The following is a 52,062-nucleotide window of genomic DNA, read 5'->3' on the forward strand; positions in this document are numbered from 1 at the left end:
GATGTTTTAAGAAACATGCTCCACTTTTTGTCCTCAAAAAGTTTAAGTATTCACTTAAGGGAAAACACATAAGCCAATACTGTCAGCATTAGTAAACAAAAAACCAGAATAAAAAATCCTTAAAGAAAAAGGTTCGTATTTTTACATCAGTCTGAACTCAGACTATATTAGTAGCACCCCAGTACAATAAAATTGAAGTGTCTTTTTTTGAGTTGACAATCTCTATTATGCCTACTAAAACCAAAGACAGAAGAAATACTATGACTTTTCAGTGAATATACACTAAAATACTGTGCATGGCTTTCCCCTTTTTTGTCAGAGTAGAACAACTTTGAACTTCACCTCTGATCTTGCTCCTGGAAAAGACCTTGGCTTTCTAAAGGAACTGGTGAAACGCGATCATAATCAGACCACGGAATAAGAAAATCTGGCATGTATGCACAGTAATGTACAAATTAAATAATCTAATTTAATACTATCAGAAAGCCTGAGGGATTTACTACCTTCAAATTTCAAAACCTCACTAGGAAGCAGAGACTGTCATTTCAGGCCATTCCCAGTCTCAGAGTTGAGAGGCCGTACGACTGAATTTCCCGATCGGTGACGACTGAGAGCCGCAATTATGCGCACAGTGGATACAAGACCAGTACTGGTACGCCAGAAATGTACAGTCTCAGTATCCTACCACGTAACCATTTCTGTCCCTCAGAGCCTTCACCAAAGCGATGCAGCTCCTTCAGCCGAGTACCAACATCACCGGCTACTCGCTGCCTGAGCGACCACGCAGCTTCTTTGGTACGTAGGAAGGAGAAGCACCCCTTCTCCCCAAAACTCAGTGTTATTGAGGAGAAAAAAAAAAAAGATTACTTAGATAACCCCGTAGCTTTCCTGCATCCACCTCCGCCTCCACACGTGTGAACGAAGTTTAACCTCACCGGTGGATATGGCGGGTGTCCCACCCAGCCCCCGGGGAAAGCTGGACGCTGAGGGGCACTGCTCCCGCACCACGGCAGGCCCCAGACCGCCACAGGAGCTTACAACTAGCAGCCTGCCAAGAGGGTCACCTCCGTCGTGACAGGCACACCTGCTTTCGTGGAGCGGCGTGAACAAACGCGTGAGGGCCAGGACAAAAGGCGCAGGCGGGCAGCGAACTCGGGGAAAACCGGTAAAATTCCTACCCGGGGCGGGAAACGGCGACGTTCCGGAGCCCTCCCCGGGCTGCGCCTCCAGGCCCTGCGGGGAAGGGGCAGGCTGCGCCTCGGCCCCGCCGTCCCGCCACACGCCCGAGCCTCCCCCGCCTGCCGCCGGCCTGAGGCGAGGGGCAGCCCGGCCACCGCCGCCCGGGGCGGCACCCGCGGGGGGTGCCTGCCGCAGGACAAGGAGGAGGAGGAGGAGGAGGCGGCGGCGGGCCGTGAGGCGGCCGGTGGCGGGCGTTGCCGGGCGGCACATCGCCACAGCCCCGCAGCCTCTTCCGACCGCTGGGCAGCCGGCAGCCGCCCCCAACGGCCGCCTGGCGAGGAGGCGGGCGCGCTGAGGTGAGGCGAGGCGAGGCGAGGCGGGCTCGCTGAGGCGAGGCGAGGAGAGGCGGGCGCGCTGAGGTGAGGCCCGGCCCGCCCGACGCGGGGTGCTGAGGGTGAGGCGCGGGGCCTGGCCGCCTGCCCTGCCCGACCGCTGCCTTCCCCGGGGAAACACCTGCCGCCGCGGCTGCTCCGTCCTTAATCGTGCGGCCGCCGGGTTCTACATAATTAATCCCAACCCATTAACGCCCGCCCCTCCGCTCCAGGGGCAGCTGCGTTGAAGCAGCCAGGCCTGCGGGGGTGCGGGCTGCACCTGGGGGCGGCCGGAGGGACAGCTCGGCGGTAACCAAACGTGCCTGTATTATCAACACTCTTTCCAGCACAAATCTAAAACACAGCCCCGTACAAGCTACTATGAAGAAAATTAACTCTATCCCAGCCAAAACCAGCACAAGCTTTAATTGCATTTCACTCTGCAAAATGAGTGTAACAAAACATGAGTCATCCTTGCAATGTCTTCCATCCTGTGCCTTACCTGGGTCCCATGTCTTTGCCTCTCCTGCCATCTCTTTCTAAAGCTTTCCAGGAGAAGGTGAGCAGTGGAGGAAAAGGTCAGGCTGCGACACTGGATATTTCTAGTGTAAAACCGATTATATTTGGTATGGAGATTACTGAATCTTAGTAAATATAGACACCAGTATGGCATTTTAAAGGCTTGTTACTGGCAGAAGTCAAATTTTGAAAGTACCTTTTCACTCACTTGAATGTACAAGTGTGATAGAAAGTGGACACGAGTTCTGTGTTTTCATAGTATTGGCTTAACCTTAGAGTGGTGGTCCTGCATATACAATGTTCTCAGCTGTCACTTTTTAGCCATTTTAGTTCTTGTGACCTATATATGAAAGCTGTCTTAATAAAGAAAGAAGCTTTATTTATTTTTTTTCTGCTCCATCAGCAAACTACTGAAAAAACACCCCACCATGATTCTGCATTATGGAACACAACTTTTTAATACTATAAACCAGTACTGTAATAAATGTTAGGCCCATTTCTGATTTAGTGTTAATCAAGAGCAAGTTAGGAATTCAGGGAGGTTACATCTGTGTGAGACTAACATAAATGAGAGAATGATCAGACTCTGTGCCCTAATTTTCCTGACAAGGCCACAAAATAAAGGCCCCCATAGTGTGAGCTGAGCTGTCCAAATAAAGGTAGTTTGATTTTTCCAAAGTGCCAGACCTTTGCAGATGGCACTAAATCCATGGAGAGAGGACCTCTGTAAATCACACTGCTTTTGTTTAGATTGCTAAATGAATACTGTCAAGTTTGGGATTAGGAAATGAGTGCTGCATATTCTGAGCTGAGACATTAATGGATCTGCCAACATGATAGAACAAATGTCAAAACTCTGGAGGTAATTAAGCTGCATGGAAAACTCTGATGTCAATTTGATTTACTTATTCCAAGTAATAATCTTAAATTTTCTGGATTTGCATTTATCTGTGGTTGTGTTTGATAAGTTTTGTTTGTGTTAAATCTATGTTTCAGTTTAATTCGTATTTGTGATCTAGATACCAATAGAGTAGCTTATTTTAAAATACTTCAACGAAAGCACCATATAATTCTTAGTAAGACTGAAAACTTCTTAATTTTGTCTCTAACAGACAAATAAGTAATTTGTAGTGCATTTCAAGTTGCTATCTGTGTTCCCTTGAAGGACTAGATTGCTGTGGTACGCATGAACCATGTTTCACACCTGGAGACATTTCATTGTGAGGTGGTTTCCATCGTTACCAAGCAACAAAAAAACTCTCTGCTCACTCAATGGCTCTGTTCTTTTTGTAACATACTTGATATATCTCTTTTCAGGAAAGAATTCACTACTTCAACCACTGCCTTACTCTTCATGGTTTCTGTGCACTGATCTTCTGCAGGATGACCTCTAGTTTTACTGTGGTTTGTTGGCTAGGACTTCAGAAACTTGGAGAAACAGGAGCAAGTGGAATCTTTTAAGTTTAGTGCCACATAAGGACGATAGAAGAGAATGACTGTGCTTTCCCATGGAGCTGAAAGGCAGGCAAGTGCCTTTAAAAAGTCCGCCTTGTCAATTGAACCAGTTCACAAGATGGATTGCCAACAGTATCAAAGTCCATTAAAGAAGATGTGCATGCCTGTTGTGAGAGGTCCTGAGAACAGACATGGCTTTGCCAGCTTTGAAGAGAAAAACAGTAATTCTTTCCTTAAATTGAATCCATTCAGCCCTCCAGTAGGGCCGAATTACACTTTACTCCCACACCGGGATAACGTGCCTTTAGTAAATCCCTGCTCAGGTTTTGTGAGTCCAGGAGCAGATGCTGACCTGCAGCCCAATGTTGGAAGCGCTATTGAATCCCTGGTAGACTACCGTGGTGTGAAACCTCACCAGTGGGCCCCCATCACAGGAAAGAGATGCCAGCCTGCCCACAGGAGGCAGATGATCTTCCTGGAGAAAACTAGCCAGGACAGAAGGTAGAACTCCAGGGCTGTGTCAGCTGCTTCTGTCAGGGCACAACTCAGAGGTAAAGCAAACTACTATTTTTATTTCTTAATCCCCAAAGAAATTGGTGATGCTTAACTGAAAAATAAAATTAGTTTCCGAACTCCATCCCCCAAGGTCCTGAAATAACAACCTTATAAAATATATTTGCCCTGGATATTTGAACTGAATATAACAACTGCAGTAGGGTGTTTATATGATTCATTGTCCCTGCTGTAGCAAAGAGGTACCAGTCAGCAAATTCTAATGAGCATTCTAATGCTAAAACCAAACCAAACCAAAATCTTTGAAGGTAAATAATGTTTTAAAAAATCTATTTATGTAAATTGTGAAGTAATATACAATAGTTCTAATGAGCACCTGTTTTAATGTAAACCAAAATAACAAATCACTCCAGAGTCATGAAACCCCCTGGATATTTCTGTGTCCTTTAGTATTTCCTGACAAGCTGCAGTGCAGCCCATTTAAAGACCTATTCCAGTGTCTAGTTGATCGGAGAACAGAAGCTCTTTAGGACTGCCATCACATGTTGGACAGAGTACACGTTACCCTCTTATTTTATATCAATGTGTTACACATTAAGTTGGGTCTGGTCATTTTGTATTGACAGGATCAAAATGGAAATTCACTCTTTTTAACATGAAGCAAAATTGGGTTGGTGGTTACTATTCAGAATTTTCTGATGAAAATTCTGGAAAGCAGAAATATCTACCCAGGGCTTCTAAAGGCAGACATAATTAGCAATAAGCAATATGGTTGAATTTTTATAAAGATTAAGGCAATTCCAATGATTTTCATAGAGAAATGCTCGTTACAGCTGGAACAAAATTTTATGAGAACTCAGGCAACATGCTCATAGATGAGGGGAGGCATTTCTTAGAACATAGTAAAGAAACATAAATAAGCTCCTTGTTCCATTTTACTATACAGAGATAACACGCACTTCACAGTTAGCTATACTTCATCCATGTTACTGTCTCCATAAAGTCTTTACGTGCTACAAGTTCAGACAGTGGTTTTGGAACAAGTTTTGTTCCTTGTTTCTGTCTTCAAACTTTGCATTTTAAATCACTTTAAGCTTAACTACAGTCATATAACAGAACCCAAAAGAACCCAAGAAACCACAAGGGATAAAAAAATAGAGTCCATAATTTTCCTTTTTTTGTCTTGCACATCCCATATAATTTTCACTCTTGTTTCTCAGTTACTGTGTTCCCCATTTATATATGGAATTAGACCTCAGACATCAGTCAGAACTGATCAGCTGTTTTTTTCTGCAAGCTTCTGGAAAAGTGAAGGGGAAGGAAGATTTGAGATATGCACTTCTATCTGACCATTAATTTTTCCAACACAGAGAAAAGCAGACAGAGACAAAGAGAGAGATACTCTGGCAGATAGAGACATGCCTGTAATGAACACAGACAAAATCTGAAACTGAATGTCATCAAGTCAGGCACCTGAGTTACAGTCAAGAAAGTGGTCTGAAATGGAGAGTAGTTCCAGAAAGCAGATAGAAACTGTTTGGCGGGTTTCTGGTGATTTTTTTGTTGGGTAAAGTTCACTATTGAAGTGAAATACTGACTCCACTGAAGGTGTCAGAAACAGTCAAACTTAACTCAGGGACAAACCTTGAAAAAGATAATAGTCCAGCATAAATTTCTTAAGGAAGCTGTGCAAATGTTCTTCCAAACCTAGCATTCATTTACAAGTTACCCTGTGATGCTGAGGTATTAACTACAAATGTGTAAATATAGATATAAAAAGTAGTTGAGTTTTAAGCTACTATATTTAATAAGACTGCATAAACAAATTCCAGATTTCAGCTATGTGATTCAGAGCCCAGCCCAACTACCAACTCCCAGGCACATGATGTGATGAAAGTTGCTAACCTTTCTAGATAACAGTCCCAAGACATTCCACAGCTAAGCTGTTTGGGGAAGTTGTGCTGAAAGAGAGATCAGTAAGGCATTTTACAAGCAAATTCTACAGTCACTTTCTCCACTGCGTTGGGGGTGAATGGAAAAAAAAGAGACACAGAAGCAGCCTTTGAGACAGATGAGCTGAGGTATATAAACATCTGCAGTAGACAGGAGGTTCTCTGTTGTGAGATGTAGTGCTATGGCTTTGGCAGTCAACAGTGTTACTTTGAACTTCCCCAGCAGTCTTTTGCATCTACTGAGCAAAGCCAGTTTATTGAACAGTGAGGCTCTGTGATAGCAAAGCAAAGGTGAGAAGCTGACAAAGAAGGTCGTTCTGAGACTGAAGAGTCAGAGCCTGCCAGAGAAGGGAGACAGCTGAAGAGCCATTCTTCATGTATTCTCGCTCGGTATAGGGAAGGTGCTCAGTGCTAGAAGACGAGGTCTTTAGGAAGTTGACAGTGTTTGCCTGTAGAGTCCCCTTCTTTCAGTCACATGACAACAGAATTTTGTAACCTTTTCTCTGTGGTCTCAATTTTCTTTGCAATGTTTAAGAGGCCCTCAGAATTTGAGCGTGCAGGTATATTTGTACCTGGAAACCTGGTGATGAAGCCCTCATATCCAGTTTGTAATTATTATTCTGTTTTGTATGGCTTAGCACAGAGATGGGCATGGGGATGGCAGAAGGAACCAGGGTATTTGATAAGTCTGCTAAAGAGCAGAGATAACTTCTTGCCCTTCCTGGAAGGTGACACATCTGTAGACACAGTTTTCTTCAAAAACTGGGAAATGGGAAACACCATAGAGTTTACCTATAGACTTGATAGTAACCATTTTCTATAAGAAATAAGCTGTTAACTCATGCCTCTACTAGAGTGGCCATATTTGAATTTGTCCAAAAGCCCAACTAGTCCAGTATTCCATCCAAGACTGTGGATAATTAACAAAGAATATCATCATACTTCCTCTGCGTAATTTCCTATCATGTGATGTTTTGTTGACCATGGGTTCATGACCAGGAGGTGGTGTGTTTGTAGTTAGTAGTCATGGAGTCATAGATTTGGCTTCAATAATATATCCATTTGCTTTTTGAACCCACCACTTAACTTCCAACCCACTATTTCCAGGTCACTTGTGAATATGTTAAGCAACAAAGTCCTAAGCCTAAATGGGTTACTCCAGGTCCCTCTAGCAGTTATCTCCATCCTCCTGGAAAACTGATCATTTACCCCTTCCCTCCTTTTCTGATCTTCTAATCAATTATTTATCCATGCGGAGATCTTATCTTTATTCCATTGTTACTTTAAGAGGCTCTGCTGAAGAGCTTTATCCAGAACTTGTTGAAATAATTGTGGTCACTTTATACTAATTTCCCATTGGCCTTTGTAAAGAAGGAGTTCCCTTCCCAGTGCTTCCTCTCCTGAAGCAAGAAGCCTTTTCTCCAGAGTAGTCATTACTCTGGAGAAGTAATCATACAGGAGTAATCCAGGATTAATCAGCACATTGAGTGAGTGTGAGGCATATCAAGGTAGGATTCCAGCCTCTCCTACCTTTCAAATAATGATAGAAAATGACTGTAGGCAATGCTGGTGCAGCCCCAGTTTGTAACATAGGTACTTGGTGAGATAAAACCTTTTACCTGCCTGCAGAAAGAGAAAGAAGAAAGATTAGTCAGAGGCAACAACATGTAAAGCAAAGAGCAAAAAAGTGTGCAACTTGAAAAACATCAAATTAACAATTCAAGCACACTCATAAATAACGTGCATAGCTCATAAGTATTGTAGCATATAAACAAAGTCAACTAAGAATGAAAAATGGCCTACAGTAAGCTCAAGAATATCTGTGCTATTAAATAACTACTCGTAACACAATGAATTGTGTAATAGCATACTGCCTAATAAGCTAGTAGGTCATCTGGAAATAATGCATAAAAACTCAGAGGGCTGAGTGCCATTGAATAAAACAACTGTGGTTTCACTAAGGATTTGATTATTTATCATCCCTACAGTTATGTATTTCACTGTGCATTTGTTTTTCATTTCCCTAAGAGCAGAGTGATGCTTTCTTCATTCAACAACTTTGTTCTTTCTCTGTTGCTTCTTCTGTCATGCATGTCTTTCCAATATAAACTGATGGGGTTTATGCTTATTTATAGTTAGTTTTCAGGGGGTGATTTGTAGCTTTTTCTTTCAAAGGAGTAGGAGAGATAAGAAGTAATGTTAATGGGTTATATTTATTTTCCATATATAAAGAGAAGTAGAATAATTAACCAAAGAACAAAGCAAAAGAATCTGGAAGAGTTATCTGTAAACCTTTCATTTGGCATTATTATCTTTTGCTGGGCCCACTGAAGTCAATACTCCTACTAAATTTAAAATATAAGAGGTCAAACAGTGCACAGTTTTCGAATGGCAGTGAGGTGCAGTGAAGCTTGTGTGACTGCTGGTTTTGTGAAACCTCTCTGCATATTTCTTCATATGGTGACATAAGAATTTCACTTTTTCCTTTAAAAACAAAACAAAGAGATGTTCTGGCTTTCATGGTTTCTGGGAAACAGCTTAGAAATATGAATGAGTACATCTTTAGTTTCTAACTCAGAATCCAAGCCAGAAATTGCCTAAATCCATTATCTGTCATTGAATCCTGCTTTGTCAGATTAGGAGATGAGTTTAAGTAATAGACTGAAACTGACACTGTCATTAAGCTTGTCATTAGTTAAAAGTGACAAAGCCAAGACACTGAGTTCCCAACTTGGACAAGAACGGATCATGCCATTTTCAGTCCTGTGGACTGAGCAAATCATTAGCAGCATTGAAGCCTCTGGAAAGTTGACTTAAAGAAAAAAATATTACAGTTTTTCTGCTAGATCATTCCACTGAAAGAAAAGGAAGTAAATGTTAGAAGATTAATCATCCCAGCAGTAGGACAGTAGTGTCAAGATGGCAAATTACAGTATACAGTACAAGAGCAGAGGTCTCTAGAAATTCATATGTACAATTATCAAAGCAAATGTAAAATTATATACATGTCCTCCTAAGGACATTGTAGCTGACATGAGTGTTTTACACATACAACACAAAGAATAACAGTTGCAACCTTTAGCTCTTTAATCAATGAACCAGGGGAAGACTATTTTTATGGAACTACTAGGACATATGAATGGATATATTTGAGCCATCTACCTCTTTACTGTAGAGGGCACTAGTACATGCATACCTATTAAGTAATTACAACATTTCAGACATAAAACTTAATGGAAACATTCACATATGAGTACAAGTCGTATATCTGCAGATAGCATTTAGATTTTACACAAAGCTGAGGCAATGAAGATGCAGCCGCAGTCTTTACTGGAAGCACATTACCTGTTAAAGAGACACTTTCCAAAATGATTGTTTTAATTTTGAAAGCTCTTCACAGTGCAAAGATCCACAAATTCTGTCAAGCCTTTCAAAAGCAGCAACTTAAAGTTACAGCACACTCTGCAAAAAGCTCTTTTAAAACCCAGGTCATGTTATTTCAGTATCTACATACAACATTAGTATACTAAACTTAGTTTCTTTTACTGAAAGCTGTGATTTTCTTTTAAACTTTGTCAGAGTGATTAGTTCTGCAAGAACTCATTTTGCATTCTGCACAGTGATTTTCAACTTTTAGTCTTTGAACTATTTTCTCCAAAGTATACCTAAAATTTCTGCAAATAACTAGGAAAAGTAACTCAATTATGAATTAGCTTAAATTTGCTACGTAAAGGTCTTCATAGGCATTGGAGATTTTTAGGGGTCTGGAAGAAACAAGCAGGTTGAAAACTAATGTACTAATGTACTACTGAACTAGTACATTCTTGATACTAAATAATAGTATCCAGTGTTCACAGAGAGAGTGGTGTGATGGCTGTATGGCTGCCTACCCCTTTTACTGTAGTATAACAAAGTATGTTTAGAAATACACCTTTTCCAAAGTCACGAAAAGCATTATGCTAGTTAATGGCACAGCAGTTCAGATGATACTCTCGTACATATCCCTTACCTTGTTTACGAGATTATTTTGTGGGTTTCATCCCGATTCCCTAAGGAGACAGGTTGTTTCCATTCGTCTTGTTTATTTATCTATTGGTTCTCCCCTAATAACTTTTAACCCCATTGGCCAATCTCTGCCAAATTTGAAAGAGATATAAACATCTCAAGGATAATTGCATCCCTGCAAGATTTTTGAAGATTGAAGTCTGGGGAGACGAAAGACATAAATGAGTGTTCCTCTTGAGGGTAACTCAGGCATTATAACATCTTTCTATTTGGCAGCAGCTCACTTGGTTATCAGCATGTGTATGCTGGCTCACCAGTCAATCATCACGTATGTGACTCTACAGTAACTGGCCTCTTGGTGGATAAGCCTGATTTACAGGATCTGGTCAGGGAGAGCTCAAATTATTGGAATATGAAGTTGGGAGGATGAAGGAAAGAGTGAAATATCTTTAGGAAATTGGTCACCTACTGCTCATGGAAGGAATTGTTTATTGCTTTCAGGGTTGGCAAAAATTATGTAACTGTAGAAATGCAATATGTAATTACTAGTTCAGGTTGCATTAGCAAGCTTTTGTTATTATATTTGATAAATTGGATACTTACCTTTATACAGGAAGTACTGTACATGAGAATATGTGAAGTAGACCAAACCATAGCAATGTATGTTGTGATATCATTTATCACTTTCATCTTCCATGTAATTTAATATATTTTTGTGGAAGTTTGTAATTCAGAGTGGTAACAGGTATCTGGACACTGGTGCATCAATTTTTATTGGAAGCCATGAATTGTTTTCATCCAGTTTAAAACAATAATGATTGCTAAAAATTGATTAACACAATAGGAAGCCCTTTCTTTCAGGTTGGAGAAGTCCAGTGAAAGTTGCTCCTGATCTACCTGACCAAAACCATATCTTTGCATTTTATATGGATCCCAATCTCAAGGCAAGTGTCTGGTGCTCTTCTTGTAATGACAGAAAACATATTTAAATAATTTTGTTTCTAGTCTGCTTTCCATTCAACATACTTTGGCAGTGATTACAGCAGCGTAGTGACTTTTTCATTTCTTCATCTAATTATATTGAAATAAGCACTATATTTCAGGTAGCCGTATGTTAGCATGACCAGATTTTAATGGTGGCTATTGCTCCAATAATCTTCATTTTTTGTACTGTTACGCTGGTTAAGGCATTTAGACCGTAATGTGAGACTGATACAACCAATGTCAGTTATGTGTAACTGGAGACAGAGTTAGAGCAAAAATACCAGAATATACAAAAGATACCCAAACCTCATACTTGGTATAAATACTCATATATTTAATACTTAGGCACTGCCTTATTTGGTGCAAGTCACAAACAAATAAGTAAATAAAAAACCATCAATGATTCCATAGCGCAACTCTAATTAAGTCTTTCCTATACTGAAAATGTAATGGCATCCTTCTTCCTTCTACACTGATGAGACTATTCATAGTTCTTAAAGTGTTGCACATGCTTAAATAGTTCTTTAAGTTGGATCCCTTTTGTAGCAATGAACATCATACAAATAAATCAGGCATATGTGAGGGACCGCAAAGTGCATTCGCTATGCCATTTTATAAATAATAGACAAATGGAAAGCTACATTCTTAAGGAGTAGAGAGGGAGTGACATTTTAATTTTTAAATCTGCATTCACTATATTACATTTTCCTTCCTGAGTAAAACTCCTCAGAAACAGATCCATTCTTGATCTCCAGTGCTGGCTGGTGAAGTATGTGAAATTGCATGTTTCACATTCTGATGCAAAAGAAGGTAGTAAACTAGAAAAATGCAGATACATACAGTTCACCCTTTAAACAAGCAATCATAGTATCATATACATAGATAGCATTGCTTTCTGACATGTATTTGATTTCTCTTAGGAATCAAATGATCATTCTGCAAGGTGGAGAGAAGAAAAAGCAAGAGACTATTTCTGCAAGTCAAATACTGAAAGTGAGACACCATTTCTTTTAAAAACAGTTTTTGCTTGTGCTTTACTTTATTTTTTAATCTCTTTGCTACTATGTACCTTTAGGTAGCAGGGCATATAAGACTACAAACAATTTTCCTATCACTCAGAACTTCTGGTGTTTTAACAGCATTCAGCATAGGATTCATCACATGAACTTTAGTTATCTAAAAGCTTGTGTCCAGTCTGTGCCGTCCATCTCTGCTTCCCCTATAGGCAGTGAAGAGAAGCTGGAGTTTCCAAAAGGGCATTCTGTACATCTGTCTTCAACGGCTGTCACAGGCATGATATGACTGGTGTCTAATCTCTATTTGTGTCTCGTCTCACTTAGCTGATTATTCAAATTTAGACGAAATAAATCCCATCATCACTGTAAGCTTATTGGAAGATAAACTACCTCTTTCAGTTAGTGAGTGAGACAGTTTTAAAGAAGATAAGCCTGTGAAACTGTACTGTAACTATGTGTTCCCCAACAAGCAATGTATAATTCCAGGCTTTTAATTTCCCTTTAAACTAGAAATACACACCTTTGTTATTTTCTACATCCTTCTTTGTCACACAATTCCTTATTATCTAGCTACTGATGTCATTCACTAATGGTTATATGGGAAATTTTTTTCTCTTCTTTTTTATTGTTGATCTAGAACTTATGAAGAAGTTCCCTGGGATAATATGTTAGCTTCCAAAGTCCAGCCTCCAGAATCGACAGTGGAAGTGTTGGCTGATCCTGTTTCCCAGAGTTTTGCAAAAAGGAGATACAATCCTGAACCTGAAATAAGGCAAGACAGTGAACGATTTCTTGTCGACTGGTTTTAGGTTTTGTTAATGAAATGTAGCCTAAATTTTGTGTAGGTCATACACATAAACCCACAGCAATGTTTTCAAATAAAAACAGTACCAAGTGAGCATTTAAGGTCATCAGCACACTGCTGTAATTGCCTCAAATGATTTCATAGTTTTTCCCTCCCCCTCCTCTGTAAATTGGTACAGAAGAAGATACGCATGCACAGTACCAAAGGAGAGGACAAGGATATTGATGAAAAATTGGTTGATAGGAATGATGCTGTACCATAACAAATCTCATGTTAAGTTAGCTTACTTGTGATTATTAACTGTAATAATTATTATTTTTACTAAACTAAAATTCAGTCCTGCAATTGGTTCTGATTGCTGCATGAAAATCTATTAAGCCAAATTAATTAAGTAATGTTGCCTTACAAGAACCATCTAATTATGTTTTTAGGTTGTTGGAGCCTTCTGGGACAGATTTCAAACAAGGTCTTTTACCTCTCCACAGAGACCTGTTGATTTGTAAGTTTCATTTCTTTGTGAATATCGGGGTCCTCTAAACACTTCCTTTATGATGTCTGTGTACAGTTAATTATTTCAGAAGACTAAATTCAGCAGCATTCTATGACTAGAGAAGTTAAGATATACAATATCTATATGAAAAGTATACTCTAGCATGCTTCTCCTGTGAGAGAGTTAAATATAAAAAGCAGAACAGAAGAAATCTGTAAAGTCAATGATTGTCATGACTTCATACATCTGATGTTTTCATTAAGACATGACATTTATGAAAACACCATGGTAACCATACACATGTACAAACTCAAGGTTTTATCAGCTATCTATAGAATCCAAAACAATCACCTGTGCATTGGTGTCTTTTCTTCACTCTGTATTTCGCCTGTTCTGTCCTATCTCAGAGTGGGACATTTCAGATGAGTGCAGTAAAGGGTGACAGGAGGCTCAGAAGGCCTCAGATAGGAGCCAAGTAGAGATGCGGAAGGAAAGGTTGGTCAAAGCAAGATAGGAGAGCTAGAACTTGCCTCCTTTCCAGACTACGAGCCAGCAGGTTTGCTCGGGCAAACTCAAGGGATATGTGTGCTGCTGGGCACAGTCAAGCATACAATGGGAGAGACGGGTACCTCTGCAGGGTGGAAGGGAGATAGAAAACGCTAGCATTATGGTTTCTTGAATGTTGCTCTTTCAAAGGAATATAGACGTGGACAGTGAGGGCAGCTTGCAGGGACAGACCAAGAGAGAAATTCAGACCTGATGTTAAATTTTCCTGTGTTCTCAAGGATTGAATGAGAGAAGTGTTACAAGTAGAGAAGCAGTTCATTTTTAAAGAAAACTTGCTTGTACCATCCTAGGAAATTGACTGAAGTCCCAGTATCTGAGGATAAAGATTAAAGACAGGATTCTGCCTGCTGAACTGGGTCATTTAGCATATATGCCAACCTAATCATTTACCACGGTCTTTTACCAAATTCAAATGAGCATTGCATCATTCCAGGAGCAAAACTTTGACTTGTCACCACCTCTCTTTTGGGACCTCATAAATATTCTATCAGGTTATTCTGTCTGGTGAAAAAAAGGTGATTGATCTATTTTGTCTTTAACAGTGTAAGCCGAAGCTCTCGAACCTGTCATAGCCCTTTGTATATGTAAGTACAATGTCCCTGGGTTGTTTTTACTTCTACATTTTTTATTAAGCCCAAGCAATCTATCTCTCATTTTCTGAAGCAAGAGTTGTAGATGGACTATGTTATCTAATCTTAAGATGTTTTCTGGTGCCAAGGGAGAGCATGTGTTGAGTCTCCTCTGCTTGCAGGTGACTCCAGCTTTTTACCTGTAAACTAGAAATCAGGATCCTGTCATGTCCTCTTTGGAAGAATATCCCAGTCTGATCATGGGCATAGCCAAAAGGAGAAGAGATGACACATTTCTGTCTTATTTCCATTCTTCCCAAGCCTCCTCTCTGTACATATGTACTAGAGCTGTCATTTGTTATGTGCTGCAAGTTCAGCAGATGATTGTTTTCATCTTGGGACGTGCCAAGCACACAGGGCAGTTAATGTCCATGTTTTTTCTTGTGGACCATTTTAATAAATAACTAGAATTTTGGAGCATGCAGTATATGGTTCAGCTGCCTCCACCAGCTGTCTTATGAATAATGTACATATCTTTGATTTCCTTTCTATCCAGACAGTGGCTGTGTTGGTGCAGTAAATTTTGAAGACATTAACAATGCCAATGTAGACTTAATCCCACTTAACTATGTGCAAACTTCAAAGCCTTGCTACACAAACACTGCACAGTATGTTTCTCTTTTTAGCATGATTTTGATACTGCCTCTTGAGTTCTTCTTACTTGGGAAAGGGGAAAAAACAGTTAAAGATCTGGTCTTGGGCCATAAGAATGAAAAAAATTGGGGGGACCGCTCCTTATTCTTTTTAATAACTTGAATGAGGTTTGTTAACACATGAAGAACAGTGGGCTTTCAGACTGAAGCTTGAACTTGAAGAGTCCTTTTTAATAACTAAGTCAGTAGTAAATGGCCTACAGTGGTAACTGCCTACAGTGGTCGGTGTAGGTCTGTATAAATCTAAGGGACCATTCAGCCTAGATATACAAAATTAGTCAAGGAAGCTGATACAAAAATAAGCAGAGAGATGTCTACTGGGATGATGGTATAACAGATTTTATCCATCAACTTGCATTATGGTAAGCTTAAATGCAACCTGTTTTGACTAAGTATGAATTTGTCATAGAACATTAAGGCCTGATTCTTTATTGTATCACATTAGTGTTATAGTTCCAGGGAAATTATGCTCCTAACACCTTGCATCATGCTTTTCAACCAGAAATGTTGATTAGGTTTTTTGCCATCCAGGAGTTGCTCTGTGACCCAAGTGACATCTAGTACAGAATGGTCATAATGGGCTGACAACAATTGACTGTCAGACCAAAAACTAGTGTTCTAATCCTGGGAAGTAAAAGCTGCCTGTGCTAACACCAGTGTGATGGTATAATCTGTCTTGGTATAATGAACTCTTCACAATTGGCAGGCTCTGACCTAGGCTGGTATGGAAATCAGAGTATACTCTCCCTCCTTTTGTTAACCTTGCTAGACTAATTGCAGAACCAAGTTTTAAGAACTTAGCAGGCACCTTTCCATTTTTTTTCAATTGAGAAAGGTTGCACGTGAAGCTAGTCTGAGCACATCTCCTAGATCATACCCCAAAACACCTGACTTACGGTTTCTAATGATGCTGGTACTACCTAACTCAGGCATTTCTGTAAATGCCCAGCAGCAGGAAATAAATTTGTGTTACATTCAAGGCTCAAGTGGGGAGGACATGGAAGAGAAGGTTCTGAGCTTGCCATGCACCAGGAATTACTGCTGATGCCATTCTGAATAGAGTCCTTACTTCCAAAAAAACTATGTTTATTTTCAAACTATGCCATACTTTCATACTTCAAATACCTCCTGTTCTTTAGTATTAATGAACAGGTCTGTTGAGTAGAAGTGCATGTGCCATTGTTTGAATGGGCAGTATGACTTGAATACTGCCTGTCGTGGTTTAACCCCAGCCAGCAACTAAGCACCACACAGCTGCTCACTCACTCCCCCCCCCCCCCGCCTCAGTGGGATGGGGGAGAAAATCGGGAAAAGAAGTAAAACTTGTGGGTTCAGATAAGAACGGTTTAATAGAACAGAAAAGAAGAAACTAATAATGATAACACTAATAAAATGACAACAGTGGTAATAAAAGGATTGGAATGTACAAATGATGCGCAGTGCAATTGCTCACCACCTGCCGACCGACACCCAGCTGGTCCCCAAGCGGCGATTCCCTGCCCCCCCCTCCCCTGTTTATATACTAGATGTGACGTCCCATGGTATGGAATACCCCGTTGGCCCATTTGGGTCAGCTGTCCTGGCTGTGTCCTGTGCCAACTTCTTGTGCCCCTCCAGCTTTCTCGCTGGCTGGGCGTGAGAAGCTTTGACTTTAGACTAAACATTACTTAGCAACAACTGAAAACATCAGTGTTATCAACATTCTTCTCATACTGGACTCAAAACATAGCACCGTACCAGCTACTAGGAAGACAGTTAACTCTATCCCAGCATGAAACCAGGACACTGCCATGTTAAAAATATGTGATTTTTAACTTTAGTCACTAGATGGCCATTGAGTTTGCAAAAGCTTCCTGAATGCCATTAGGAACACCTTACTTTTAGCTAGATCATGAACTTCGAAATTCAAAAGTTTTCACTTTAAGCCTTTCCTAAAGTTGTCTTTAGTAGTTTGAGCTGGTATTAAGCATTCATTTGCAAACTTTTGGGCAAGTAAAATGGTAAAACTAACAACTTAATGGTAAGAACTAAAAATGATAAAAGAGGAAAGAGACTGTTCTGTTTACTTAATCAGGTTTTGTCTTTGCATAGGCCTTTCCTTTCTGTCCTTTCAGTGGTCTTGCAAAGTCCACATCTCTGGGGAAACTACAGAAGAAATACTTCACTGGAGGAAGCAGAGGGAGAGAAGCTGTAAAAATATTCCCCTCTGTTCTGAAGAAAAGGCACAATGCTGGGCCTTAACCACATATAGCAGAGTATGTGCTAAACATTCCTAGTTGATGGGAGCTGCCTTGGAAGTAGCTGGAATTTCTGAGCTCCACCTTAGGTCTGTTCATTTCTGTTTCTTACATCAGTTTCAGGGAGAATGCATATCCTTTTGCTATGCATCACATGCTGTCACACACGTGTGGGGAACAGCACATCATTCTTCACACAGCCTTACTTATTACAGCAGTAGGCTCACAGGCAAAGTAAGGTGCTAAGCATTGTAAGATGGTCAAATTTGACCCGTATGACTACAACCAAACCTATTAATACCAAGCTTTTATGTACATAATGCACCATTCTGATTGTTTTATCTCGCCTCCTGCATAAGTCATCTGATTTCTCACAGCCTTCATCTAACTTTTAACTTCTGCTTGAATTAGAACATAAAATAGTATAAAATTATTATTGAGAAATGTGCTTTAAAAATACAGGACACATAGCATGCAACATAATGCTGAACAGAGATTTCTGAGTTTGTAGGGAAGTTAGCAGAGCTATTAACCCTTAGTTCTGTCTTGTCATAGTGCTTTTGCTGTAGAGCTTTGAAGAATAGAAGCTGATGTGTACACTGTACTGCAAACTGACAGACATCTTGTCTGGTACTACTTGCAGCGTATGGTATCATGGTGTATTTATAAGTTTGAGCAACAGGTTCTGTATTACCTTCTCCAGTATTCTCTATGTAATTTTCCTGTTTTTTAGTGAGTGAGGCTATGGGTTTCATTGATTTCTGGCAATAAGGAGACCAAGATCTCTGAAACCTAAAAGATTCTGACATCTCAAATCTGTGAAAAACTCAATTCCACCTGAAAAATTCTATTAAGTTTTTCATATTTATTCTCTGTCTATGATTGTCAGTCATCAAGATTGCTATGATTTTAAGTGGAAGAAAGAAGAAAGTCAGAAAGAAGACATAAAAGTGATCGCTATAATTTTTTTTTCCCACTTTGTGTGTTTGCCAGTAGTTCTGGAAAGATGTGTAAAGGTATTAAGGCTGCTAGACTCCCACCAAAATCCTTGAGAAGTTAGATGTATGCTTTGGATTTATAAGCCTAAATATGCTTTGGAAGTCTGTAAAATGTAAAAATCTCTTTGTAGATAGTCACTTTCACTCTTTCATGGACTAGCAGTTGCGCTTCCTGCCTCTAGCACTTGGGCGGCAGCATCAGTGCTCAGGCATTACTCCAGAGTGAGACACTTGTCTTCCCCAGACTATGCAAGAAAGTGGTTGCCATTCAAATTATTAGCAAAGCTGAAACTAGCTAAGAGTCATCTGTCATGTAATTTTGCAGAGACAAACAGGAAGAGTGGTGAACCTGGGCATATCTTGTATGTTACCCTTGTGCCCACCCTCTCTTCCTTTTGGCAGAACAGGAAACCATCTTCTGTTTTTCTTCTTTTTTCTTAAGGAATTAGAAAAAAGATAAAAGTCATGATTTATGCTGCAGTTGAGCCTAAAAGCCCCTAGTATAAGATCAGTGTTGTGAAAAGCTGCTGTGCATATACCCAGCACTCTAGATAATACCCTGAAGTCCTTAGCATGCAATTTGGAAGTTGTACAGATGGGAATCCAGGTGCAGTGTGATTAAGTGGTTTGCCAAATCCCATTGGGAATCTGTAGCACAGTTAGGAATGAAACTGCATGTATCCCGAGCCCTAGCCTGTGCCTTTTTTTTGCCAAACTCTGAGCTTTAAGCCATTGAAATGATGCTTTGCTGAAAATTGGTTTTAAAAAATAGTAATTAGCACAAAATTATGGCCATAGTTCTTAAAAGTTAGGCTGGGACACAAGTGAAGACTTAGGAATCTAAGTCACTTTTTATCCAGTTTTTCTCTGTGGTTCAGACATGGAATATCTGTGGGAGCCTTCGCCACATGTAAAAAGCCACGTCATAAGTGTTGTGATTCATCTAGAAGTGCTAAATTTATGAATCTGAACTTATTAAGCAAAACTATGTTTGTGATCTGGTGGCAGTCTAGGATGATCAGTGGGCATTTCCCTAAGGGAGCTGTGGAAGTGCTTTTCTCAGGTCAGACTTTTCATCTTCACACTTGACCAAAGATCCTGGTAATTCAGTTCCTCTCATTCTCTTCCAAGCTGTCATTAAAGCCTGTCTTGGGGGAAAGGGATCAGTTACATCATCTTTTGAGGTCTGTTCCAGCCCTGGAATGTAGCATCATTCTTAATATCCTTGGTTTGTGTATGCACTCCTGAATTTGCTTTAGGATGAACTCATTCCTCTCTTTCATCTTCGGTTATGTTGCAAAGTATGCCTAACAACTGGAATCCTCTATCATTTCTTTGCCAAGGGCAACATAGAAATCTTTTTTAAAAAAAAAGAGCCAGTCAAAAAATTAGGAAGTTGTTCTGAAAGAGCACTCTGAAAATCTCTTTCTAATGCAGCTCTTTTTCACCAACAGATCTCCAAAAATCTTTTATAAAACCTATCATGATCTTGTTTTACAGCTCAGTGCTTTTGTCGAGTGGACTACATTGTCAGAGCACAGGACTTGTAGGCTTGAATCTCATCTTTTTATGCCACAAACCAGCGAGGTTCCAAATTGAATGCTTTGGTTCTTTTTTGTATTTTCATTGTATGTTGCTTGTGTTGTTTTGTTAGGTATGCTGGACAACAATTGTCCAGTGACTCAAGTGGCTTTTGTTGTATTTTTAAATTTACTGAGTTTTTTGTGCATATTTTCACTTTCTTGTGGTTTTTTTCCCCTACTTTCTCCACTCATCTGCCTACTTTAAACTCTCTTCTTGTATTTGCTTCCTTTTCTTTCAAACCCAGGAAGTGTAAATTCCATTGGAATCAGTGAGTTAAAGGTGTCTGCTGAACGAGATTTCATGAACAGGGATAGAATTGAGTTCATATATTTTGCAGAACTGAGACCTCTGCGATATGTTTTAGAAGACTTTGAAGTCTGAATTGATTATGTCTGTTTTCCTTGGTTATTTTTTCTTTGTTTCTTACTGTTTTGATTATGAATTATTTGCTTAGAATATTTATTTGTGGAAGATGAATTCTGCACTTGGTTTTATATGTCACATAGCTAACCATATACTAGGTAGGGAAGCAACTGAGAGCTAAAGAGTGTATTTTGTGCAGCCAGCCAGGCTTTCAAAAATAGCTCAGCAACCACACATGAAAACCAGTATTCTGAAAGAGCTCACATTCTGGGTGCACGTTGATTGCTGAGCTCCTGTGAAAATCTGGCCACAAACACCACAATGAAACTTTTAGGTACTGAGCACTTTTAAAAATCTGATCCCCTGTGTGTAACTGCTGCTTCAACCCAAATGTGTATCAAGGAAGAGGACGATGGTCTGAATTCTGAAGAAACACTGTATTTTCAGCTCTCTTGGGCAAGTTGCACAGAGGAGGAAACTTCGCCACACAGCTACAGTGACTTCCAGGAAGGCTCAGACTGCTAAATTCTCTGGACACTTTTGAGAGGCTCCGTGTTATTAATAAGTGAAAATAAGTAATGACCCAATTCATTCTTTCTTGTTATTAACAACTACTTTGAAAAAATCTTTTTCTTATTCAGAAGTGTGTTTTGAACCTAATAATTTTGAAAACCATAGAGAAACTGGTTTTATTGCATCATATGGATTCCCAACGTAATCATCTGCTGTTCTCTTTTTCTTAAACATCTTTATAGGTATGTAATTTTGTATAATTCTTTTCACCCCTAGTCACCAGCTTTTTCCTTTGTTGACCTCTTCCCCAATCAGCTGCTGAAACAAGGTTATGCTCTATGTGGTATTTTAGTTCTGCAGGTGTTTCAAGGGTCAATGGAAAAAAAGCCTCACACGCTGGTGATGGGGATTTCCTTTGTAGCATTCATGGGCAGGGCTCTGGTAAATGCTCAGTCTGACAGACACAAATAACTCTCCTCCTTGGCATTGTTAGAACTCCCTTACACCCTCAATGAGTTAGCAGTACTTAGTGTAGTAACAGTGTAGCACACTTAGTACATTCCAGCGTACATAGCAACAGTTCGTATCAATCAGGTATCTGATTATCTGACTTCTGCTTTCCTCTTTTGTGTGTCTTTTGTATTATAGCACAGCAACTTCCTGATTTTCACTGTGGTACTTACTGGAACCTACCTCTTGAAATTTGACAAAAGCAGTTAGGACAGACATTATATTTTCTTGTTCCACATTAAAAGCCTCTGCCTCCAGAATTAAGTAAAAATCTGGCAGTCATTAGCATTTTAAAACTTGCTACTCGTAATTCATCGGCTCTCCTAATACTCGGTAGAGGGCAGTGCTTACACAATACATATGCATTCTAACAAAGTGTTACTTAGCAGCACTTTTGAAGCATCAACTAATTCATTGCCATAACAGCGGTGAAGTAGATTATAGTATTAGTTTTTGAAAGATGAAGACTGAGGAGGCTGAAGTGACTTGTCCAAGGCCACAGAGGTTGTCTGTGTCAGAGAGAAGACAAAATCTGACCAAAATCCATTTCTGGAAGCAGTTGATTGAAATGGGAACTTAAGACATACAGTTTCTAGGAAGACAAAGTCCAGAGTGTTTTAAGTCATGCAGTTCTTGCACAAAACTGTTCTCTGAAACTACCCTTTATTCTTGGTTTCTCAAGCACATTGGGCAAAATGCTACTATCACATCAGTATATCTGTGGTGACTTCAGTCATATTTCTTCAGTGTAGTCAGCTTCCAACTGACTGTGTGTATGCATCCCTTATCATTTCAAGTTACCACAGAAACCTCACAGGCCACGATTAGCTGGGGACAGGACCCTCTGCTGCCTTGCACCTTGCATACTCATTTTCATGGGCTGCCTAAGAGCTTTCCCACAATGCGTCTTTTCTTCAGAAACTGACAGCTTGTCTACCATGTATGCCTTTTGAATGATCTTCCAGTTTGAGTCATTTGGGGGATTGAGGGTGGGGGATGCTGAAATATCCTACTTTGACATTTTCCAAATGAGATTTTATTGCTGGCTTGAAATGCTTCCTTGTTTCTGAAAAGTAATACCCTGTACTAAAAAGAGGGGTTGAAAAAGTTGAAAGCAGAATAAAACTGTTTGAAATTGTAGAAACAAAATGTTCCAGTTCAACATGACTAAAAATATTTCTGGGGAATTACCACTTTGATGGTTTTATCCTTTTAGAAACCCCAAGTCCATTTGTAAATACCCATTCCCTATCCTGCTTTGATCGCTGAGGGAGGAGGGTATGAAATGCAACCCAGAATGCTCTGTTCAAAAATCCTGTTGGTCCCATTCTTCACTCTGCATGGAGCACCTTGTTTTGACTTCACAAGTTCTCTCAGGTATATTCTTTCCCAACACAAGAGACTGTATGCTCTGAGTTTCCTGACATAGGATTGCGTCTGAGGCATTTTTACCACAGGTTATTCTGCTTGGCAAATAGGATCATGGAGTAAAAGAAGGGCCACAAACATGTGACATGTCAGTCTTCCTGGAAGGGAATTTGAGGTGGAAGCCAGCTGTGAGTCTTACATACTGTGAGTGAGACCTGAGAGGCCTGTTTTATAATTGCAGTAGCCAGATGAGCTAGTTAATGACTTAATCTGGTGATTTACTTCTATGAGATTTATACAACAGTGTTTCTAAGAAAGAGTAAGATGTTAGGAACTCTTTGCTCGTAAGTGCAAGGTAAGAATCTACCAGATAGCTTTCACTAGATAGAATTCTTGTACAAAGAACTTGGATACCTCAGTCGCTTAAGCTGAAGTGCTAGATCCAAGGTTTTCAAGAATTACAAATTGTTTGGGGGAATCTTGATTTTGCTCCCATACATGGGAAACCTGGGCATCTAATGCCCTGGAGACACCCTAGACCATCATTTGTAGACACCATCACAGATCTCCTGCGGGTACTGTGCTATAGGGGGTTATCTCAGATACCTTAAGGCATCTCAGATAGCTCTAAATGTCAGTATGGGTGGCCATCTAAATAAAGTCCACAGTTTTTCCTGAATGCTACCAGGAAATAAAACTCTTTAAAGACATCCCAAGGTGGACATACAAAATAGAGGCACACCAAAGCAGAGGCACTCAGAATCACTACATTCCACTTAAAAAATCTTAGAGCTTGCACAGATTCAACTGTCAACACTGTATGTTTCTTACTGTTGGGACTAAGAGCTGCTAGCATGATAACAAGTGTATGAACAAGAGAGATGTCATGGTTACAGAAAGAAAACTTGATGACGACAGCATAACCACAGAGGAGTTTTGTATGTTGCCCAGTGGTAGCCTGGCACTTAGCTGTTTTCTTTAGCAGCAACAATCTGGTTTAGCAGCTCATCAGAGAAAACACAGAAGAGCTAGACAGCATGATCCAAAAACAAAAAACCAAAGGGGTATTTTTTTAACCTCAGTTTCTTCTGCTTTATCGCATACATAACCGCAGCACATTTTTTGCATCTTCTTTGCAGGTTCCCAGGAGAGCAGCTGCTTTACTGTAGTGTAAGCTTTCTTGCTATCCTGGTACTTTTAGCTTCTCTCTGCCCATCTCTCTTCTCTTTCAGAGCTACATCCTTCCCACGTGTTATGAATATACCAGCTTCTGTCAATCCTTTCTAACAGACAGTCAGAACAAGGCTTCATCTTGGGTCATCTCTCAGGCTTGATTTTTGGTTCACGTTTGACCACTTATGATGCTTTTCTATTTTCTTCTAGTTTTGCAAGATTTAAAGGTCAGATGATTTTATCAATCAGATGCCTCACAGTGCATAATGTATTCTAATACCTCCACAGTTGTATAGTTATTATGTAAGTTAACTCCAAATAGGCTTATAAAATGTTGCAAGTTAATATGGGGCTTCTTGTGATATCCTTCTCTTTGTGACGCTCACACAATTTCAAGGAAGTTAACGGAATTTCTTTATTATATGTGAGAGATGTATCTTGGTATGTAGCGTGTCACCAGGGTAATAAAACTGTTCGCAGTCTGACTGATTCTTTCAAAGTGATACCACATTTTCAGGTTTGCATGAATGCATGTGCTTATACTCACACACACCCAATGTCCGTTGTGTCCCTCAGTGGGATCTCTGCACATGCAGGTGAAATTTTCTACAGAGTTATCTAATCTGCACATAACCTAGCAATTGTCTAGTTTGACATGAAAAAAAAAAATTTGTCTGCAAGCCATTTTGGCCAATTATGAAAATATGTTCTACTGCTGTACTAGATTTTCAGGCCTACTTGTTACCCCTGCATGGCCACTGTCAAAACAGAGAGCAGATTTTTTTACTTGCTCAGCCAACTACTTGGCCATTCCCTATAGGTAACAGCTTCCGAAGTGCTGCAAAACTCCTGTACTGATGCTACAAAGCCATCTTCTCTGTGGGGTCATGTACTGGAGCATGGCCCAGGGAGTATAGCAGTGTATGAATGTATGGGTTAGTGCAAGGCTACTCCAAAATAAGATAAAGGACTAGATGGTCTTTCTGCTAAATATGGGTACAAAGACTACAACATATACCACCAATGCTCCTGTGGCACGTATAGTTCACCCACAGTCCTTTGTTATAACTGTGGTAGGTAGATACAGCATTTTGTCATTACCTCTGCTATTCTGGTGACAAATTTCAGAGCCAAGTTTCCTAGTACACAAGTCAAAGAATTTTCTGATAAACCACATCTCACACATATGTCCAGTTTTGCATCCTGTGCTGAACTTAGTTGCGGAGAAGTAGCTGATCAGCTGTACTGAAACTAATAGCTCTATGCACTTTATAATTAAAGGAACTGTTTATTTTTACCCAGAGTACAGGGGAACCAAAAAATACCTCAGAGATTATTTTAAAGGAGGCACTGTTATCATTTATGTGGTCTGAAGACCTGCAAAACAGTAATGGAGGCAAGGTTTACAATCCCAAATATTTAGTTGATTCAGTGGGTGAAACAGCTTGTCATGAGCTCTTACCTCCATGTGTATGGGCTGTCTGGATATATGTATAATTCAGCAGTGTCCTATTTTGAGTTGTCAATATAGAACAGTACTGATAATACTCTGAATAACTTTGTGCTGAAAAAAAGCTGTCATATTGGGGGTTTAGATTGTTTTATTTTTAATCTTCATGGATTATCTCTCTGAATTCATATTAGTACCTCTTTTTTTTTCCTTTAATTTTGTTCATCTCTGCTTCATCTTGCAGCAATTGCTCTCAAAATTTTCTGTTGTGCTATGTCAGATAAGTAGAATTATTTCCTCCATCTCTTTAAGGAACTTTCTTTTTGAATTTCACATTAAAACTTAGCATCAGAATTAACAAAAGTCTTTAATTTTCCAAGATGTGGCACATACTGTCTCAATCCACTGGTGTACTCGAGCTAGAATTTAAGTTGATGTGTCTAAGTAGTGTTAATAATATTACATATACATATAAATACGTTCTTAATAAATTCTAGGGGAAATTTAGAAAACTTTAGAATCATTTGGGAAATCTTTTATGGTTTAAGCCATGAGAAATCACACCTGTTGGCCCAAAGCCTGCTACCTAAATTCCATATTTGAAGCTGGAACCTAAATATGAGCTAAATCTGTGTCACATTTTTAAAGACTATTTCCTTGCTTTTTGTGTTCTATGCGAACCCTGTGACCACATTTTTTCTTTGAGATTGAATGTTGCTTGTAATCATGAGTATCATACAGATATTCAACCTAAAAAACTGGAGGGGGGGAAAAAAGGAAAAGTCACTAAAGAACTCACTTTTGCCATGTCTAACCAAAGATTTTGGGTTGGATCTTCAGCTAGATCATCATAAAGTTGTTTTGCTGATCATAAAGCAGCTGTGCCAGTTGATACATTCTAAGGACTACTCATTATATTATAAAGAATTTTTACCCCATCCATCTTTAATAAACACTAGCTATTTTAGAACTGATCTGTAAGTCATATTTCAAGCCTATAGTCATTTAATTTACCTTTCTCTACCCCCATCCCCCCTTTAACTTTTTCCTTTAGCACTCCAAATATCCCTGGATACACTGGCAAGGTTCATTGGTCAGCAACTCACCCGGCAAATTCTAATCTTCCATCAACAACCCCATCAATAATTGCACAAATGCATGGGTAGGTATGAGGTATATTTCTCAGCTTGTTCAGAAAGATTACAGGGAAAATCCTAATTGCATTTATTTAGTTGAAGAACAATTAAATGTTAAGCATGACATTCCATTGGCTTAAAAAATACAGAGCAGTTGGGGTTGGATCCCACCACATTATTGTCATGCTAATCTGAAATCCTTTTGAGGATTTCAGAATCCTGAAATCCTTTTAGAATTTTTCTGGAACATCATAAGGTACATACTGGGAAGGTACCTTAACACTGAGGTAAATCATGATTTTTAAATGTGGATTATTTCTACACTGAGAAATTTTTTCTTTAGCTATAGTCACTAAGTCATGGTTTAAGTGACTTTTTTTTTTTTGATTGATTGATCTGTGTGTGTTTTGAAAGAGGCTCACGAATGTCAAAGTTAAGAATTCCCAAAGAAAACTGCGTGGTGGTGTGTTTCCAAATTGGTGTTGGCAGACTTATGAAATGGGTATTTGCTGTACAAAAATAGTTGTTAAAAATGGGTGGGTTTACTTAGAAGGCAGTGAGAGGCAGATTCATGCCATGCCCCCACTCCAATGCAGCCCGGGACCCTGTGTCTATGAAATCCTCATAACCCTACATTGCTATTGTCGCTACCTCATGAAGTGAATTAGTAATCTTTATTCTCTCTTGCTCTTCCATACAAGGCTCGTTAAAACTATGGGTCAGTGTAAGTATTCAGATGTCTACCTCTTGTAGGTTTCAAACGAGCCAGACACTTCAGAGCAGCTGAGAACCCCTTTTCCTTTTGTTAGCACAAAGAGCTTCTCACATTGGCAAAGGACCAACCTAGCCTTTCTCCCAGTAGCTTCAGAACAGCTTAATAACTTTTTTTCCCCCCTCTCTCCTTTATGATTTTGTGCTTTAGATTCTGATTTGTTGTTATCCGTGATCATCTAGGACATGGTGACACTATCCCAAGCTTCCACATTTTCCTGAGAAATTTATCTTCCACTAACCATTTAATTGGCTTTAGGATTCTGTTCACAACACATGACACTTCTTTTTCAGCACTGCCAGTGAAAAGTACCTGGAAAAGACTTGAGGAGCTTTAGGGAGCTGCCTGGCTTTTAAAGAATTCACCTTGTCAAGTGTTTCATCATTGTGCAAAATGCACTGACTTCCATTTCTGCTGCCCTCCATCCATTCACCTCTGCTCTTTTCCTCTTGTGGTTATACTTAGAAAATAGGCAGTCACCTGTAGTCACGGTTTGCTGTTGACAGGGTATGAAAAGGTGCAACAGAGTCCTGAGTCTCTACAGGCTAATAAAGCTGAACTCAGAGCAGCCTGATGCAAGACTAACTTGCTTGTAAATGTCACAGACAAATAAAAAGGCAAATGCATCTTAGCAAAGATCGTTGACAGACTTCAGACAGATACCAGATTTCAAGAGCAAAAAGACAGGCGCCACTGTGATCCAAGAAAGGAAAACACATCTGTTACTTCCTTTTACTTTGTACAGGTGTTACTGTGGGTGTAGTTCATAGTGGATGAATTTTCTTAGCTTTTAATGGATAGCAAGAACAGGGTTCTTGTTCTGTGCTAATGGATACTTTCCAGAACCAGACAGAATCCCCTGACTTTTTTCAAGAAAGGTGTGTAGGAAACAGATAGCAAACATAACCATACCCAGACATTGCAGATGAGGTTTTACCACCCTTTTTCTGAGCTGACTGGTACATTGCCCTGAGGGTGGTACCCCTGGTTGCAAAATTGTACCAGTCCTACTTTACTTTCTCTAGGGCTGCTTGTGGAGTAAGGTAGTGTTCACTGACTTAAGATGGAGGATCGCAGCCCTCTGTGAAAGTGCTATGTAAAACTGCTAGGGATGCTGGGAATCTCCCCCCCAGCATTAGTTAGCAATGCCCATAAAAGAGAGAGGTTTAACATTTGATTCCTTCCCTTTGTAAAATAAATGATAACAAGTCCTGCTGATTTCAGTGGTCACAGGTCAAGCTAGACTGTAGTGGAGGGGTGAAGAGAAGAGAGGTTATTCCTGAAATTTGGGGTCAGACTACCCCAATTCACCTCCATGTGCTTTTCATGTAGGATGTGATCTCATTCTTACTGTTTTTAAAATGGTGACCCCTTTTTTTCTCTCTTTGATCATTCTCAAGCCATTACTGTAATAATTTCTCAGAAAATAGCAAGTGATTGCATGTGGTGGATGTTTTTATAGCTGCTTTATTTGACATTTCTACAATATACGGTCAGTCTCCTGAAGACAATTATAGGTATCAGAGGGAGTCTCTTGTCTACTGCTAACATGGTCTAATAAATGTTCTTGTCAAAAGTATCAACAATAACAGATAGACAGGCAGCATGCAACTACTTCTGCACTGTATTTCTATTGCATGGAGCTTCCACAGTATGTGGGGCAAAATCCTTTATACCTGTTTTAAGCATTCTGAACTCAACAGGATTGTATGGGATATAAAATGGAAAAAATACAGCTTCTTCATCTTCGGATATGAATAGTATTTTAGTATGTCAAGCTTTATGGATGTATTTTTATTGTATTTTTATCTCCAGGTAATCCCAAGGTGAAGTCAGAAAATTAGGTTTCAAAGTCCTTTAGTGCAGTTAAATTCTGGCAGCATTGTTTAGCTTTTGCATAGGAAGGGATGTTTTATGTGTTCTTTTGTTTTGTGTTTAAATGAACTGTCCTTTTCTACCCAGTAAACACAAATCCATTGGCACCATGAGTTGTATGGAAATTTATTGGCCTCACCATAGTTAAATTAAGATAGTGCTAGATTTAGTTAGATTTTCGAGAGAAGGGTTGCACCCTTTCAGCAAGTTGCTTTGGAGATTTCAAAAGCAATCTTTAGGTCAAAAGAAAATATTTTGTGTTTGGAGAGTGAGTGAACATAAGACTGTGGTCAGTTCAGTGTCAGCCCTGCTTTTGATTAGGTGTTTTGCAGCAGAGGGGCTACACTAACTTAGGTTGTAGGTATAAGATTATTTATAGTGCCTCTTCTTGTAAAAGATTAGAAAAGTATCAGAAGTCTAGCATAAATTGTTCCCTCGCAGATAGTCCCCAGCATACATATTTTCTAATGCCCATCCCAGGATTCTATACCATGAGGACTGGGCACCTAAAGCAGGCACACCATGGTGCCATCAAAGTGTTTTTTCTAGGTTTGGAAGCCAAACTTCCAGCATCACCTCAAGGCACCACAGGGCCTTATGTGCTTGAATGCATTCAGCGTGTTCACGGCAGTTCTCCACAGACAGTGTGCAGGTTAGTTGTGAAGCAACCGTGTGTGTCCAAGAAAGGCTGAAAAGAGGCAAGAAGCAGAACATACCTCTCTTACAGCTGCTGGAGGGATCTGTCTCTCAGCATGTTGCATATATCCAGAAAGTAAGATTTAAAATAGGACTATATATAAGACTGTATATTGAACAGAAACTTAAATTCCACTCAAAGTAGCAGATGAAAGCTGAGCATGCTTTAAACCAGCAGTGGGCCAAGAACATTGACTGCAAAGACTGATGTCATTGCTTCAGTAAGTTCAGATTGGTTGCTTTATGTATAAAAACATTTTACACATGGCATAATTGAAGCACAATAATCTAAGGAGATGGGAGCTGTATTTAAAATGGGGCAGGTTCTCAGCTGGATAACTCGGCATAGTTTTCTCTGACTTTACAGATTGGTTAAGAGACAGGATCTCTACATCTAATGAGTGAAAGCTGTGTGTTAGAAATCCTTTAGATGAATCAAAATTGTAAAAAAAAAATATAAGGATGATTTACACTTCACTATACTGCTAGACCAAGCTGAGGAAATTTATAAAAAAATAAACAGTGGGGAGGAAAGGTATTTTTTAAAGTCAGTTTCTAGTTACTTTCAGTTTCTCTGAAAACTTGATCAAAGAGCAACGTGCTCTTGGGCTTAAAGAGCAAACGGAAGGGAAATGCTTGTATCCAGACTATAAAGAAGTCCCTCATTTCACTTAAAATAGACTAATTAAAATGACAAAAAGCATGTTTTCAAACTGTTTTTCCCATTAAGAAGTTATTTGATTTTAACAAATCTATATTTTGATCCTAAAATTCTGAGATAGTATTCCTTGAAAACTCAAGGAGGGAAAAATTTCATGTATTGAAACAGAAGAACTTTTACAAAAGTAATAATTAAAAAATAGGTACGTGACACGTTTAATATAAGGCCTATTCCTGTTTCTGCTGGCTGCAGTAGCATTGCTCTCAGTAGTAAAGACAGAAGGGGATTCTTGCCATCATGTCAATCCTATAAATAGCACCACTTGATTTAATCTGAACCCTTCTGGATGCATGTGATTCATGGTATGGTGAACTGGTTATTGCTATTTTAAAATTTTCTGACTCTTCCACACTATCCTAAAGAGAAATACTCCCCCCCCACCGAATATCCTTTCACTTGATACTGCAGCATATGATATAAGGTATTTGATGTATATGAAAGAGGGTTGCTATTAAAGAATCTCAGTTTTACCTCCAGTTGGAAACCAGTGTACAAATACTTTAGTTCATGGGACAATTCTGCTTTTCATCTGTTAAACGCCTTTGCTGAATCATAGATGTTGTTAACCTATATGTGATGCTCATAAAGCAGTCAAATTTCAAGTCACTAAAAATCATTTTTGGATCTGTTCCTTTGAGTTATGGCATCGACACCTAGATGAACAGGAACAGAGTTGGCTTCCGGTGTGTAGTAAAAAAACTGAAAAACAATGCTGCCATGAGAGAAATGGTTTCCTGGGTAGAATGTAGTTGGTTTTCCTTCTACAATCTTCTAAAGGCTTCGGAAAGTATAGTCTTCTAAAGCAGAGCGTTTACACCACGTAAAAGTCACTACATTTGCAGCTTGTTTCACAGAATTTCTCTTTATAAACTGCACGCTTTGGAAGTTAAATGATTTGAAGTCATTTTGTGTAAAGCAGTTGTTAGCATAGTGACCATGCTTTTAATATGAACACGTCAATGTACACAGTAAATAAACATGTCTTAAACTATTCTATTTCTTTCTAAATATCTCTAAATAATATCTATATATTTTTTGTATGCATAGCTACTAAACCCCTTCAAATACATTTTTACATTATGTTGAATGGATTGATCATAAAGAAACATTTTGACATGGAAAAATAGGCTACAATAGAACAATTATCATAACTCTAGCTAAAGTTCATATCTTTTGAGACTAGATTCTTTTCCCTCTTGCTCCTTTCAGAAATAGGCATTTTAAAAAATTGGTTTCCTTTGGTTTGTTTGTTATTTTATTCCTAATGCTTCTCATCTGCCATCTAGTAAAGGTCATAGAAATATTAATGTACTTCCAAAGCAAGAAGACCAAAAAGCTTTGCTTTCAACATAGCTTAGAGTATGGGGATGCAAATTGCAAAAAATCAGTGGCCTGTATCTTCTCACAGAATTATTTAGTAATGAATATACCAAGTGAAAGAGAAATGTCTGTTGGGTAAACACATAAACAACTTCATGGTAGGAAAATAATATGATATAAGAGGCTGTGGTGATCCTAGCCTGAAATCTTGAAAATAACTGGAGAAAATAAGGTACTTATAGAGGAGACAGAAACCAAAAGCATATAATAACTGGAAACTTTGTTTTTGTTTTGCTGTAGATGGAAGCATTTTTTATTTAATAAAGTACAATTAAAAATAGAAAAACATTGTGATCAAGTAGAGAATTTGTGTTGCTTTCAGAAATTGAGAGAGAAAGTACGATTTACTTGGAGAAGTTTGGCAGAGCAAAGGACAAAACAAAGTTTTAAGTGGGGTATTCCCCTCCACTGGTGGCTTCGGGTATCAGCATCTCTCAGCCACTGCTGTCTTTTCTGTCCCCCCAGCAATGTGAGACTCGAGAGGCTTGGCTTACACTTTAGAACAGGACTCTGTTTTCCCCAGTGTGCGGGAATACAAAGCAGCCCTGCAAAGTGTGTGTCAAGCCATCCCAGAGGAGATTGCTCCCAAAATACTGACCTGTCTTGTGCTGAGGCAGGACAGCTGCTTATTGTCTCATTCATGGCCCGTTTGTACTTAGAAAATGTGATTGCTGGCTTTCTAGTAAGGAGCGAGGATACCCCTTCCTTTGCAAATACTGTTGCGTGACATTTAATGATGGTAAGTAAAGACTGCGCCTCATATATTATCTGAAAAATGGGAGCTCTGAGACCGGCCTGAGGAAATGTGTCTCAGTAAAGGCCGAGGAGGAAAATAGCCGCCCAAATCATCCCCTCATTTACTAAATTTGATTTTCATTGGAAGTTTCTTAGAGAAATAGGAATCAGCCCTAAGCGTAGTCGCTTATGGGACCAGACAAAGCCATTGCTGCTGCTGTGTGCTCATTACTTAGTCTAGTAATGAGCATATGTAGTAAGTTTATGACATATATATATATACATGCAGGCCCTAAAAGTCAAAGGCCTTTAGGCACCCACGTTCCACTGACTGGGGGTCTTGTTTGCCCGCGTGTTCAACTTTGGAGCATCACTAACTCAGCAGCTGGGTAACATTAGAACACTCTAAGTGGTACTCCTCTTACTGTGCCTTATACTGCAAGCCTCAAACAGTGTCCTATCTCTGCTGCCATTAAAAAGATTAATAATCAGGTTCCATCTTGAGATAAAAGGCATTGTATGGCTCCTTGTTGTCACTCTGCATGAAACAAATCTGTATGTGTAAATTATGTGTACACTCATTAGTTTAGGATTTTGCTGTGAATTTCTTCAGCATTCTCACAATTGGAATACAAAATGAAATTTCCAGGACTTCCTAATAAAGATCTAAACCACACAAGTAGCAGTATGAAGGAATTCAATGGAACTATTCACATGAATAAAATTACATTTGTGCAGCTTGTCTCATCTTTGATGTGGCCCTTTGATTCAAGAAATTATCCCTATATAACAAAGTACTTACAGACAAAGCTGAGCACAAGCACATTGCTGGCTCTCAAATTTAGAACAGCACGCACCTTGCTGAATCTTGTGGTGTAAAGCTTCTTGTTTATATCAATGACCACTAAAAAACCTATAGATCACTCGCTCAACACCACTTAAACTAGTTAACTGTTTCATTGCTGATAGGAAGTCTAACAATATGCAAATATTGTATTTATTCAGCAAAGCAAGGATGTATCTATTAAATCCAGACATTTCCTTCAACAAGAACCTTTGAGTATTCAGTGAGTCCATTACTTTTAGTTAAAAAAAAAAGTTCTTAGACTTTCTTCTTAAAAACTGAACTGAGTTTCTTACAGGTCCTCTATGCTTTTTGAAGAAAGAATGTCCAATATATTCTGCACAGGGTAAAAGTAAAATTCTCAGCTGATAAAATTACTTGCAGCTTTCTTTCATGTTCAGTTCACCAGTGACTGCCAGTCAATTCAGGATAAAAAGTCTACCCAAGATTGGAAAGAAGTCCAGTCCAGTTAACCAGGCACAGACCAGAGAGATAGGGCTTTCCAATTTACCTACATCATGCTCTCAGTTCTCTTAACCTGCATCTCCTCCACACACACTCTTTTAGTATGGGGATAAGAGTGCCTTGCTTTGTAAAGAAGTAAGAAAATCGAGGAAAAGGGATAGACAAAACCTAAGTGCTCTTACTATTACTCTGTATTGAAACAAAAATGTGAGCTAATTTCTTCTCCTCCAGGCTCCACATTGCTCTTGCTATTTCTCCATTTGTCTAATTCCATCCCTAACCTGAAGGGCTGTTAGTGTGAAATCTCACAGAACTTCCTAGGCTCATTTCCATATTTTTTGGCTGACAGCCTTGTGTGGGACAATTAAATAATTTGGGTAAGCAGTCACCCCAATCAAAATATTTTCCAGTTAATTAGCAGATCAGATATCAGTGAAAAAAGCATATAATTGTATTAGCCACCATCAGTTTGACACAGTAAATATGCTAGTATGTACACATCTCAAATAATGACACAGTCAGCAGGGTGTAAATCAAACTAATTTACACTTAAAATAATTAGAGAATAAAGGAGAAATGACTGGAATGACTGAAGATTTCGTAGAAGGCAAGCCACATCACAAATGTCAATGATTAAAAAGAGAAGTCTTAATGACAGCCTTGATAAAGCTGCCTAAATGCAAGGTAACTTGAACTATGTACCTTATCGGTAAACTGGACAAGCTCCAAGCAAAAACAAAAAAAAATTAAAAAATGCAAAAGCATCCACTGACTTCAGTGCTATGTAAATCAGGCTGCAGCTTTCTAATGGCTAAAGGTTAGGTGCATGGAGGCCAATATATGCCTAAAGCAGAAGTCGGGTGGGATTTAATTACTCAAATCAAAAGCTGAGATTAATTCTCTTCCCCACAATATACATCAAACTGCACGATTACCAGTGCATCCTGAAGTTGACCCTTTGGTCTGAAAGTTCCCTAGACACTGAGGCTGTGTCCACACTGGTGAATTAAAACACATCAGGGGCCACTTGATGGCACTTGGGTCAAGGAACAGCCAATATGCATACTGTTAACTCGGCAAGACTCCAAAACAAGGACGCCGTTGGTTAGAAGAATTGGTAACTCCTGCCAATTTCTGAATTTATGTCTGAGATGTTTTTGGATGGGTGGAGAAGAATGCTGTTCATCATGAACCAAAATCTGCCAGATACCATGCTAAAAATCTAATAGTATAGCTGGTCCAGTTGTACAGCTAGGAACAGTCCCCAATAGTGTTTAATTTGCTCATATAGCCATAGCTGCAGAAATTTGCTTCAGAGCTTGCACAGAGTTACCTGACACAGTGCATACATAAGCCAGATCAAGTTCCAGAAACTAACAATAACAATAAAGAAACAGTTCCCCCGAGCAACCTGTCCCCTGGGAATTAGGATATGTCCTTGGGAAGAAGAGATATGGGTAGGATTCACAACTGCAATGGGAATAAGATGGCCATAAGCCTCAGAAAAGGATCATGGAGTCACAGAAAAATGTAGTGTGGAGTGGAGCTCTGGAGGTTGTAAAGTCCCTGTTCAAAATGAGGCCAACAGTGAAGGCAAATCGTGTTGCTCAGGGCCTTGCCCAGCTGGATTATGAAAAATCTCCAAGAATGGAGACTCCACAACCTTTCTGGGCAACATGCTCCAGAGCTTTCCAACTCTCCCTTTGAGCATCTTTTCCTCATATTGTCTTTGTTACGGTTTGTGACCATTGCCTCATGCCACTTGGCATTGTACCTCAAAGAAACATCTGGCTCTGGCTCTTCTGTCACCTTTCTTTGGTTAGTTGAAGACTGCAATTACACCCTCCCATCTGACTCCTTTTCTTCAGGCTAAAGTAACCCAGCTGCCTAGTCCTTAGATGATGTGCTCCAGCCCCACGACCCTCTGTGGCCCTCCTCTGGACCCTCTCCAGTTTGTCAGTAGTAACCTCCCCTATCTCCAGGCAGCTTATGGTTTATCCGGCCTTGTTGAATCCTTTAAGCTAGGAGACTACTGAACTTCCATACCAACTAAAGGAGATGTGGGAAAGAGGGAGGAAAGAAGGGAAAGTAGCTTCCCCAGGTTGTTTTTGATTAGAAAGTCCCTTATAGACTTTTTTTTTTTTTCTTGTAAAGGCTATACTCCTCAGTAAACAATTTTTAGACAGGCACAGAAAATATGCTAATATGTGTGTGCATGTGTGTGTATATATGTGTGTGTGTATGTGTGTGTGTGTTTGTGTTTATATATATGGATACATATGTGCGTATCTCCCACTGGCTGGATTGAAGTGGCTACTCACCAAGTGTTTCAGACAGCCCAGCTACACGTTTTCACCTGCACATGCAGTTCCTGCCTCTCCTTAGGCACTCTTTCCCACATTCCCTTTGTCTAAATTAGAGATGTGTTTTCCCCTGTGAGATGGGGATACCTCAAAATTTGATGCTGTGTTACCTTTAAGGCACTTAGTTACGCTCTTTTTCTGGTTTGGCCTCAAGTGACTACTCATTATAAGAGAATTTACTTACATACTCATTTTTGCACTGCCCTGGGAGCAATATGTTAGGTTGCAACCCTAAACCCACTTCCTGAGAGGCAGTTCTGTAACATGGATGCTATTTTTCAGCCCAGGACAGGGTATCAATTGACTTGCAACAACTAACCTGCTTCCATACACCGTTTGCTGGCAGTGTGCTATGAATTTACTTTACATCAGCTACACCTCACTCTAATTTACCTTTCAAGTGAGCTAATGAAATGCAGTGCTACAGTCCAGCCATATTAAAAAACAAAACAAAAACCAAAAAACCCACCACCCCGATTCTAGAGTACTGAATAGCTTAGAAAAAGTATCTCATATGACAGAGACAGGCTCCCATCATGTTTGTAAAACTTTCCCAGTAAGGAAATCCTGTCAACTTTCAAAAGTTCCCCATCTATCCAGACATTTCAGTTAGAGCTGTGTTTTTGTGTATAATAAATTGCTTCTACTTGGCTGAAAATCATTTTTTAGCTCTTATCTCTGTGATCGGTTACCTCTGCTGTTCTTTAATGGCCTTCACCTCATTATGCAACTAGTCATTAAAAGCTTAGTATCCAGTACAATGGTAGCTTATGTAAAGTGATCTATGAGAGCTTTATATAGGCTTTCCAGCCGCAGCCTTAATTTTACTCATTCGTCTTAATTTTTTGTAATCATTTTTTGTAAAAAGGGTATAATGTCAGGCATGCTTCCCTGCTACTGACAGATCCAATCTAGCAGATAATTACCATAAGGAAATTGATGCTTTAGTGTGCAGGGGAGAATTTAATTTACTCAGACATCCTACAGTACAATGCATTCCAAAAGATATGAGGATTTAAGTTTTTAAGAAATTAAATTTCACTATTTAACATGATTACTTATGTTGAACATCATTAACTAGCTTTTTTTTTAACTGTTTGATATAATTACAAGAACAGTTATTTGGTCTAAAATCCAAAGTCGTCTTTAAATAAGGGTTAAGGATCCATGAAGTACAAAAAAGAAGGTTGCATTCTTTCTCTCCCCCTCTCCAACACCAGCCTTCCAGCAACAGCATTAAAAAATCTATAGAGATTAACTGAGCCAATGCATGAACTGTAGAGCTTTTTCCAATGATGTTTTAATAGATCCTTTGTTATCAGCCCATTCCACCTCAACTCCATCGGTCAGGAAAGCCTCTTTAGTCCTATTCACAAATACAAATTGCTTATAATATTTAAAAAATGATAGACCCATGAAGGAGTTGCTGAGATCCCAATTAAGCAAGGTGATTAACTTATGTTTAATTTTGAGCATTTGATTACTTCAACAGAAATCCATGGGATTTAGAATTAGATTAATTTAATTAATCTCTATAAAACTGTTTACTCTCTTTGAGAAAGCATTCTTTCTAACCTACAGAATATATACCTTGCAAGCAGAACACACAGAGCACAACCAGGAATGCCCAAGAGGTTGGGTCTTTTGAAAAATAAAATTTTAAAATCCTGGACAGCCTTCCTCTATGAAGTCCAGAAGCTGTGCTTTGATCACTGAACCTCCTTATTAATAACATTTCAACCAGAGAATTACAGCAATGGAATTCTGTAAGCCTGCTCTTCTTCTTTCTTCTTTGTTTGTTTGAAGTTTTGCTAAATATTTTAAGACAACTTTTCCTTCTTTCCATTTGTCATGAGGTTGTACAGTCAGAGAATAAAAAATACAAAACTGTTGAGAATGTATGACAAGTATCTGCAAGTTGCAGGATCTAACAATAGAATTTGAATAGCATCTGCACCTACCTCATCCTCGTGACTGTTGGTCAGACAGAGCTAGTGCTGATTTAAAATATTCTCTTAGGACACATTTTCATTCTGGATTAAAGTGCCTTCTCCAAGGATAGGAGGCCCACATGACACTCTAGAAATGAGGCTGGCCAGAACCTTGCCTGACAGCCCATTAGGAGCACAGTCAGGACGGGAAGGACTTTGCCTTAGTCTGGAACTGGAGAAAGCCCATGGGCTTCTGACCACCCACGGTCTGACGAGCATTTCTAGATGCTACAGAGGACTTCTGATGAGACTGTGTTTTCTCTTAGTCTTTATTATTTAAATGAAATACATTAAAACCAAAGAAATAATTATTTCAGTAGGGATAGAATAAGGCCAACCTTTGGTGCCTCAGATAATCTACTTGAAAATAGCTTCTGTCTGTCTTTTCTTAAAACAGCTTTGTCAAAGGCACACTCTTCATATTTGCAGAAGAGAAGCTAAGAAACTGTAAATAGGAGGAGGGAATTATATGACTCAGTATTATTTCTAAAATTAAAGGTAAAACCCTGCCATTTTTAGTTACAGCCATAGATACACAATGTAAAATGGAAAGAGCATAATGTCAGCAATGACATCAGCCCTCACCTCGAAGTAGTTGTTTTTTAGAAGAACTGCACTTGTAAGAATGCCCCGAAATGCAGAAAAGGGCCAGTCAATTACAGCGGAAGTACAGAGGATATGACAATGTGCTCTTACACAGTCTGAAGGGACTGCACATCACTTGAGTCAACATCTCTCCCAGGTCGCAGCTTACCTGGGGGGGCACAGCTAACAGGGCTGGAGGCAGCGAGACGGAGTGTTGGTGGCTATAGCAGACATTGCCTGCTGCAGTGCTCTGCTCAGGTTATTTCTCTTCCAAGTACGTAGATCCACTTCCACTGGAAAATACTTTCTCCTCAATTTTTAACCTTGATCAAGCTTTGCAAGCAAAATTATTCTACAGAATTTCTTAGGAAATTAAAACAAACAGAAAAGCAATAGTTTAAAAGGAATTATTTCACTTTCTGAAGCTTGCCAAAAGTCCACCAGCTTACATAAAAATCCCTTGCTCTGAGAAGAGATCCTGCCTGGTAGATACTTGCCTAAACACTGAGCTTGGCTTGTCTGTGCTTCAGAAAGGGGGGCCTTAGCAGCTAAGGAGATGACCAACTGGGGGAGGTACATTTCTCATCTGTGCATACACACCAAGGCCTCTCTCCCACAGGTGTTTGCAGTCTTTACAAAATCCCAGTTCTAAAACTTTCAAAATAAGTAGAGCAAAAACTATGAAATACAATGGGCCCTCAATCAGTATCCCTAATTGTACTTTCTAAATAATTTTCTACCTTAGGCAGTCTAGATAGGAACCTGGCTAGTGCATGGCATTCCAACTGTGCCTTTGCTGGGCACTGCATCGCCTGCTCTCAAACATGTGATTGTCTATAGGCACCTTACAAACTTACATATACAGTTTCTGTATGGAGGACAGTGGACACTTTTACATACTTACACACATTTCTACTATATGTAAGTATAAACATATATATATAAAAGTATACATAGTGTAAAAAGTATGTACTTTATACACTCTATGTATAAAAAAGTATACAAACACACACTTCAGCTGTTTACTAAGGCATGCACAGGTGCATGTTGCCGTCAAGTCCAACCTAGCAGCCTTCAAGCCTAGGAAATATGCTTTTTACAAATTTACAAGACTCTTTTTACAATGATTTTTTTTTTCATCTTACACCATCCCCAGAGCTGTGAAAAAGCAGTAAGATTTTTTTATTCTGTTTTGGGTTTTTTTGACACAGAGAAGTGTGTTTTCCTTTCCCCTTGTACTCAGAAGACAGTTTAACCTCACATTTCCAAAAGGTTGTAGCTTCACACAGAGGCCAGGTGCGGAAATATTTAAGCTGAAGGGTGAAAATTTGAGCGAGTGGTTTAGGTGGGTGACTGAAAAGAGTGGGTTAGAGTGGAAATTATTGCACAACATTAACAGAGACACGTAGGGGGATACCGCTCCTTTAATAGACTGGTTTATTAATGAGAATGTGTAACAGGGTATGCTGTACCCTTTCAGCATCTAACAAAACCCCTAACTTACACTGAAAGATAGAGACCATTTTTTAACCTGGTGGGTGCCCTTGCCTTCTTTCTGTCTTTCTTTCTTTCTCTCTCTCTCTCTTTCTTTCTTTTTTTTTTTTTCCTAAAAGAGTGAGCAGTTTGATGTCACTTTTTTAGTCAGAGAAGGAAAGAAGACATCCCCTACACCTGCGCAGAGCCAGGGCCGGACACTCAGGGATTTTCCTGGGAGAGCTGAGTCTCGCCTCTCTGCCTGAGGTCTTTGGGCTCCTGGTGTTCAGAAGATGTCAGGATATCGTTCACGAAACAATCCAACAAAGTAAAAACCTGTGGTCCAGGATACTCTTTGGCTAGAGCCACGTGAGGCAGAGCTGGTCACCGCACACTGTGGGTGGCTGGGGGCATGTCTGGAGGGAGCACAGTTTTGGGTGGAATATGGATTTGAAAGGCAGGTTTGGAAACTATGAGAAAGCGAGTTGCCTCTCACGCAGGGGAGAAGGGCAGACAGCTTCTGATCTTGCTTCTTTCTAAGGAGACAGCAAACACGCTGGCCCTAGGATAAGCCCCCTCCCCGGGTGGAAATGGCAGGCCTACCTCCTGCCTGCCTGCTCCGTCGCAGCCATACACCTCACCCTGCGGTGGCCTGGCTCCCGGGGAGCCGTTGGGGCAAGCCACAGCCATGACAGCGGCACCTCACCGCAGCCACCGGGGCAGTACCACAGCCCAGGCCCTGCCGCCTGGGCTCTCCTGCTGCCCCGAGGGGCGGCCATTTTGCGGCGGTTACAAAGCCCATGCTGGGTAACCACCCTCTCGCGGCAGTTCCTGTAAAACGATGTCAGGGCCCGAACAGGTCTCCATGGCCCCGAGCAGCCTCACCCGGGGCCTTCACCTGGCCCTGTGCCCACAGGCCGGGGCTCCATCGCAGGCAGCCGGCGGGCTGCCCCGCAGTGAGCTCAGGCTCGTGGGGCTTGGCCTCCCTCTGCACCAGGCCCCGGCAGAGCTGCCCCTCAGAGATCTGTGCCCAGCTGCGTGGGGCACGGCCGCCGTCAGGCCCTGGGCGGCCTCATCTCCCACAGCTGTGCAAAGCCAAGGGGCGTTTTGGGGGGGCAGCAGGTGGGTCCCTGCTCGCCCTAGGTCAGGCCTGCTGGCGCTGGAAAGCAGAGGGCGAGAGGCTTCATCCCAAGCAGCACCGATCTTCAAGCTGTCCAAAGGTATGTGCTTTGTGCTGTGTTTTTTTAAAGCATGGGGCTGTGAAAACATTGCTTAGAGGTTTATATTAAGCTAGTCTAAAAAAAAAAAAAAAAAAAAAAATTACCCTATAACAGATTTTTCCTTAAGGCTTTCTCTGAGTTAAATTCATTTCAGTTCTGGTTTTCTTGTCATTAAGTAAATGAGTTTGTGGGTTTTGATCTTAATAATTACGGTTTATTATACCTGAGGCTGTCTAATACAATATAGGATGGGTTGGGGTTTTTTTCTTCAACTGTTTTTCCTGGAGCCTCCTGCAGAAGTCCTGCCAGGGAAGTGCAGGGCAGTGCTGCCATTTTCCAAAGAGGTGGCAGCCGCCAGGCCCCATTCTATGAATAATTATGCATGTGCTTACCTTCATCACATTAGAGGTTTCTGTTAATTGCAATAATGTTGCTCGTTCCAGTAAACATGTACCTAAGCAGGCCTAGCAAATGGCTAGATAATCCCCCTTTCTGATATTTTGACTTTGCTGGAGAGGAATTGATGAGGGAGAGGGGTGGCCTCTATGAGGCTGTAGGGTTGCCTGAGGGAAGAGAGCTTTCCCAAGTGCTGGGGAAACTCAAGATTGGGACCCATTGCTGCTTTCCTCCATGACATTATCAGCATAGCCAGGCTGACAAGCCTTCCCGTGCCATATGGTTGCTCCAAGAAAAACCCCCAGAACAGAAAATCCAGCTGTGCCCCACATTTGACATAGCCTTCATCCCTGAATCGTAATTACTTGTCTGCAAATTCCCTACTCAAGGAAGAAGCAGTAAGGGAAGATCGAGGTTTGGGGAAGGACAGGAAATGAGCACACTGATGGTGTGGGAAAGATTGCAACCGAAGTGGGGAACCTTGACAACTCTGAGAAAGAGGGAGATGCGGTTGGAAAATATAATGACTGGAGGAAGAAGTGGAGATGAGGATAAAATGGCTGGTGACAGCAGGGGAACAGTAAAGGGAAGCGGTGTGGAGGTACACTTGAGTTAAGGGGCAGAGCACAAATATCTATTTGTCAAAGAAGAGAAGCAAGTGCCTGGGTTTGTAAGCAGGTAGGAAAGCATAGGTGTATGGGGTTATTAGGTAATAGTTTCTTTCTACTAGGGGCAAAGCCAAAATTCCCATGGCTTTATAAATAGATGGTCTTGGGTTTGCAGAAAGAATAAGAACAGCTATGGAGAGATTTGCTACTACTAATTAATTGATAACCATTGAGTGTAAAGTTAGGTAAATACTAACCACATGAAAATCCCACGCACATTACCTAGAGACAGCTCTACTGAAAAATTTAGAAGTGGCCCCCCCCCCAAACCAAACCAAACCAAACCAAACCACGAAAAACGCAAAACCCCAACCTCACTAAGCTGTCTGACATGTCATGAAGCTAGACAAAGGAACTGGTCTGGGGTTTGTTTTGTTTTCTGCTTTGGACATTAGCCTCAAGAGGTAGAGGAAAAGAATATCGTATATCTAGGAACTAAAACTGGAAGAGACTCTGCTTCAGTCCCAGTAACCACCATACTGTTTGGTATGAACATCTATAGTAACTGGTATGCTTACTGTTCTGATCTCTGCCGGCTGTATGATCAGTGGGTTATTTGATTACCACCTTGCTATTTTTAAGTATTCTTTTTCATGAATCAAAACAAAGGCTATTAGGGACTGAGTGGTCTTTTCTTCCAGGCATGCACTGTAGTTAGGAGCTGGAAAAAGAATTGTTCAGATGATAAACTGTATTACTAATACTTGGATGTAAGGTAGACTTACATAGTTGTGGCCTAAAGCCTTACCTTTTCTTCTCCCAAAGACATGACTTTAAAATGATGATAAAAAAGCCTCCCCAAGAGATGTCTGTTCTTAGTTAGCATTCTTATGTCCAGTTAAATATTCTGATTTATTTGTCTTAGAATTTGATTTAATTCCGATGTGGCCAACCAGCAGAAAGGCTGTTGCTGACTTCAGTGGGCTTGGAACAGGCCGGTTTGCTGGCAGGTAGATCAGGTACTTGAACCATGTCTGCATTGAAATTAGAGCCAAAGTTATAATATCATACTATGATACCAATTGATAAAGAAGATTGCCCAGTTAGTTTCTCACTAGAGTCACAGAATTCAGGCAGTGAAATCCCTGGAACAGTTGGTGTGCTGCAAGCAGTGCAAGTGCGTGCTGTGGTTTGATATTGAGTGGGTGAAAAAGAGTCAAACTAGTGGATTGGTAGCTGGGTGCTAGAGAGCAGATAGATAACTCCTTAGGGTAGTTCATCCATGGAAAACTCAGTTATTTTTAAAGTAAATCCATCTTTGTAGCCAAATAAAGGAAAAGGTAAAAAAAAAAAAAAGTACTGAAATTCTCCTTGCTTTCTCTTTCTCCTACTACTTCCCTTTTATATGGGTATTCACTTTCTTCCTCTTCTATAAGCAATTTGATATTCTAGTGATCTGGTTTTAGATGTCTTATTTTCAAATAAATTTCATGCAAGTGAAGAAATTAAAATGAATCATCATAGTCTTCAGTTTGCAGATACCTAAAAGCACACGGAAATGTTTTTTTGTGTAAGCTCAAGTTGATAGTTAGACCTTGATAAAAAAGGATCTAGTAAAAGAATGTTTGATCATTTTATATTTAGTGGCCATTAGAGGCTCCAAGTTGGGGAGACATCTTTTGACCCACAAATATTTCCCTAGTCCATTGAAAATGGAACATGGGATTAAGACAGCTTTAGATACAAATTGACCTATGGTCTGATCAATAAGGGACTTTCACCAGAGAAGCAGTTTCAAGTCCTCACAGATGAAGAAAACTTCCACATTCTGAAAAAGTCCTGTAAACATTTAGTTACAAGTAAGGTTGTTCACCTTCTGCAGAGGTGCTTGGCTTAGCTCCCTAATTCACAACTAGGTAGCATATTCTTGGGGCAGGGGGAGAGGTTTCTCCTTGTAGGAAAAATGCCTCATGCTTTTCTAGCTGGGGCTGTAGCTGCACTCCCCTCCTTGGCAGTTTTTGCATGCTCTAGGCAGCTGCTGATTGTTGTGGGGTCCCATGCTTGAGCACTTAACTTCTCTGCATGTATTGTGTAGGGATTTTGAGTGCCCAAGTCTGAGCAGTAAACTCTGCTAGATTTCAAGGTGAATGTGTCAGTGCCTTTGTTCTTCAAGTCTAGCCTTTTGTCTGTATGTCCTAATTCTCCTTCTAGGGATAGAAGTACTTTCTGGTATTGGGTATTTTTTTGAGAGATCCTGATTCCTTCCTGGGGGCTTTCAAACAAAAACTGGACTACAGATGTAGGATAAATGTCCCAGATAGTGACTCATTCCAGTTAGGTACACAATGAGGACTAGCATGCAGTTTTAAATATCAGTCATTTGTATCTAGTAATGAATATTTCTAGTTTCAAGATGACTAGCATAAGGGCATCTGTGTTTCATTCTAGAGCAAAGAGAACCAAAGGAATATAAAAGAACAAGAAAAAAATTTGATATATTTAGCAATAACACATTTGTGTTCATTTGACTATGAAAAAATTACATGTTTATGCAAAGCACAAATGCCCAGGGCCACCCAGCTTCACAACTGACCTAAACTGCCAGGGCTTCCCATGAAGCTGTTTTGATAAGTACCTTGCCTTCACATTAGATGCAGGAATGGATCAGATGGGATCGAGCTGGTTTCCATCCCTCCGTGCCAGAGTGCCAAAGAAAGCCTGCAACTCATCAGTTCCTTTCACATCAGAGGAATCCTCGGTTGGAGTGGAGCCAGCAAAGTAGCTCTGTTGTGCTGTCTGTCCAGTGAAGAAGGGGCCATGGCCAGAGAAGTGCTTGTATAAAGAAGATTTCTTCCTACTAGCAGAATCAGTCGAGCCCAGAGCAAGCTGTATGGACTCTGTGCACTTGGGACGTGCTGTGCGTGATCACAGCTCTAGCTCTGCTCTGCCTTGATTCAATTGAGCTCAAGTACCCAGTGCCACTGTAACCAAGTCAGCAAAACATCCAATTGACGTGGGCTGTACAGATCTGCCTGGGGTCCCAGGGGCAGCCAGAGCAAGCCTGAACTGGAGTCTGTGCTGTTGTGGCACTGCTAGGCTGAAGCTCTCTTGGTTAGGTCAGTCCATGCTAGAAGGCTGTATCTCCATCTGCAAATGCAAATATGCCCTGCAAGTTGTTAGAGAGGCTGACAAACTCCCTCATCCCAGCAGATCTGTCTTAATGTCAGTTGTTCCTCCCAGCTGCACTCTTAGCACGATCTGACCAAAGGCCAGAGCCTGCACTGCAAAATATCAGGTGTGCTGGAAACATACTACTGTATTGGAATGAAGTGTACTCTTTGTGTTTTCTTTTATTATCTCAATTTCAGTGTTGAAGAAATCTAAAATTTTTGTTTTATTGCTGAGATTTGGCTTTCTTCTTTCTCATTGTGTGTGTTCGTGGTAAATCATAGGAATAGAAGCTCTTGATGATGAACTTGTCCTTCCCAGCTTTTAAATACGAGTTTCCTCAAACTGCCTCTGTTTTTAAGATCAACTTGACATAAGTTCAGAGCTCATAGTGAACACTGTAGTGTTTTCTTTCTGTATATATTGAACAGGAGAGAATTAATGAGGAAAAGCATAGCTAAAAGGCTCACTTGGACTTTTATCGGAACCCTATCTAAATTTTAATAGTAGAAATCTTTCAAAATGCTGCTACCTACTAAGATTCTGACTACTTCCTTCTTTCAAACAGCCTGATGTATTTCTAGAAAAATCTTTCCCAACGTATTTCTCACATACACTTCCTATTCTAAACCGAAAAGAACACGGCACAGATTTCTTCTCAATAAGTGTGTGCACAGGCAAGTTCCTTGGCCTCTCTTTTCAGGGAAATCTCTGCTTTTGTTTAAAAGTGCGTTCTCTGAGCAGATAGTCATTTACATTTTCAGGGTGCCATCTGCACTTTATCTCATAATTCTAGGAAGGGATGAGGTACACTTAAATGTTTGTGTTAAACTTTCAAAACTTTAACATATAAGAATGTCAGGCTGTTCTGTCAGTGAAAAATTGAGATTTTTCCACTTACAGAAACTGATTAAACTGCATTTTATCCTAGGGGTCTGTAATCAGTTTTGATTTTTTTTTCATCATGTAGGTAAGTATTAACAATAACCAGAAGTAGAACCAAACAAAGAAATAGATTTATATCTCAGCACTTGGAGTACTTGATCTGAATCTAGCAGATCCAAACCTTGTGGTCAAGCCTTTGTCATTAGTTAGACTTACATTTCATCCAGAGTTTCTTGGTGCTCTGTATTTATCATAGAAAGGTGATGAGAACCTCTGCTTCTGATACTGACCTACCTCTGCAAAGCAGCTGTTTAAAATAGTTACTCTCACAGCACATGATCTGGGGGGAAAAAACAATGAATGGAATCTTATCAGTTGAGAATTTGATTCCTTTTAAGAGTGCTTTGCTGTTGTTGAACCTATATATACATATATAAATGCAATTTCACAATGCCTCAGACAACACATTCATTGGCTTTAATGCATTGAAAAAATGTGATTTAATTCAAAGGGTTTTTCTGTATATGAAATGAAATCATATTTCCCTCTTCTGTGTGTTTTAACATCCACCCTTTGCAGCACACAGACAGTTTTCAATATTGTGATTTTCCTATTGTTAGCTCTCTCATTCAACAAAACTACTGTATCTGAGAATGCTTACTGTAAAATAGAGGTCACTGAGCATCATCATATTCAAGAATTAGGCATGCCTACATAATGAATGTCTTTTAGTGATCTGATGATCATTGCTGTTGCAATGGAGGAAATTACTATATTCCTTACTCAAAACATTCCTACAAAGTCAAACATGACTATCAACCGTACATTTATTCGTGCAAAAGAAGCCTACAAAATGTAGGTGTTCCCCTTACATCAGCTTATATCCTGTTGACAAGTCAAATGACACTAGGCCCATTTATTAGTTTCTAGTGGTTTAACTGACAACTTTTGGTCTCATAAAATGTACTATAAATACTATCTGTAGCACAGCTTTGCTGTTCAGTGGTACACCAAGTGTTCAGATGGTTGAGAATGCCGTTTCCCAATGGGAAATGTGGCATTTGGCAATCGTTTATTCCGGTTTCCTTTGAGGATATGAAGGAAAGGTTTTACCAAAGTAATCCCTGAGTAAAAAACAAGCAACAAAATGACTAATACCAAAGGACTGGAATATGGAATGAATGCTAAAGTGCAAACTTTATTATACCTTAAAAGCAGATAGGGTGATTGCATGCTTTTACCTCTACAGGGAAATAAGTGTTTGTTCTTTCCACACACGAGGTTGGTGGGAAAATTGCATGGGATTGATTTCATGAGTTTGGAAATGAGCCCTGTTGTTGAAAATTGCTTCACAGCCCCAACTCTGAACTCACTTGGCAGTGTGGATGTAGGAACCTCTTGCTCCCAGTGAAGTCAGCCCTGCCAGTGGTTTCAATACAAAGAGGGTTTGGCTTGGAAAGGAGAAGCTGTGATACAATGAAGTCCCACCGTGGGGTGAAAAAACCTGGATTTGTTTTCATCTGGAACAGGACAGTTTGTAGAGAGGGAGGAAAAAGCAGCCTATGCATGTATTCCTCTTGGTTCCTCTAGAGCTCTGCTGCTCCTATCTTGTCAGGAAAAGCAAGGAAATTAAGGAAGACTCTAAAGTACAGGTTTAGCCAATATAAGATTAACACATTTGCTGAACTTTAATCTCACTTTTTCAGTACCTAAATTTACCATGTTCCTCACCTGCAGTGAGTTTAGAGTTGATCTCTTTTCCTTCTTGGCCTCCTTCTTAAGGACATGAGGGTTATGGGGCTGTGCTCTTATACCACCTTAGGCAGCAGGCAGACTGGTTGGTGACTTGCAGCTAAATTTGATGTGATGTAGGGATCACAAGTATATTAAGTTCCTACCAGCCTTTCTAGAGAATTTATGTCTGTGTGGAGAAAAGAGCCTGAACTGAGAGAAAGCAGGGAGAAGTTGGCCCCTGCCTAGCCTGATGGCAGAGGGCAGGTGACCAGCCAGCGTGTGCGTATCGCCGGGCTGCCGACGTGTATCACCCAGAGGCAGCCGCTGAGCACATCGCCTCCCTCTCAGCTGAGTGTGCAAGGGATATGGGAAGAGAGCAGGGGGAGGGCAGAGGGACAGAGAGGTACACAGGAAAGTCAAGGTAGCATATGGGGGGCTGGGGTTTGTAGGAGTGGGGCATGGGAAGAATAGGGTATTTTATTCCAGAGGAAACAATGCTTCATACTCAGATAACTTTTTTTTTTTTTTAAATCAAAACTAAACATTCTGTTTCTTTTTCACAGTTTCTTTTTTACATGACCTTTCCCTGCCCACACTCATTAGCCAAGACTGTAACAACGTGGAGTTAGCAGTTTGGGTGGGCTGTACATTTTCCTCAGGAAGATTTTAACCATCACTTAGAAAAATGAATTAAAATTCTCATGTGAAGGTGCAGATGCAATGAACTGAAACAGTTAAATTCTGATCCCAGAATAAGACATGAGACCACAAAACCATTTTTTTCAGCCTCAGAATAATAGCCTCCCTGCTGAAGCAAACAGAAAATGTGTTGCCTGTGCAGATAAGAGAACCTTAGAGTACCTTTGAAACTGTGATTCAGCACACTGAAGTTACTACTGTTTTACAAGAAGATGCTGACTCATTTACTAATTACATGTTGGTAGCAAAACAATCAAAAAGCGTCACTCTCTTTCTCCAGAAAAATTTAGACATTACTATCAGTAGCGATCATGAGCAAAGGATGGCCAGAAATGGCTTTGGCGAAGGCAAATGATTCTGCACTCTCCCAAACTGACTGGACCGTGGTGGGAATTACAGAATACATTCAGTAACAAATCTGATCACTGGTAACAAGAGAGGTGCTTGTTCTTCTCTGGTTCTAGATGCTTGGTCTCTTGTAGTATGATGAGGAAGGTCTTAATTTGAAGGGGGTCAATCAAACTTTGAATGTCATCCTGAGGAACCATTAGAGGCAAAGAGAGAAGGCAGTCAGAGACAGGTTCAAAGTTATTCTTTCTGCTGTCTCATGCTTTTTAAGGCAAACTGACAGGTTAAATCAATGACCAACTTTTTTTTCCTTCTTCACAGCAGCAAAGACATAATGTCTGTCTTTGCAGAGATCTACTGAATTCAGTAAATGTCTATAACAATGTATTTGTTAAGGTTTTTTTAATGTGAGGCTAATACTTTTCCATCAAAAATAACATGCTAACTGAGGGTTAATTTTGTTCAGATTTCCTAACAGTGGATGCACTAAAAATCAAGGAAATGCCAGTTAAGCAGTCATTAGTATCTGGACAGTCAGTCCCAGTTGATGTAACATTCAGCATTGCACTCTGATTTTATCCAGGACAAGTGATACTGCATTTCCAGTATATGAACACCCATACTGCAAACCTCCCATTACTTCCACATGCCCAAACTGACTCCAGCTTCAGTGATGTGAGATGTCATATGGAAACATGGGCTTACACTGTGTGAACACACAGTGTACGTGGAAGTTTTGAGCTCAGTGTTCAAATTGGAAGGCAGTTACCTGTTCATTAATTTTGAAGCCCTCCTGTGGCGTCCTTGTCTTTTACTAGAGAATTTATTAGAATGGATGCCAGAGCAGCACTGTAGAGAAATGCTGGCTACAGATTTCTGGGTTTGTAGAGTTGGTAAGGGCACTTTCTCAAAACTGACATTGTGTCCATGTGAGACATCTGCGATTCAGTTTGTGTACAAGGATGTGGCCCTAACTAACTCCAAAATTGCCTTGGAGAGAGATGAGCTTGCTTTTGTAGATAATTCTTGTGGCTGAAATGCTTCAGGAATCTGAAAGCAAAGACACAGATTAAACTAGTATTGATATAACCTTCTCAAATCTTTCAAGATGGAAAGAGAGGTGAAACTGCCCTGTGCTCCTTCTCCAAGAGTTAAATATTTACATCAAACCCATTTCTCTTTCTTGTAAATTAAGCCAAGGCAGGGCAGGTATGGAAACCATGAGCAATGACCAATTTGCAAACATCGCTTTCATTCTTCCTCTAGACCAACGTATGTGCCTCACACCCAGGGAAACTGTCTCCTCAGCAGACCTGGGCAGTGAAATCAAAGTGCTTGCTCTGCATCTCTGAGAGTAGGGCCCAAACTTGCATTTTCTGTATTCTAGCTGAGCAATTTGTTTAATATGTGTAAAATGATCCTACTACTGCCATATTTTCTTTTGTATAGGACTCACTGTACTACGAGCCAGTGACCTAGAAGTAATACAAATCCCACCATGGCTTGGCAGGAGTGAAGTGCTTAGCTGCTCAGAGGAATTGGGACTCTAGCAGTTGTATGGCGTGCCTGGAGATTGGGGATTTGCCTGGAAGAAACAAAAGTACCTGTAGGGTTAGACAGCTGTTGAGTGGAATGGATACCAGTAGCACATACATGCTGGATTTCTGTGCCCCAGTACCTCTTGTGAATCTAGGCCAAAGCTTTCCTACATTGCCCTGCCAAAGTGACTCAAGTCTAACCAATTGAGAGATGAGAAGCAGGTCACTTTTATGCTTTTTGGTTATGGTTCCCTGAAGGGTTAATTAGTATATAGCAATAATAGTTCCTTGGTGTATTTGCAGTACTTTTCATCAATAGAGCCCAACATTAGTTTTAGGGAAACTAAGGCAAAAAGCAGATATTTTCCCAAATTCACACATCTAGTGAGGCTTAGCACTAAAGGCAGCTCTGCTTTGTGTGTTGACTTTTCTTTCTACATGCCCCCAAAGTCTGACTTTGGAACTCAGCACTTAAAATTTGCCTGTATTGCACATTCCCGAAGATTTGTACTAGCTAAAAATGAGAAATACCACAAAATACTGCAGTAAAAAAAATTTTTGATTGAAATTGGAAGGAACTTGGACAGCAAATTCATTGGAGCAGGATTTTAATCCAAAATAAAAAATGCATACTTTTCCGTGAGTATGTATACAATATATAATTGTAATTGTATAATTGTATGGCATTACAGAGCCACATGATACAGTATATAATCACCTAATCCACTATAGGAAATACATAAGCAGAGGACAGTCTCCACTGGAAGTATTTCACACTCAGGTATTTGGTAATATAGACATCGTGGTGCACGCACTCTCCTCTGCATTTGATTTCCATGGGGTCTATTAAGAGACAAGACATTGGGAATTTTAGCTCTCCACGTGCTCAGGAGAGACACAGAAATATTAACCTAGTATTAAATCTGTAGCATAGTAACTTAAATTGGAGCAGGGGGTGGGGTGGGGTGTGCAAGGCTGATCTGGAGGTGCATCAGTGTCCTCTTTCCATAATTTATTTTGAGAAAACTTATTAAGCACTGATTTTTTGAATCTGACCTGTAGCTAATTCCTCAGATGTATGGCTATTATGAAGCTT

The 52,062-nt window shown here is 40.0% G+C and overlaps 1 protein-coding gene across 1 annotated transcript; it reads left to right on the plus strand.

Moving 5' to 3' along the window:
• Positions 1–3,561: 3,561 nt before the first annotated feature.
• On the plus strand, positions 3,562–27,569 carry SPMIP7 (sperm microtubule inner protein 7). Its single transcript, XM_075024265.1, is given in 10 exon segments — positions 3,562–4,075; positions 8,355–8,362; positions 10,843–10,938; positions 11,899–11,974; positions 12,634–12,788; positions 13,231–13,298; positions 14,399–14,440; positions 14,986–15,093; positions 26,389–26,496; positions 27,536–27,569. Coding segments are annotated over 10 exon segments (1,209 nt in total).
• Positions 27,570–52,062: the final 24,493 nt, after the last annotated feature.

This window comes from Buteo buteo, chromosome 3, assembly GCF_964188355.1.
Source record: "Buteo buteo chromosome 3, bButBut1.hap1.1, whole genome shotgun sequence".
Lineage (NCBI taxonomy): Eukaryota > Metazoa > Chordata > Aves > Accipitriformes > Accipitridae > Buteo > Buteo buteo.